Consider the following 67,721-nt stretch of genomic DNA (forward strand, 5'->3'; position numbering starts at 1 on the left):
TTGAACCGAAAGGCCAGATGTTCCTCCGCCATCGAAAATGCCTCCACCTCATACTCAAGCTTCCTCCGCAGTCGCAGCTCCCTTGCGACCCACTCCGCCGAAACTCACCACCCCAGGCTCCGCATGATAACCGCCGTCGATGCCCACGCCCGTCTGGCTTTCCCAACTCGCTCCACCGGCAACTCCAACACATCCGTGAAGTGCCGTTGAAGAACTTCCAACTCCTCCTCCGAGATTCGATAATGGATCCAAGCCGGTTGCCATGGTGGTGCTTGAGCCACCATCGAGCATGAAGGTACCTCCTCGACCTCCTTAGGAAGCGACTGAACTCCGTCTCGGTCGTGTCCTTACTGGACCTGGCTGTCCGACCCTCGTCTACCGCCTTCTCCCCGTCTTCTTGGAATTTCGGTCTCCCATCCCAGAAGCTCTCAGCTGCTCGATAGAACGTCATAAAAAGAGGCATGAATTTTGACGCACTCACGCACGGATCGCACTCGGGCGTCTCCGCTTGCATATAGAGATGGGCAGCACGGCACGGCACGAAGCGGGCCGTGCCTGGCACGGCCCGCCAGCTACAGTGCCGGGCCGTGCCTGGCACGGCCCCTTTGATAGGGCCGTGCCAGGCTAGAGGTTCCTGGCCAGCGGGCCGTGCCAGGCACGGCCCGCTTCGGGCCTGGGCCGGCACGGCCCAGTCTAGGCCCGCGGGCCAAGCACGGCACGGCCCGCGGGCCAGCACGGCACGGCCCATAAGGGCCTGGGCCGGGCTGGCACGCGAGCCTGGCACGGTCCGGGCCTGGGCCCGGCTCGGCCCGATAAAATTTTTTTAATAAATTAATAAATATTGAACACTAAGAAATCTTGATTTATGAATATAAAGCCACCTTAATGGTGGGGGGTTTGGCATAGACCCCTACCAGTTTATTAATTTAAATCAAAATGGTACATGAAGGGAGGTTTGGACCTTGGTCTGACCTCTAGATTCTAGAATACAATAAGAAACTAAGAAAGGGCTGAGGTTTGGACCTTGGTCTGACCTCCAGAATACAATAAAAATGTACAATTATAAAAAATTAAGAAATCTTACTAATCATCAGTGATTCAGTGAATCAGTATTCACTCTTCAGTCTTCAGTCTTCAGTAGTGTTTGTATCATCATCATCAGAGGATGTTGTATTATGTCCACCTTTATCTTGAAGTCTTGCCTCAGCATCCAGCCAATCCTTGAAGCAGAGAAGCATCTCCACCGTTTCACCCGTCATCCTACTTCTCTTTTCGTCAAGAACACGCCGACCTGCACTAAAAGCGGATTCCGATGCTACCGTGGACATCGGCACAGCTAAAATATCGCGTGCAATTGCAGACATAACAGGATATTGATTTCTAACACTCTTCCACCAAGATAATACATCTAGATTCTCTATTTGATTTTCATCATATGCAGACTGAAGATCATTTCGTAAATAAAATTCTAGTTCACTACTTAAAGATGAAGAAGATGAAGAGGAACTTGAAGCATGTGTGTGTCTTCTCTGTGCAATGAATGAAAAAATAGATGACGAATGAGAACTACTAGAAGGAGGAATAGAGGTTTGTATTTGTGTTCTAGATCCACGAATTTTTTCATCATATATAGCATAAATATCATAAAGAAGTTGTCTTACCTCATCTTTAGCAGATTCAGCATCTTGATTCATATTTTCAGCGTATGCATCAAGTAAAATTAGCACGCCATTTAATTTAACTCTAGGATCAAATGCAGCAGCTAAGTTATGCATAGGACATATCCTGTCCTAATACTCATTCCATTTAGATTCCATTAGGTGAATAATAGGCATTAAAACATCATCATATCTATGTTCTGCAAATTTTTGACTAATTATATATGCTTGTTGTAAAAATGAACATGAAGTAGGGTAATAAATACCAGAAAGAACATTGGTAGCATTATAAAAACTAAGCAAAAAATCTTCCAAAATTTTTCCTTTATTCCAATCAGTTTCAGTCAATGTAAATCCTAATCCACGATCATTAATATATGCACTTAATAAATTTTTATATGGGTATGCATCATGTATCATGCTATATGTGGAGTTCCAACGAGTAATTACATCAAGTTTAAATTTTTTAAAACGTTTACCATGATTTATGCATAATTCCTTAAATTCTTGAAGTCTTGATCTAGAAGCATGAATAAAAGAAACTGCATTTCTAATTTTTGAAATCACATCTTGAATCATGCCCATGCCAGCTTGAACAGAAAGATTTAAGATATGACATGCACATCTAATATGCAGTAAATTTCCATCTAATATGGGATGCAATGAGTCTTTTAATAATACAACAGCAGAATTATTATTAGATGCATTATCAAAAGTAATAGACATAATTTTATCATTAATATTATATGAACATGCAGTTTGATAAATTATATTTGAAATTTGTTGCCCAGAATGTGGAAAATCAAAAGCACGAAAAGCAAGAATACGTTTATTTAATTGCCAATCATTATCAATATAATGAGCAGTAATGGCAATAAAACAATTACTACCTACAGATGCTGACCAAATATCAGAAGTTAATGAAATTTTTACATTTAAAGTAGAAAGTGTTTCAATTAAATTTTGTTTCATTGCTAAAAAATTGGTCATAGCTACTCTTCTAAATGTACGCCTACTAGTTCTTTTGTAAGCAGGTTGTAGGTTTAATTGAACATATTCTTCAAAATTAAAAGATTCACATAAACTAAAAGGTAATTCATCCTTAACTATCCATTTTACAAGTGCTTTTCTTTGATTTTCATGATTATATGCAAAATTACCTACAAGTAATCCCCCTTGTATATTAAGGCTACTTTGAGTTTGAGCATGAGAATCATGCATCCTATGACTCTCTTGATGTCTTTTTAAATGCCCTGTTCCCCCACTACTACTACAACTATAAAGTTTGGCACATTTTTTACATTTAGCTTTCCAGACTCCCTCAACCATAACTCTATCAAATTCATTCCATACAGTACTAGTCCTCTTACGAGAAGAGGTTTGACCTTCACTCGGTTCACCAGTTCTAGAGGAACTAGGAACAGGGGGTTGGGGATTAGTTTCTTCTCCCTCAGAAACAGGAATGCCAAACTGACTTTCCTCAAAAGATGACATATCTATGATTAATTCAAAAAATAAAAACTAACCGCAAGGAGGAATTGAGTAGAGGGTCGGAGGGCAGAGGCAGAGCCGAGATTCCGAGCTTCCTCTTGTGCTCTCAACAGAAGCGACCTTCTCTTCTCAACAGGAACCTCCTCTTGTGTAGCACTTGAACAAACTAAAAATTAAATTGCTAGAAGAGCACTTTAGAGGAGAGAAATAATAGCAGTAGAGAAGGAGAGAATGAGAGGTTTGGTGTGGTGAGAATGAGGGAGGAATGGGCTATTTATAGAAGCCCAAAAATTTTTTTTTTCCAAAATACCCCTCCATTCAGCCGTTATTGGACTGTTGGGAGGGGTAAAATCGACTTTTTCCCGAAAATAGCCGTTGGAAACGGCTATTTTCCCTCCCCCTCTCCAGACGGGCCGTGCCAGGCACGGCCCGTCTGGAGCCGTTACGGGCCGTGCCAGGCACGGCCCGTTTAGAGACGTTGCGGGCCGTTCCTGGCACGGCCCGTTTGCGCCCGTGCCATGCCGTGCCCGGCCCGGCCCACCAATAGAGGGGCCGGGGGCCGGGCCGGGCTGGCCTTCCGTGCCTCACGGGCCGTGCCAGGCACGGCCCGCTTCATAAGCGGGCCGTGCCAGGCACGGCCCGCTTAGAATTTGGGCCCGGGGGGCCTGGGCCGGGCCGGCCCGGCACGGCCCGTTGGGCCGGCCCGGCCCGTTGCCCAACTCTACTTGCATACCAGCTTAGATGGGTCCTCTTAGGTTCTGAGGGCGACTTCTTTGTATTTTCCCATTAAAAATAGCTTCCAGCATCAGGGTAGCTAATCAATTAAAAAAAAAAAAATACAATTCTCCTCTATCACAACTCCTATCATCCTTGGTGGGGGTCTCTTCCTTAATAGGATTTGGAAGCTTTAGGGATCGAATACCTTCCCAGAAGTTTATCCACCAACGAGATTTCCATTCTAACTTCTTGAGTATCACAACGGAAATAGACCATGCACTTGACCTTGACAATGGCTATATATTTCAGCTAGTGCATGGTCAATCTCACCATAAACATGGCTTTGGAAGCCAGCAGTCATATTTAGCATGCACGGCAATACATTTTCGCATAACACATTAATTTATTATGAAGAACTGTCCCTCATGTTTCTAAGATGCTTGGTAATAAGTAAAATTAACTAACACTTGGATTATTGATTGATTGATGGTGAGATAAAGATTATGATGCTTTGAAAATGCAGTTAAGTAACATCTAGTTATAGCTCATACCCAACTCCAATGGTTTTCCGCCATTACTGGACTAGTGAGCATCCTCGAAGGCCAACCTTATCATCTAATGGACATGGCTAAATTTAATAGTCATGAAATAATTAATTTTTTTTAAAGATATTATGTTAGGGCCTGTTTAGTTTTAATCGAGCTCTAGCTCGAACTCGAGTCGGAAGTGCTTAAGATAGAGCCAGCCACTTAAGCCGGACAAAAGGCTCAATGATTGTTTTATATATTTATTGTTAATAATAAAATAATCGGCTAAGATGTAAAAAAGCCAAGCATACAGATCACCTCATAACCAAACCCAATTATCCAAATAAAAACTAATAATCCATATATAAGCATTTGGCCTTTGGGGTTTTATAAGAAAAAAAAGGGCCCACATGTATTTCCAAGCCCCATTTGCTTTCTTTTTAGAATCCTCTCAACAATTCCGTCTTCTTCCCCTTCTGAGATCATGTTTTATATCGCTCCTATCTCTCTCTGATATTTGGAGTGTTTGGAGAGCTGAGAGACTCCTTGGATTCTCTCAGCAATCTTCTAAATTGGAATCAATCCATGTCGTGTACGAGTGATCCGCCGAAATTTACGTGCCCTGTGACCCAATCTTGGATCCAATTCATCAAAGTTAGGGTTTTTCTATGCGCCACCTAGGGTTTTCGTGATCGATCACAGGATAACTTTATCCTGCTTAATTGTCCCCGTTTTGGAGCCCGATTCGCCTTCGGGGTTCTCCGTGGAAGGCCTCTTCAGGTTTGGATTCCATGGCTTTTTACCACCCGGGCCCGGGCTCGGCGTCGAGCTCGAGCTCCGGGCACCACTTCTCGAATTCCCCCTTCGGGGATACGACCTACACGAAGGTCTTCGTTGGAGGGCTCGCGTGGGAGACCAAGAGCGAGACGATGCGCCGCTACTTCGAGCAGTTCGGGGAGATCCACGAGGCTGTCGTGATAACTGACAAGAACACCGGGAGGTCGAAGGGCTACGGTTTCGTGAGTGTTTCTTGCCTTGGTCTTCGTGGTTTCTTGATAATTCGAGAAAATGATTGCTCTTTTTAAATTGAGTAATGTGGAAAGGATTCGATAGTGTTTCTTGCCTTGGTCTTCATGGTTTCTTGATAATTCGAGAGAATGATTGCTCTTTTTAAATTGAGTAATGTGGAAAGGATTCGATTTTTCTTTTTTTAATTACCTCTCTTTATATATTTTTGGGGGGAGGGGATTGCTGCCGATTTTCTTAAATGGCGTGTGGATTGGCGTGGAGGATTTAGGTGACATTTCGGGACCCAGAATCTGCAAGAAGAGCATGCGCAAACCCGAGCCCGGTTATAGACGGCAGACAGGCAAATTGCAACTTGGCTGCGCTGGGGCGGCCTCGACCTGTTTCAACTTTTGGTAATTTTCTGCTTATAGGGATGATCTTCCTTTTCGATAAGAATTTTGTGTCAAGCTGCTGATTTTTTTTTCTTGTTCATTTATTCAGCATTGTTTGTAATAATATTTGATTTGACTCCATTTTATAGTTGTACTAAGTCACTGATGGTACTACGAGTTTAACTTTTGTGTTCTGGTGGCCTTTTGTGCAATCCAATGAAGCTATGTTTTTGGTCGGGTTTTCTGTAGATGAGCTGTTTGTTTTATGCCATTAACTATGGATGATTCCTCAATTTAAGGCTTATAGTTTCATCCATTATGTGTTTGCACAATGAAATGATTCATCACATTGCCAGTGTTTAATTGGATGATGGCAAGCCATGTTGGTTAATGTCTGCACTTTTCTGGACGAGGGAACTGTAGCAATTTTTTTTCCATCTGCAACTCTTTGATTCTATTTATGGATGATCTCTTTAATTGATCTTAAGTCCTGTCTTTCTTTGGCTGCATCAACATTTTTATCTTTGATTCAATTCTGCTACACGATTTCCTGAAGAACTTTGGTGGACGTATAGTGACGTGTATTATGTTTGTTCTTCTCAAGCTTAATATACAAGATCTAATGCCTTTGCCTTAGGTATATAAGTTGTACTGTCTCTGGACTGAATCAGACATGCTTATTAGGGAGACCGGTAACTGTAGAAGCAGAATAGGCAATCTGAAAGTGTTGTGATCTTTGTATCCAAAGAAGGAAAGAAGAATAGAGGTAACTCGTTTGTAGACCCACTATGAATTATTGACATAATTCTGCACTTTAAATACATCACTGTTAACTGTAGAAGCAGAATAGGCAATCCAAAAATGTTGTGATCTTTGTTTCCAAAGAAGGAAAGAAGAATAGAGGTAACTCTTTTGTAGACCCACTGTGAATTATCGGCATAATTCTGCACTTTAAATACATCACTGTACACCACCGCTAGAAGTTGTCATAAGAATCCTATTTATATCTTTCTAATTTAAAAGAAGTTGGAGTAAGTTGGATAATGCTAAGAATTTTGAAAACATAAGCCTCAATGGATGTGTGCCCTAATGAAAACTAATCAAGTGGTAAATTTCTTGTTGAGACTCTGACCATTTGCTTTAGGTTACTACTTTGTGTAACTGTCCAATATTAATCAGGAGAGGAATTTAAAAAAAAACAGTTTTTCATCCTTAAATGGAAATAGGGGTATCATTATATGCTTATTAAGCCAATATTTTATGAATTGACTTGCCACCATATCTTTTTTGTACCATTTAATAGTATTGTAGAGTAGATGGTCCGCAATTTTTCACCATCTCACGTAGGTATCAGAAATAAATTCATGCTATAGTTCAGTTTATTAGCACATCGCACCCTCTCGACTATGCGGGTCTCTTGCCTTGCTTTATACTTGTGACGCCTCATTCTTGTCCTGTTGTTTGTCGCCTCATTCACAATTTTACCTAGATAGTTGGCACAATTGTAGAGTATCTACGAGACTTGAAATGGTATACCTTTCAACCTTCAAAAACCTTGTAGAGTATCTAGGAGTCGTGAAATGTTATACATTTCAACCTTCAAAAACCTTGACTTATGGACATCTTTGTTCAACATCATTGTATCCTTTCATATGTATGTATTTATCAATCACATAGAGAGAGATTACATACCGAAAAAATCTTTCATAAAAGATTTAATGGTCTGAATCAATGATTGGCTGTCCATATTGAAAATTCACATCATTGGTCATACTCTACACCATTAAAAATGCCGATAAAACAAAAACGATGTATTTTGGTAGGCTCCTAGTTATGCATCAGGTGGATTGAAACTTAGTTGCCAGTAATGGGAGCAGGTAGGGGTGCTGGTTCGACATTCTAGGAAGATTTTGAAGTGGGTTTGTTATCCTAGATCGAAGATTTTGGCTGCTAAGGATTCAAAAAGGGATAACAATCATGCTATTGTGCTAGAATTCATGGTAGGACATTCCAATTGAAAATTCACACCATTGATAATGATGTACTCATCTTAAAAAATGGCTTTATCAGTATTGATAGGTTTTGATGTGTAGGTCATAGCAAAATAATTTATGACGCCATCAGAGTTATCTGCTTCCACTCTCACTTGATGAATAGGTTGGTAACCTCCAAAACTTATGATTTTTGGTTCCTAGGAATTTTGTGAAGTAAATCATAATAAGTGGTGGATCTCCAATTGGGATGGGTTAACATTGATTTTTTGAGTTGTTTCAATCTTTCACCAAAGATTTAATATCTAACCTGTGGTCCTACTCATACATATGTACATGTATGTATTTGTATATTATGTATACATATGCATATGTGCGTATTTATGGAGTTGGCTTCTTGAAGACACTATATTCTGAAAACACTTGTTTTCATTTTATTATTAATGATTAAATAGAGAACGAACTTTTGAACTTTAATAATATCTCCCGTACACAATAGGTCAATCTTATTCTGCAATCGTGCGAACATTTTTCCTGATGTTTCCTTTAATAGGACACCACATAATGCTGTGCCAGAGGTTGACACTTTGATTGAAGTTTGCAGGATATTTTTAAATTGCATGGAGTGTTACATTTTGTTCATCAAAAAGTTTCGCATGGCTAGTTAACGTAGCTTTTGGAGCTTTGGCCTTCATTAATGTTGATTGAGCTTTTAATATTTTGATTTTGATTTTAGTTTTGGATTTTGTTTCCATGCTAGAGCTTCACTTTTTTAGGAGGGCAAGAAAGGATAATCTTCTGTTTTTGCATTGTTTATAACTTTATATTACTAGAAAGGTTATCTGACTTCTCCAACTTGGCTATAATGACTGGTATTCTATTATGGTTGCTAGTTTCTTGGTCTTTCAGGAGCAGATGTCTTCAAAGACCAATTGCCATGACATCCAACTTCTTTAGCCTAAAGTTTTTCTTTCATTCTCCTATAGTAGCTAATTAGGAAACTTGTAAACTTGTCAAAGATTCATAGTTCAATATATTATCTGCTTAGCTATTTCTCAAACTCATACTTTAAGATTCACCTAGTGTTTGGAAGGGAGGGGAATGTGATTCTGTCTCATGATAATATGCTTTTACATGTAAAACACTTCGGGTTTTTTTTAGTTATTTTTTTGCATTATTGGATCACATCCAACACATCCAGTTTTATTCAAGGTTACTTTGTACCAATTTTAGTGATTTTGCTTGCATTATTAAAATTTCTTTGATTTTTCTGATAAAGAAGGCATAATGAGTGGGCCTGTTTTAATAGATTGCTGCTATATTTTGCCAAGAACCTCCGAGGAAAGAGTGTAAACCTGGTATAAACCGGGGTTCAGTTGTTAGATTGGTCCAAAATGCCAACTTTGCCCTTGATTGTTTGGAGAAAACTATGAGTTGCAGCCGTTTCCTGGAGATTTTTGGGGATTTGAAGCATGTCAATTTGAATAACATAGAAATTATACAATTTGTGGAACTTTTCCGGTTGAACCTGTTAGTGGTTTCATAATGGTGGTTCTAACCTTGTCATGATAAGTTGATAACCCACATGTACTTCATCAAGATGACATCCATCCATATGTAAAATAAATTGTGGGTTGATGGCACCAAGCACAGAATTGCCCAAAGGCTTTCAAATGTAGCCAATCAACATGGGTTCTCCAACAGAGGGTTAATTGCAAGTGTTCTTGGTGTAAGACAACTAATAAAGGATGCTAGGATTCACTAATAAGAAAATGGAGGATTTTGATTTAGATTTGGACATAGCTAATAAGTGATAGGGTGAGAATAGGATATGGAAACAAATGGTTAGGCTAATTTATCAATATCATGCTTCATTTAGGACAATATTGTCATGGAATAAAGGAGAATTGCTGCTTTCGCTGCTGTCTGTCATGTTGCATGTTGATGTCACTCTAAATTATACCCAGTTGAGGTCCCAGTTGTCTTTGGCCAAATGACATCATTTTTTTTTTTGTATTTAGGACTAAATAAGGACTACTATTTGCTGATTTGTTATTGTGGTATAGCAGGAATGTAATGTAAGATGGTGGTTAAAAGAATTTAAATATGATTGACAAGGGTTGGTTGAAAGGTTTGTTGTGACGGATCTCGATGAAACTAAAGAGGAATAAAGAGATTCGAGAAGATAGAGAGAAGAAAAAAAACACAGCACACATAGATTTATATGGACTAGCCATAAGCCTACATCCACGGGCGAGGATGGAGAAGAGATTCTACTATCATCAAAAGAATGGAGTACAAAAATAAAGCCGTCTCTCAATAAAACTCTAACCGCACTATACCACAGTTTCAAACTTTTCTAACAAGACAAAAAATAGATATATATCAAAAACTGGCTTAGGTCCTGAGACTCGTGAGTACAGGACCTGTGACCTATGCGGCTGACACGTGTGCCTTGTGCAGTTCCGCAATCTGTGCTCTCCAATCTCGCATCCTATGCAGCCAGGATACTTGACCACCAAGGGCTATGGCCAATGCCAAGCCTTGCACGCTTGTTAACGATACTTCTTAAAATTTTCTTAAATGGAATCATGGAGAGCATGGTGGATCAAAGGATTCAAGGCATACTTAACAAATCTCTACCTTGATTTGAATCCCATCAAGCCACACCATGAAATAGTAGAATGTCTCGCTTCCACATAAGCCAAATCTCAAGTGCTACATACACCAATCAAGTCCAAGCAATGCTTGAACTTAGCCATTGGAAGAGGCTTAATCTCTTCTTGCATAGTAACTAACCACTTAGCAAAATCAATACAAGAAATAGATTCTAAATATGAGGAAGGCTCGCCAACATCAAATGTCTCTTCTCCCACTGACAAAGCATAAGCAACTAAATCTGCATAACCATATCTTTGAGGTGGTCTAATCTCTCTTCTCTGTCCTTCTTTAGCAATACTTTACTCCTTATCCTATAGTGTTTTTTCAATCTCAATAGGATCATGCACTTGTTCTGAAACCAAGTTGAGAAGAAGAACTATGCTGCAGAGGAACTAAACTATTACTCTCTAACTCCACCTGCTCGATGTTACTCTTCATCTTACTTGAATCACATGAAATAGATGACTCCTTTCTTGGGTGAAGCATAACAAACTCATCAAAGGTAACATTCTTATTAATCATGAATTTAGGCGACTTGGGATCCGGATACCACAACTTAAATATATCCATTCACTTCATATGCATAGACGAGAAATATGCACTTTTTACCTCTAGGTTCTAATTTTCGAGCATCAATATGAACATATGTAAGGCATCCAAATACTCTCAAAATAGGGTAGTTAGCAAGGTTACCAGATCATACCTCTTCTGGAGTCTTACACTCAAAGAGCTGCGGATGAAGAATGATTCACCACGTAACATGCTGTAGAGACTTTCTCTGCCCTAAAACCCTTTGACAAGCCAGCGTTTGAGAGCATATGACAAGCTCTCTCCAAGAGGGTTCTGCTCATGCGCATAGCCACTCCATTCTGCTGTGGTATATGTCTAACTGTCATGTGTCTGATAGTACCCTTATTTTTGTAGTACTCATCAAACTTAGAAAAACAAAACTCCAATCCATTATCTATTTTAGGCCTTTTGATATCCTTTCTGGTATGCTTCTCAATTATAGCCTTCCACTGCTTAAAGTTCTTAAATACTTCATCTTTGTGTTTTAACATAGACACCTAAACCTTTCTCAAATATCATCAATAAAGGTAAGTATATACTGAACACCACCCTTAGAAAGAACACATGAAGCTCCCGAAAGGACCAAATGAATATAATCTAAGGTACCCGTCGTTCTGTAAATTGCAGTACTGAAACTAACTTTTTTCTTTTTGCTAAATACGTAATGTTCACAGAAGTCCATCTTTGCTATACTCTGGCCACAAAGAAGACCTCTTTTACTCAACATAGCTTTCACTCATATATTCCAACCTCATATGCCATATTTTGGTGATATTGGAATCTATCATGGAAGATGAAGAAACAGGTGCTGCACCTATAACAGTAGTACCTTGAAGTTCATACAGGTTCCCATACCTCTTATCTTTTATTACAATAAGGGCACCTTTACTAACTTTTATAACTCCACCGTGTACTTTCACCCATTAATATTAAGGGTGCCTAAAGATATGAGATTCTTTTGGATTCAAATCTGGAACATGCCGAATATCAATCAAGGTTCTCACCACGCCATCATGCATTTTGATTTGGATTGTCCTTTTTCCAACTATTTTACAAGGGGCATTGTTGCCCATCAACACAACTCAACCGTCCAGTGATTCATATGTGGAGAACTGATCTCTACTGGGACACGTGGTAGGAACAATCCGAATCCAGAATCCATTTATCCTTGTATCTAATTCCATCGGTCACTGAGAGAACATCTTTAGCCCTTCAGAATCACCCTTTGCTACACTAGCTTCTGGAGCTTTTTTCTTCTTTTTTTGATCCTACTTTTGCTTGTTTTGAACTTATAACAATCAATCTTAATATGCCCTTGCTTGTGACGGAAATGACAAGTCAAACTCCTGTTTTTAGACTCAGATCTAGGCTTACGTCTACTATTGTCCAATCCCCTTTCATTAGACCTCCCTCTAGCAATCAAGCCTTCTGCTTGGCCTTCACTTGCATTCTCAGTTGTGTACTTTTCAATTAATTCTTTAGAAAGTAAGGATGCATTAACGTCTTCCATAGAAATTGTATCTCTACCGTAGAGGAAGATATCTTTAAAATGCTTATATGAAGGACGTAAAGAATATAAAAATAGGAGAGCTTGATCTTCATCATCGATCTGGACATCAATATTCTTCAGATCCATAATAATGGAGTTAAACTCAGTAAGATGAGATTTAATAGGTGTACCTGTTGCTGTACGTAGCATAAACAAGCATTGCTTCAAATACAACTTGTTGGTAAGGGATTTGTCATATACAAGGACTCCAACTTGAGCCACAACCCATCAGCCATCTTCTCATCAGAGCCTTCCCTCAAAAGCTCATCATACAAGCACAGCTGAATCACAATAAGGGATTGTTCATCCATTTCCTCCTTCTGCTCATCCGTCAAAGTATTGGGCATCTTATCCTTCTCTAGCAGTGCCTTCAATAACCCTTGTTGCATTAAGATAGTACGCATCTTAACCTGCCATAATGTTGGTGGGATCCAACTTTTCAATCTCAAATTTCGTTGACATCTCAGGATCCAATTGTTCAACTTGTGGCTCAAGTACCAATTTGTTGTAATGGATCTCGACGAAATTGAAGAAGGACAAGGAAATTTGAGAAAATAGAAGAAAAAAAACAGCACATACAGATTTACATGGACCAGCCACAAGCCTACATCCATGGGCGAGTTGAGAGGTGATGTTGGGACAAAAATGGAAAACTTGAAATCCCTCCAAGTCCCTTGGACTCACTCTAGGAGGGAATCAGCAGCTTCAGAATGCTTAAGAGTCAACAATAATGCTTAAAAGTTACTAATAGCAAAGATGCTTTTTATTACCAATTTATTATCTAAACTCAAACCAACTTCGTACGATCTAAAAAGAGAAAGTGCAGAAAAATTGAGAAGAAACTGAAAACAAGAAATGGAAAAGGAAATATTGAATTGGTGCAGTGAATGATTAAATTTAACTCTCATTAAAGTATTCCATATTTGTCATATGGCATTCATCGTAGAAGATATGATATTATCATCCATATTTGATTAAACTAGTACCCCAACATGTACATTCCTTCATGGGTTAAATAGTAGAAATGGTGTAGTCATTTAGGACAGCCAAGGAAAAATGAAGGGCTAATGACAATAGAGTTTCAGGGTGCAGGTAATGGATGACCATTGTCTAACCGAGGGTTTAGGATTCTAAGCCTAAATTAGGTTTTTGTGGTTTATGTTATTGAATAGTCAAAAGCAAGCACTAGCTGGAATTTATCTATGAAAATTCTGATATTTATATCATGCAAAAAACCTCATGGGAAATAAAATGGCTAGAAGAAAGCTGGTTTAGTACTTAGGAAAAAAGAAAAAAGACAATGGAAGAAGGAGAAAAGGAGCTGACAATACCTAGTGTCCTCACACCACTAGCAAAAGTCTAGGCCTCACACCTAGGTTTGAAGACCTCAAACTTCCATTGTGGAATCACCTATAAACAAAAATATCCATGACTCCATTAGTTTATTTCTCTAATTTGTTTGTGTCAAGGTTCGCCGTCTCGGTAGCGAACCCCGTACCGGTATCATCTTATTACGATGTTGGTATGCGATATGGTATAAAACGGTGAGGCGTACCGAGTGTCAGTACGGTATGAGACTGCATACCCGTTTGATACTGGTACGATATGGTACTGACCAGTACGACGAAGCTTGATTTGTGTAAAAAGATGTTTTTGGATCTTCTATTCCTAATCTTTTTTCCTTAGTTAAACTTTTGCTAAAGAAAGAAAAACATTCCAAAAAGTGCAAAATTTGGATTTCCCTCAAAGCCCATATGGAAAGGTATTGAACTACTTTTTTGTTGGTGAGAGGAAGGTGAGGAGACCCACCTGCATGATAATTACCCATGCCCCAATACTTGGAGATTCATCACCCAGGACTCGAACCCAAAATCTCTGATTATTATGCAAAGGGGTGTGACCCTGGGGACAAGTCCTAGTTTACAATATTATACTACCTTGAAATGCAGTCACAGTGATTTGAAGAGATTTGCCACCTAATATATACCTATAATAGGACTTGTTGACATAAATTGTACTCAAAATAGAGACTAGAAAACTTACTAAAGGTATTGCCTAAGATAAATCCAGAAATTACAATGAAATTGAAAACAAAATGCCTAAACCACTTTTCATCATCCTCAAACTTAAAAGGGAACGACACTCCCGCATCAAGAAATATTCTATATTCTATGTATATGTTACATGAATAACTGCATTCAAAATTTACACAAAATAAACATAATTATATAAACTGGTTTTATTTAGAATGATATATCTATCTATTTCTTAGATCGTCGATCAATTTAACTAAATTGTACAGTTATTCACTTCTAAAGGGAACTTAACAGCTCAACATGAATTTCTGTTACTGAAGTGCTATATCAACAGTGTCATTAGATTGGTTATTAATGATATCTCCGACATCAAATTTAAATTACTTACTAAATAGCAAGCAATTATTGAAGCAACAGGTAATGACTTACTGTTCATGCTTTAGTCACTTGAAGTGGTAGGTTCATCGAGATTTGACTCTGAATTTTGGCAGATTATTTAACATCAAATGGATGATTGCGTACCTGAGATGCGCACAACTACATGCAGAATTAGGAAGAAGAGGAGTGTTGCATTAATAATTGCTTGAAATAACAGCCATTAAAATGTAATAATGACACCATACTGCTAAGAGTCCTCCCAATATGTTGTTGTTCATACAGGGCATTTAAACAACAAAGTTATTTAGACATGTTGCTGTAGCTTCCTCTTTTATTTGTATCTTCATTATCCCGTTAGAAAAGAAATGGTTAGAAAAGCTATTTGCACACGTGTATGAAGAGGAGCACCACTTACACATGGCATAAATCAACCTTACCCTCTTAAATCATGGGCCTTGCATGAATCAACTGGGGTGCCGACATTAAGAGGGGACTGTTTGTGATCCAAGCCGCATGGACATAGCCCTTGCCTTCATGTGCTTGTATGCCTGGCAGCTTGCAAAATACTATTTTCATTCTGATTTAGAAGATTATTTTTATTCCTCAAATTGTGGCTTAATTATATGACGCTGCTATTATGTTGTTATTGTGCATTATTTCCTATTATAATGGCCACTCTGTATCCTTTATAATAACCATTATTCCATTCCAAGAATATTAAGTAAATGACTTGGGTCACCAAATAGACATTATTTAGATTGGTAAGACAACTTCAATGGGATTTGGGTTTTAGAGCATATTGGCAGGCGAATTAGGAGATTTAAGAAAACACAATGGAGAGAATATTTGGGTCTGCAAGATTTTTATTTTTCTTTTTTGAGAGAGGGATGATTTGAAAAATTCACTGAGAGATAAAGCAGGAAAATGAGATACTGGCTGCTGTTTTGAAGCAGGTAAGAAGTTAACATGGCATGCTGTTGGAATTGTTGGCTCACACATAATAGGTTGATTTCTTTTTATACAAACAAAACTTGCTATTTTAATGCATCTGATATATCTTGTTCTGTAGTACTGTTAGAAAAGCTTATGGGACGTAGGGAAGAAAAGTTGATGGATGAAACCATTTTGGGAATATGGAACCCTCTTTTTTTTCAAAAAAAAACTATCATGTAAATTTTTTATTGGAGACCCTAGATATCATCCTTATATGAAGATTTTTGGTTAGATCTGGTTGGAGATCATCCTTGTTTTCAGATCACCTTTGTTAAGTAGCCACCCTTTCTCCATCAGCTGTTGTAACTCTTATCCCTTAAAACAATCAAGACTGTCATGTGGTATTGTGTTCAACCTGCTAAAACCCTACCAAAGATCATTATAATAAGGTCCTTGGAGACTTGAAAGAAAAACGCCAGACAAAAATAAAAGACCCAAGTTAGGATTGTGACACCATCAGACTCCAGTGAGATTAAAGATACTCCTGTCATCAAGCCTCAGTGACTAAGGCTGTAGATTCTTCTCTCACCTCCTTATGTAAACTTGTTAGGCCTTTGGATTTCCATTAGCTGTGCTGCATTTTTCACAATGCAATAGATTACATGGAAAAAGGCATGATAGGATCCATGCTCTAGTTCCTTGGAGGATAAGAGAGATCAGCTTCTAAATTGTAGTTCTAGTAGTAGGATTAAATTGCTATAAGCATACTATGGTCTCTTTAGAAGCTCAGTGATCTCTTTCTAGAAGAGTTAGAGATCTATAAGGGAATTATGTCCTTGAGAAATCAATGGGTTTTTTTCCTTGTTTTTAAGAATCATGCAGTAGGAGAATTTCTTTGACATTATTTCTATTTTTGCCCATGCTTTTTCCTCAGTCTTGTTCAAATATTATCCATGTGGACATGATTTTTGTGCTCTTTATGCTTGATATAAAGACCGAATTGATATGAAGAACAAAGCCTTCAAAGTAGCTACTCTAAGCCATGCTTCGTTGCATTTTATGCCAAAACTCATTAATTTTTTGCTTATAGCAAGCAGATTTGATTGCAAGATTCTGGTGTTTCCCCCCTCTCCATGTTTCCGCCTAGTCTAAGTAGGATAGCCCTATGGTTATGAAATACCGGTACCATTTGTCACGAAGCTTTTGGGCTGAGCCTGTGACAAGTGGTATTAGAGCCAAGCCCATTGTGTGTCACAACCTTTATTAGTCATGTAGGCCCCTCCCTGAGGATACCAAGGTCGAGGAGGACTTAGTAGGATCGAGTAGGACCCGGACCATGGGTGCCCCCCCCCCTACTCTCTCGAGTAGGAGCCAGCCATGATGAGGGCATCACAAGGTTGTGTGGGGAAGATTGTTATGGTCCCACATTGACTAACAAAAGGGGTGTCACATGGTTTTATTAGCCTAGGTTGGTCCTCCTCCCTATGGCTTAAGCTTTGGGGCTGGAGTCTGTGACAATCTCCTCTTGGAGGAAGGGGGGCTTTTCTTCAAAAGAAAAATAAAAAGGATTACAACATGAAGAAACCGAAGAAAACAAAATAGATGTTTATGTTTGTCTCCCTTTTCTTTAATAATTAGCCATATGACGTGTTTATTTAGATTCCCATGATACAAATGTTGTTCCTGTTGGCCCTAATTTTCTTTTTGTAGCACGCCCAAGGTCAGCTGGCTCCTACTTCGGAGGTGTTCCAGTTCCAAGAGGGACTTATGTCGGAGGTTCCGCTCATCACCAACCAGTTCCATTGGGCTACCAACAAGGGTTTTCATATCCACAGTATGGGTAAGTTGATTTACGGAGTGTTGTTCAGAACTTGGTTCAAATGCTCATTTTCCAATATTAGAGTTTTTAGAACCAATCATAATAATAGATGCCTTGGTTTTGAAGAACTACTTACTCGGAAGAATTGATTTAAAACCATTAGAAATATGAAGTTTGAGGAAGAAGAAAAAAAAAACTTTGGTAGCATACTACCAACTTCAATTTTAATATGTGGTTTTGGAATTAGCATGATATGCAGGATTGAAATCCAAAACTTGTGCAAGAGATTTGTGAATAAAATAGAATCCCAATTTTTTCTTAATGATACTTCCTTTAGGAAAAAAAATAGACAAAGACAACAAATGAAAAATGATAAACAGTCAGTGGGGCTAGTCTGTAGAGTTTGTATGAGTTTAAAATCAGTAGGATAGGACATGCTTTAGGAAAAGGATGAGAAAGGATAATAAAGAAAGTTTTTTTCAAATCAATTTCTTATAGTTTCTTTTTTTTATAAATTAAGATTTTTTTGGTATCATGGGGAGATTCTATACTTCCTGTGCTTTGTGTTCATTCATGATAAATGTAGTCAATCATACACACTATATTCCATGAAAGTGCCAAAGGTAAAACATTCAGAGGTTTATTGGCTTCCTTTTGCAGTTACACTACATATGGACCCGAATACGTCTATCCACAGGTTGAGAATCAAAATCATTTTTATCCTTATTCTAGTGAACATTTCTTTTGGAACAATAAATTTACAACCAACTGCTTCCACTGTTACAATGCATTTTTTCACTTGCAGAGTGTCTACAATCCTTATATGGGGCAACAATACTTTCAACTTTATGGCATTCCTGGAACTGTTAACACAGCTGTCTACCCATTTGGGCAATTAGGCCAGCCTATCCCTGGTGGGCATGGTTATACAGCAGTTCAAGGCTACACAATACCAGGCCATAATTTCGCGCAATTCACTGGGCCAAATGTCAATGGAGTGACCACTGCACCTCGACCCACAATCCAAGCACCATATCCAGCAGGCAATTTTTCTCTTGGAAAATCCTTTTTTTCCCCTCTGTTTTGTGGATTAAGCTTCATTAGTGTAAAAGGACATACGTATAGCAGATAGACTTTCTACAGATATAGCTGTTGCTTTGTCTTTTGTAGTTTTCTACATGTGGTGTGTGGAAGGCATGGCAAATAGTGCAGGTTTGTAATGTGTTGGCATGTCAGATGATAGAAAAGATATCTTTGTTAGGACGGATGCGAGGTTGATATACATGGGCAGCTGGGGACAGCGTGGGCAAGGCTTGTAGATTAAACTAGTAATTTAAGGGATCCTAGGTATTGGTAGTGATCACTTAGATCTTACTTAGGCTAGTGTTAGGTTATCAGTATGTGTCTAAGATCCATATCTATCGATGGGTTTATATAGGTGGACAGCTGGCAACAGTGTGGGCAAGCTCGTAGATTAATATGGTTAGCTAAGGGATCCTAGGTGTTTGTAGTTATTACTTAGACCTTACTTGACTGGCTAAGGATTAGGTTGTCAATAGGTGCCTAAGATCCATATCTACTGACCCATAAAACCAGAAAACAAAGATATTGGCCAATATATGCTAGTCATTTATATTTTACAGATAATTCCTTTTCTCTAATCATTGGATGTTGCTCCCATATATATCGTATCAAACATCAAAAGATAAAGAAAAAAATCAAATGCATAGATTACTGTACGCTTCCTGGCTTTCAAAATCTTGTTTGTGATGAACTCCAGGCCTGCTTTTCTTTTGCACGGATGTCTTCAATGAACAAAATATTTCATGTTACAGGCGTAGCAGCACCAATCCCACCTCCACCTCACTTCTTAGTTACTGCTCATTCTCCACAGTTTACACAGGGCAGTAGTTCAGACCAAACAGCAGGTTGAAATGTGCATCAGGGTGATAACATCTTGAGGTATAACACATTTCCTAATCCATGCTCCCTTGATGGTTATTCGAGCTGACTGTCATGTGCATTTACTATTTATAGGAGGTATCCTTAGATTGCAGCAGGACTAAGAACAGCAGAACTGCTATGTCAGTCACATGCATTCTTGCCTTGCAAGCTATCATCTTTGCATTCTAGAGGTTAGTTGGACTCCCTATCCATTTATGCATGTAAATGATCCTCTTGTTTCGGAGGACTTAGCCTCTATAGGAACTAATGATAAAAAATGAGATCCATATAACTAATCTCGAAATAATGAAACTAGGTTTATATTTATTTTTATGTTCATGCAAACTTGCATTTGTGGCATATAATCTTGTTAAATTATGACCATCATTGGATGGAGGCATTTTACCAGTTCACCTTTGCCACCTTTGTGTTTTTTCTGTTATACTATTTACAATTGTCGATAGTCCAAATAATCCAAACAGAAACTTCTACTTGTAGTGAAAATAGTTGATGCGATAAGAGCTGTTTATTACCCATAACTGGCACAACTTGGTGAACATGTTAATTTTTTTTAATTTAGCATGTGAATGATAATCTGAAAATATGATCTTTTTACTTAATAGCTGCTGTCAGAGATTAAGGTGTACTGAACTTTCCTTAAAACTTAATGCTTGGGGAAAAAGAGATACTATTGAAGCAGCATTGTCTTGGACTTCCATTTCTTGAGTTGCAGTTAGGAGCGAGTTTTTTATATATTAAAGGTTATCTCAGTTGATTTTGTTGTTTCTTTTTATATTTTCTGCATCAATATCATGGCAAATTGCCTTAAGTAGATGTGACAATAGGGGCTGATAAGCCACTAGCCCAATGCGTCTGAGAAAATATGCAAGTTTGGATCCTAAAACTAGCCCAGTTAGCTTGATCCTAAAACTGAGTTAAATGTTTGCTCTACAAAATGGCTAAAAGTACCCCTAGAAAGTAGTTTCGCAACGGGTAGTTATGGTCATTTTTGCTCGCTGATCTTATGAGTACGATCAATATCTTGGTGAGATGTTGAAACCTTTTTTGACTCTCATGGTCAATGCTACAAAGTGCTCTCCTGTGTGACAGTATAGAACATAAAGGGTGCTAGGTGCAGGGAGGTGGAAGGATTCCCAAATTTAACTGAGCACTTCCCTCTCTCCTTCCTTTCTTTCCTCTTTCCCTGAAATCCTTAGATGAGCTTCCTTCTTGGACCATATCCATTTTTCCTTCTCAATCATCCATTATACCCATCAAGAGTCGTCCATCCACACCCCCGTTTTCTCTCCATCCCCAGTTCTCTTGATTATCGTTCTAGACGCTTCACCCTGATGAGCAAATGCCGAACCCACACCTGCTTCAACAACCCTTCACTCCCCTCAGTGAATGATGAGTCAAACCCATTATGCCCTTCTTATTTGTTAACAAGTCCATCAACAATCACTCCTATGTTCGTTGAGCACTGCTGCAGATCTATGCTCTCTACCCTTGGGTTCTTGCTCGTTTTTTGATAAATAGAGTTGTTTTTTCTTCTTCTAATTTTTTGATATTTTGATGAGGAACCCTGTGCTTAGATTTTATATTTTCCCCCATTTTTACAGCTGCTGAGTCAATGCTTCTGAGATTTGGGCTTTGTGGGTATTAAGAGTCTTTGTTTCATGAGCTTCAGAGCTTTATATTTGACATGCAGAATTCTAGGATTCTTCAAATTTCCCCCTATTGGTATTCATGTGCTTTTGAGAACATGCTTTCAATCGAACAATGAAACATTGGATAGGTATGTCGCTTGATTCATTCATAATTATTGGGCTAAAAGATAAATATTGTAGAAGGTTATAGTGTCCACAATGTTACTGAAATAAAGTAATGCCGATGGAAAGATAATTTGGCTAGTGTCATCTCAATTCATAAAAACAGGAAATAAGCAAGAAGATTAGGGGGATGATCCGAGACCTGAAGGACTTCCAAGTATTCCATATGTTTCGAGAAGAAAATTTATCAACAGACTTGCTGGTTCTACATTTCTAAGAACTTTGAGTTGTAACTCCCTGTTTCTGGGAAAAAAAGGGTTTCATTTCTAGCCAGATCATGCTAGCTGCTATCCTTTAGGTTTTATATGCAAACTTGTTGTAACTCATGCATCTTGATGTCTAAATACACTATAAATGTATGTGCTTATCAATATTTTTTGTGTACAAACAAAATGTGATCCACCTTGTACATTGAAACTTGGACCAACTTTAGACAAATTGTAATCAAGAAAAGGATGAAGCTAGAACTGAACCTTTTTCTTCAAAATTCATTCATAGTATGCATCAAAATTTGTTACTTCGAACGAAATCTCAAGTCCTGCTGTTAATGAACAAGTTTAACCCACTTGATCTAGAAAGTCATAACAGCTAACAACAAAGTAAGAGCAACATTATTTGATTGTCATTACAGCTAGATTTTGGCTGCTGAGTATTGTCCAATATATACGTGTGAAGTCAGGAGGATCTGGAAGGGGGATTTGTATGGGAGCTAGAAGTGAGAAAGATGAATTGGAAAGAGATGGGGGAGAGACAGAGATAGGGAACGGGAATCGATAGTTGGAAAGAGGACAGAGGAATAAAAGAGGAAAGGAGTTGTCTTTCATCTGATGTGATATTAAAAAAGTTAACTGTTATAAAGTAAATCTCGTGAGATTTTAAAGAGCTCATTGTTATTCCTTAATTTCTTAAAGTTTGAAAAATGCCCATGTACTTACTTTTAGAGGCAAAATCCATCATTATACACAGGGAACAAGTAAGCTGGTTGTTCTGTAGGAACTAAAAACCCATCATTATCCCCTTTGTTTTTTCTTTTACAGTAATCTGATGCTCTGACCATTGATTGCTATTAGTTTGCACTCCTTTTATGTCTGTTTCCCACACACTTAAGCCATAAAAGGTGTGTACCTAATTAAAATGAAGTTTTTTTTCCTTTTAATGTCTTCTGAGTATATTGGATCAGATAATTACTATATTTTTGTATCAATTATATGTTCATGAGGTAAATCAAATTGTCACCTGCATTTGCATGTGCTTAGCTAGCTTTGCATGCTTGTAATACAATAATTTCATTCTATTTAGAATATGCTCGCGTCCTTTATCTCACATTTTTTCTTGATTTTTCTCTCACAACGTTATTATTTTGATACAACTCCATTAGCCTTCTATTGCATTTGATGATGCCAGACTTTTCCTCGTATATGCATCTACCAAACTCCTACATAAACCATAATGTAGATTCAGTAATTTAACAGGCTTCCTCCTAAACCAAACTCTTCAAGAGAATGCTAGATGCACTATATACTCATGGCTTTGGTGTATGCTGTTTGTGACCATGGCATTCACAAGAACAATGACTGGTTATCAACATGTTGCAGGTTTTACCTAGTCATGGTCACCAGAGACACCAGTCATCTAGTTGCTCCGATGGATGGAGTTAACTCATGAGAACTCGGATTGCTCATCTCGCTGCTGTCAAGTGTCTGTGAAATTTCATGCCCTGCTGGAGTTTGTGATGACCGGCTGAGCATGGACTGATGGATCCCAAAATTGGATCCAACAACTTGGTAGGATACATTATGGATGCCGGAATTGGAGTCCGATAATCCATATGGAGTATATTGTAAGGTCACCATGGAATCAAAACGATTCTGTGGAATTTCAAAGCTTGCATCTAGTTGTACAGAGTCGTGTTTGTTGTGGTTCCTGGGTAGATTGGTCTTTCATTGTAGTAAACCATGATCTTGCAGATGCATATCAGTGGTTGTCAGCGGACTAACATTGGCTAGTTTTCCTAAACAGACCAGTAATCAAATGAAGGGCCTCAAAAACTTGCTGCTGGCTCATAGGTTACATGTCTGGAACTTTCAAGTCTTCTTCCCCTTTTCTCCCAATCAAAATTTGTGCAGTTGTGCTGTTGTGATCTGGGGATGCTGTGCAAAGTTATATCTACCAGTGTTTTGGGCTTGCCTTGAAATGTTGGATGGGTTGAAATTTCAATAAAACAGACTCCCTCGCAGAATCTACTGCAGCTCCTGACCAAATTGGTGCCTACGCAAGCAGGAGTCATCTCGAGCTGTTTTCAAGCGAGATTGAGCAACTGGAAATCCAAATAGTTCTTCCATGTACAACCCTTGATCGCCTGAAAGGCAGGGCAAAAGAAAGAATGGACTGATCCTGCGCTGCTGGTATTCTGCAGCATCTCAGTGCGCAGCCTCAACACAACACGCTTGCTGGTAGTCAACTGTGTCGGTGGTCAGTGGCGAAATATTAATTTGGTCGAGGCTGTAGTCTATAGGACTGGTGCAGCTGAACGTATTCATGGATGAGATGGCAACTAAAACGTCAGAAGAAAGGCTGACGTATGAGTAATCTCCAACTGCAGGTTTAAACCTTGCCCTTTTGGGATTCTTCAAGTGAGAGGATATAAATGACGAGGTAGGATAAGTGGCTTCCGGAAGCAGAGGGTGGAGACGCCCCCCTCTGTAGTCGTTTTAGGCGAACCCCAGTTGTTCTTGTTCTATGCCGCTTTGTCGCGAATAAATTTTCAGTGTTCAATCTGGAGCAGCCATGTAAATTTGATTTGACATGTAGCTCGTATAATAAATTTAATAATAAATTCTTATAATAACTTCTTATTATTATAAAAAGAAGAAAAAAAAACTTGTATGGTAAATCTATAAGTAGATGCAATATTAGTGTCGACCTGCATCCATCATCCTCTTTCTTCGCAGGACATTTCATGCCTCTTGTTTCTCCTGTTTTCATGGCGCAGCCGACGGAAAATATCATTCAGCCTCCAACGCATGCATACCTTTTGCATGTTAAAGGTATCCCGATCCGCATCAAATGCGTCAACATTTATTCCTGGATTAGCAAAAAGCCTTGGTTGAGGTTTTGGTGGCGTAAGTTTATAAGGAAAAAAGAAGGTTGGAAAGAGGAGAGATTAAGGAGAACTAAAAACAAGGGTTAATATTATTTCAACCACCCTGGTGAAATGTTGTTTAACTTGGTTAAGTTAACTTTTTGTTGTTTGTATTATGTTGTTATTCAACTTGGTAAAATTAGCTTAGGATAATTTGCAGTAAAATTCTTATCTGTAAAAAGATGAGTTCTGGAAGCACATTAAAAGAGTGCATCCTGTAAAGGGTTGATGTGGTTCGGTTTTTATGGGTTGGATCAGGGTCGGGTACAATCAAGTAAAGATGGGGTTGGCAAGGGCAAGGCTCAGATTGGATCAGATACAGTTCCTGTCTCCATTTCAGCTGTAATTGGATCAGCGCCATGGACAGTCCTTGTTTTTCTGAGAGCTCAAATCCCTTCTCCAATGACAATCTCAAGATACAAGATTTCATACAAAATGCAACGGTTCATCAGCAAAACCATCAGGTCCAGATCCAGTCTACATCCGAGCAGGATCGAAATAATAAAATCGAACCGGCTCACTACTATGTGACTGGACTGGATCAAGTCTGGATCATGTAATTATGTAAATTTTAAATAGATTCAGATCTCTCCTTGGATCTCTTCCCATCTCCTGCATTCCGCTCTAATAACACCTTAGAGAGCATCAAGTGCATGCTTCGCTGAAATTTATAACCCCAACAATATTGAAAATTTCAACAAGTACAGGTGTTCATCCAAGTTCCATTCAGAAAAAGAAAAAAAGTGTGCTTCCTCTTCCCCTATAATACACCAATTAGCACAATTACTGATCCTGATTTTCTAACAGGAACTATCAGAATAGATCATTGCACCACCGTGACTGCCAGTGATTTGACGAGAATGTGCAAACTCAAGACAGGGTCTTCTTGGCTGTTTCATTGCTTCTCTGGAGGACTGAACTGTTGGAGCTCAGGACCAGGAGGTAAAGATACAAAGCTACGTCTCAATATTTATAGAACTCTCAAGCGAAGATCAGGATAGCCAGCTCTGATTTTGTGCTTCTCAAAGAGCTCTTGGAGGGCCACAACAAACAGCGCATGAACTTCATTTATCTGCCAGCACCAAGAAACAAATAAAAGTCAGGGCATTTGCAGTGATCATAGATACTAATGTGTACTATGTGACAACAATAGAACAACTATCTTCTCTGGTGGCCAATGGAGTTCCTTGCTTATAGGCACATGGCCCCCAAAGACCTTCAGGTACCTTCACACAGTGATATAAGGTCATTTTGAATGTTTCGACGAATAAAAAATGCGTTGGTTTTTTTTTTAAAACCTCTTCAATGGTCGGCTTAGGATTCCTCTTGAGCTCAATGGGTTTTCCCACCACTACATGCATTGGATGCCGAAATGGTATAGGTGATCTACAATAAAGAAGAGAACAAAATATTATGGAACATGCAGCAATCTTAATTACAAGAATTCATACACCTGCTGAAACTTTTCCTCTTGTTGTGGTTAATTGCATGAAATTAATGAGTCTAAGATAAGATCTATTGGATTACCCGAATCTTCCCCAGAAGACTATTGGAGTAAACTTGATTGCTCTAGCAAACTGGACAAATAATTTTCCACTGGGCTTCCACCACTTGTAAATATAACTCTGCCACCAATTAAAGCAAGAAGCAATAAGCCAAATATGAACTTTGTTATAAGGACATGGACGATCATACTCACAGAGCATGTGAGAAGAAAATGGAGCGATGTATGCATGCTAAAATAAACAACACACATGCATGAATTAGTCGGTTCTTTGAACTTAATGAACAGAGAATACATTCTAAAGCTATTCATAGTTCTTAATACAGTCAATTATTGAATATTTTCAAACTCAACGGGGGCATTGATTCAGCTGATTTTGCAGTTAAGACTGAAAGCTGATTAACTTGAACTACAAAGAAGACAGAAGACTAGTAGATATACATAGTTAGAATTCCTGATATGCATATAAAGAAAAGAAGAAAACAGACTACCTGACCAAAGCAGAAAACAGGAACTATGGGTCGGCCAGTCTCCATGGCTATCCGTACAAATCCCTTTCTTGCTTTAAGGAAAGCAACCTATTAACCAAACAGAAATCACTAGTAAACATACTGCCAAATGTTGTCTTGAACATGCAAGCATTGATAAGCTAACAGACAGAAGTTTTTCTATACAAATTTTAACAGATAACATTCTGGAAAAAAAACTGCAGCTCTCAAGAGCGAGCAGTAATGCATGGTTCAATCAAACCTGGTACTGTACAGAAGAAAAAGTGAGAAATGTGAAGCTAAATGCTTCACCTTCTACGTGTTTCATGCTTGGTAGCATGGAACTTCTATCTAGAGTGCCCAACCCACTTTCTAATCTCTCTAAGAAACTCGCTCCTTGACCAGCTCCCCAAGCACTTCATATTCTAAATATTTTTAAGAGATCATAATGATATGCATGCCTGATGGAACTCAACACATAAAATAGTTGAAACAATTGTTTGAACAGTGGACCTGATAATGTAGATGTGGTACAATATCAAACTAAAAAATTGTTGCATTTTTATTCCTTTTCAAACGTATATTGCATCTTTTATATCTTGTCCTACATTTTATTTATTGAACATATTTTTTATCTCTGACTATGTCAGCTTAAGATTGGGTGAAAAATATTTCTATAATTGCAAGCTCAAGTCTTTCAAGATAAAGAGCCTTTTAGTTATTAGTTTCTTTCAGGTGGAATCAACCAGACTTGATGCTCCTTACAGCAATTGGTTGCTGGCCTCTTTTTGTCCTTCTCAGTGTTCTACATATTTTTTTCCTATCAACTGTAAAAGGAAAAATTATAGTGCCTATGCTAAGACTAATGAAATACTTGGACAAACCTATGTAACATTACAGCAGCGAGGGTGAAGACATAAGCTGCATGGGAAGAGCATGGATTTCAAACATTGATCTGAATATTTTAGATTTTAAAATCAAGCAAATACAACTTTGATATGACGCTACAATATCGACATAAAGGTCAATTCATAATAGTTAACTTCCAAATCTTTGATGTGTATTAGAGTTAAGTTTAGGTTTCTCCATGCCTACTCAATTTTTGTACAAACTTTTCCTGAGTTGCTAGTTGACTATTGGAGCCATATTAAATTCGTCATGTTTCACTTCATTCATCACCAACTGATAACTTGAAGCTTTTTTTTCCCCTCTTTAACCAAAGATTCAGTAGTCATAGACATCTACTAGGTAAAACTATTTATTGCATGACTTAAAGGTTAAACTACACAAGGATTTACTACTTAGCAGATAATGCATTTGCAGTGCTGAGTCACCTCCGAGTTACCAGATATATTAAAAAGACATCATCAACCAAACAAGAAAAACATGTCTTTCTTGATCAATACAAAATTTGCCAACAAAGCCAGGAGATGCAACTTCTTGTGAGCTCTCCAACCATTATGACAACAATAGCATTTCATCTTAATAGATCTGGATCAATGTCATTCTAATAAACCAATACACATTTCTCTTCCATCTGAAAAGCACCAGAGTCATGTAGCTCTTGCTAACCTGAAGATGGGCCATGTCATTACCCACAAGATGGCCAGCAAAACAGTAATGAAAAGGCAAATCATAAGGCATCAATACAGTGCAATGTTATGAGCAAGGTGCACAGACTGCATCAATGTAGTGTAATATTATGAGCAAGGTGCAAAGACTGACCTCCGAATCATGGTCCATGTGAAGCATCTCCTGCACACCACCCGGGACTACAATGCAACTATATCCAGCTTCCAAGTACGCATAGAAGTTCTTTCTTGATGCAGAGACCAGCCCCATCCATGTCCACAAGTGCCTCAGAAATGGTGTATAGAACACCTGACCAAATTATCGTATAGCCAATGCAAGAAAATCCAGTAATAGAAGGATACAAAAGATATCAATAACTCCAATCACCTAACCTCTTAAGAAAGCACTGATCTTGGAGCAGGGAACCTACCGCGCTGCTTGCGAGGACCTTGACCTTAGGCAGAGGCATGAAACCCGTGTGGTCAGCGAGAGCAACAACGCCAATCGGTAACACGGAATGTGGCTCAAAAGCAAACACTGCATACGAATCACTCTCTCAATTACTCAACATCACTTCGCCACCAAGTCTTAACATCCATGGATAATATCCTTTTTTGGAACAAAAGGCAGACTATATATACAAACACTGCATACGAATCACTCTCTCAATTACTCAACATCACTTCGCCACCAAGTCTTAACATCCATGGATAATATCCTTTATTGGAACAAAAGGCAGACTATATATATGCAATAATCGAATGAAAAAGGAGGGAGCTTTTGTAATTTTCTTTTAAACAAAAAATTATTTAAAAAATGTCAACCAAATTTAATTTTCAAATGATAAAGTTAATTACAGGTCACTACAAGCCTTGTTTGGATCAATATATCTTCTTCTGAATAAAAAACAGTAAGTATTTGTAATAATGGACGAAAAGAAGAAGCTTTATCAGTTTTAAATGAAAAACAACACAGAAGTCTAATTTTTTAAAAAAAATAAATAAAATTTAAGAAATTCAAATAGAAAAACTTAAGAACAGCTCACCATAAGCTTGGTTAGGATCAAAGACCTTTATATCCTCCACATGAAGGTTCACAGGAAAGTACCCAACTGCGTACTTGCAAATCCACCTATTTATTCAGAGGAAAAAAAAAACACCAAACATTTAGTTAAAATAAAATTAAATAAATTACTTTTCAAACTAATCGATAAAAATCGCACTTTGATAACTTCCGACCCCATTTGCTCTTTTCATTGAGAGGAATCGCCATAAAAACCAGCAGAAGCCCCAAGACCCTGCAACGACGGGGGCAACGCAGGTAACTACCGGAGAAATACAGGGGCAAAACGGGACGATGGAGGAGGGGGAAAAAAGGTAAGGGAGAGGTACGGACGCGGCGGCGAGGCGGGCGGGGAGGAGGAGGAGCGCCGTCAGGACGACGGCGACGTTGAAGTGGATGAGGCCGAGCCAGAGGGCGAGGGCGACGGTGGTGCGGATGACGGAATATTCCGTCCCCCGATACACCGCCGCCTCCCCGGCGGCAGCCGCGGCGGAGTCGTTGATGACGGCGGGTTGACGGTCTCCGTAAGCTTGGTCCATTGGAAAAGACGCCACTTGAGCCCAGAAAGAGTTCTTCGGGTGCCTCGATGGGCTGCGGAGTATATATCGCCGGAGGCGGTGGACACGTGGCATTTGATGTCGGCTGGATCGAAGGGGACGGAGCTCGCCCCACCGAGCGGCGAGGAGATTCCAGAAGGTGGATCTGGACCGTGCGATTTGATCACTCAGCGATTGTACAGATTGGTGACGGGGTCCACCGATCGGAGGATCCAGGTTTTTGGTTCACGAATCACAACGGAGATCCAATAGAATTCTGTCTTTTTCTCCTTTTCTTTTCTTTTTTTCCGAAGATGGTGATGGTTAGGTAGCGTGGGATCTGGACTTGTTTCGGACGGATGGGGGGTTGGACGGAGATGAATTCATTAATAATTGGTATAAATGGTATGGTTTGGGTGTCCGGATCACACGCCGCGTGGAGGGATGTCAGTCTTTTTAAAGTAATATATATCATGTAAAGGGTGCGGGCTTTTTTATTTTGGTAACCTAAAGGGAACAGCCTTTATGAGCCCATGTGCGACGGTTACACGGGAATTTTGGTTCGGGAAGCCATGTCTTCATGGATCAACCCACGGTGCTGAATCATTTGGTTCTCCGGGGGAGAGAAGCAGAAAAAAAGCCCATGATCAATAAAAAAAAAATATATATTTTATATTTAACTAGATTTTTGAAATAAAAAATAAAAAAATATTTTTTTATAAAAATAAAATTTTTATATTTTTTAGAAAAGAAAAAATAATATGGAATATGAAAAAAATTCAACCCCACCGATTGGAATTTGGAGCAATTTATTCTTTCAAAAATGCTCTTAAATTTTTTAAATATAATAGAATAAAAAAAATTTAATTAAGAGCGCAATAGATATTTTATATAATTTTTTCGAAAAGTAGATACTCAATCAAATATAAGTCACTCTATAATCTCCTACTCTGGCAAGTCCAATTTACCTCGCCTTGGAGGGAGAGATTTTATTCGACATAGACTAATACAGCCTCTTAGGGGCCCAAAAAAACTTCTATTTTTTGAAGGAAATGTGCGGCTACTCCTGAGTAGCACAGTGCTGGGTAGGGTGCCGAGCATCAAGTCACCGAATAACCCTTCAGAAAGAGTGCGTCACTTGCATCTTTTTTCCGCATCGAAAAGCAAAATTTCTACTATACTTCTCACCCATACGGAATTCTCCTCTTTCTCAGTATGATCTCTATCATCATCTCTATTCCCTTTATCAATTCTCCTATCCCACCTAGGTCGATGAATTTCTCTATCAATTCCATTCTTTTTTTTTTTATGACCAACCAAACATATAGAAATTATTTTTTCGAACATCATATATCCATACATCAGCATTCTGATAAAAATATTTTAATGAGAAAAACTATTTTTATGAACCAAATGAGTCCTTCCCAGAAGGGGGACAATTTCGTAGCTACACTTTTCTTACTTGGAGGACACTTTGAAAAAGGGTTGAAACAAATTTCAGCCAGTAGGCAAGGTTTTTAGGACTGCTAAAACTTAACTGCAAGGTATGTTGCTTCCGGATGTTGAAGTGCTATAGGCTTTGAAGCCCAAATATGAACACCTCCATCTATTCTTATATGCTTGCTAGAAACCTTAACGTCTAGCTCGTGATTTTGTTCCGTGCTTATATATGGAGGAAAAGTTGGAGGTTTTTAAGTACCATATTATAGGTAAATACCTCACATCTTCAATCCTCACAGTTTGCATAATTAAATTGAAATCTAATGGAAATCTTGGAAACATAGTTTTATAAAGTCCTGTATATATATACTTCTGATCTTCGCAAGGTCGAGTCATATTCGGCAGTTCAATTTTGGTATTGATACCCACTACATAAAAACATTCATCAACATACTCTGATTAACTATATAGTGATAGAATTAAATCTAATTATATATGCTACTTTTTTATGAATTCCATCCATCCATCCTCATTATGTTGTCATCTAAACCATTTGACCAATAATATTACCAAACCCATATAGGACACAACACGAGCAATTTTTCTTAGATATTTCGTGACCATTATACTTGAATCACAGCAAAACCAACGCCTAGTCAAAATCACAGACACAACAGAACAAATAATATGTCAGGAAAAAACCTTGAACTCTTTTTTTTTTTGAGGAAATTGAACTTGCTGTTACTTAATAATTGTTCAAAAGAGAGCAGGATCAATTAAATTCAATGCATCAGTTAATGCCACATATATAGAATAATCCGAATTTAGGGAGTTTGAGTTCGTCGGTCATACTCTTGGTAGTAAAATACAGTTGTTTAAAATGGCATACCATATTATATTACAAAACTCGGATAAGCATATATAATCCTTTTTGTTTATAAAAGATAGAATTGCAGATTATTCCTCAAGGATGAGGGCTGACATCAATAATATTCTTCAGTCAAAACTTTAATGCTAGGAAATTTCTCATGTAGATCAAGATGAATAAGAAATCATGTCATAAACTTATTTGATGGCCACAGCTACAAGGTACTTCAAAAGGTACAAGGTAGTTTTAAAATAAAGCTCTAATAAACAGTTCAAAAGGTATAGAAATTATTTACCAACAGCAAGAAAAATAATCATTGTCTCGGTAAATCGTGAGAAACTAAGATAAAACTAACTCATTTAAGTTAAACTCTGATGAGAACCACATTTCTAAATAAACGGTACAATTTTCCAAGAATCAAATAGTTTAAGAATCACTACATCTTTTGAGAAGTATATCCCAAAACTTTCCTCAAACTCATCTAAACATAAAATTGATGAAATGCTCAATTCTCAATGAATTCCTTCATGTTCTTCAACCATACTAGGTACTCCTTCTCATCCTTGTTCATCATGTACGAATGCAAGAAACCAAATAGGGAGCCCTTGACACCTCTCTCTTCAAGATACTTGTGCAAGGCCTTCTGCAAATTCTCATCTAAATCCCTGCAACCAACGATTAGACATGAGAACAGAGAGTTTTCATTTGCCATACCTCAGTACACTTTTCCTTTTCTTTTTTTTTTATTACAGAGTACACTTTTCCTTTGCTACATTAGTGAGGACTTTTGATACAAATATTTATGAATATTCAAGGAACAACAATTATCCTGACTTTGCTTATCCGAAGGTTCTGCCTCCATTGTTTCATGACCCAAAATGAATACAATATACTTCTAAAAATGTCTGGCAAATATTGCCTATAATTCATAATTTGGTGTCCATAATACACAACATGCCCTTAAATTTTATGAAATTCCTCCTTTTAACCATTTATCCTCGCTGGTTGTTTATTTTCAATATTTCTCCAATATTCTTCCAATTGTTGCCTAACCAGGGTCACCAGTTGGATTGTCCAGTGGTAAGATACCCATAGTTCAGGGCCCTTCCTGTTCTTATCAGCCTGTAAAAGCAATTCTTATTATCCCAAGGATCTGCACAATTTCCAAAACCCCCTTTCTTCCAGAACATAAATGATCCCTTGAAATCAAGTTTCAAGAGATAGTTTCTGAATCAAGTTTCAGTACCAAACAGCATCTACCCGGAAACCTTGCCTACTTGCTGTTGATTAATAGTGTGCAAATTCACAATGAATTCCTATTAATACACCCCAATAGCTAAATAGTTCAAAAGAGAATGGATAAAAGAACTTACGAAAACTGAGGCCCTTGATAAGCACCCTGATCATCAAGAGCATCACGTTTCTTCATGACCATGCTTTCTATTTCAAGCTCATCACCATTAAGGTTGCAGCAAAATTCCAAGAACGGACCCTCTCCTTTTTCAATAGATACAACCAGAGAGATGGTTGGCTGGAAAGAGCTGTCACTGTTCTCATCCTCACTCCCATCTTCATCATTCTCATTAAAATCTCCATCTGCATCTAAATTCATGAAAACGGTGACTTGGATGTTCTCACCTGCAAATTCTCGTTTAAGGACGATTGTCTGGTCCCCAGGATTATCAATGATCTCAAAGGGAAACCCATCTGGCAAATCAAATTCCTGCAAAGAGAAACTGAATGGATTACTTTGACATCTTTAATTTTACTCTCAATGCATATGATGGGCAATTCCAGGACCCAGCAACTAGTGAATTTGTCCGGGTCCTTTACTAAAACCAAAGATCCTCACATAAGTTGAAAAGCTAAGCTGTGTATGGTATCATCGATTAGGTTCTAATATACAGTGAAGCAGAAGTTTACAAAAGAACTATACAACATTTAGAAATGTTAACATTACTCGCCAACATACTGTAAGGCACTCACATAATATAGTTTAACTTCATGACTGGATGCAGAAAATTTGTTCCATTTCAAACAATGTACGATCCTAGTGCATGCACACATTCAATATATTGTGAAAACTCTAGCAAATTGCATCATAAGCTCACCTCAACATGGTGACGATGCATGTATAAATGTGCATAAACTGACAAAAGGCTTTATTAACAAATTACCCACAAAAAGCTTTATTAATCTGAACAAATTAATTGCACACAAAATTTCGTTAAAAAAGTTTTGATGTGTTTCTTCATAACTGAGACAGTATAAGGATGATTCCTTTGTGCATTTTTTAATTTGCAATATGTAATTCTTATTTCCTTATTTAGTCTCAAACAGAAGATGACCATAAAATAAAAATGAAGACTGTAACAACAGAGGACAATGACAATCAAGTTGAACACTAAAGAGACGAGGAGTTGGGGACACTGAGGCCAATAAATAATTAGTGAAAGATCCAACAGAACTTTAGGATTATAGAAATAAAAGGCACAGTGGTAAGCAAGAAAGATCATGGAATGCCCCTAATAAGCAAGGAGCCGGATTTGTAAGGAAGGGTGATAAGGAAAGTTAGGATAAACAAACTACAATCACCTATGTAACTAAAAATGATATAAATAAACCATTAAAAAAATCAGAGTATACCGAAAAGGAAAAAACCTCTAAAAATTAAGAATAATTCCAAACAAAATAACAACCCAACTTGGAGTTGTTGGCGACTACTGAGTGACACTTTGAACTTAACTGTTTGTCTTAAACTGATACATATCAATTAGTTGACTACCTTCGTTTCTTCAAATCAAGAACTCTGTCCCAGTGTTATCATGAATGAACAAAAGATATGGAATTTAATGCCTCCAATATTTGGAAGAACCTGACCTTGAATTACCTACAGGTATGCAAATATTGCTCTCCATTATTCACTAGTTAAAAATTAAATAATGAAGACCAATCACATGGAAATGATATCTTAGCTTAGTTTTGGATCCTTAGATCCTATGCCTCTCAATACTCATTAAACGCCCAACTTTTTGGCCACTCTCCATTTGTCGGACTGACCATATGATGCCATAAGAAACTTAAAAATAGTTGCATCTGCTCTCGACAGACTCTTTAATTATCATAAGCATCAGTGTCAACATATAATCAAGGAAATATTCACTTCTTTGCATGAAAAATATAGAAGTTCCTTATTCTATAATAACCAATGTCGAATGCCTAGCATCAGTATGGAGCCCTTCAATATCCTATTTTCAATTGAAATTGAAACTTCCAAAATGTCAGACAACTCCCAAAGTCAGGATCCCAACTATAGGTCCAACCAATCACAACCTACAACATCTTGATTCCAATCAACATATTTTCAGATGAAGGTCGAATATACAATGAGTTTTCAGAACTTTAAATCTTACATTGGCACAACACAAATAACTCTCCCTAAACTTCATCGGCATGTCAGCATCGAGTTTGCAATTTTCGCACTATATAGAACCATCCAGCTATTATCATCCTATATTGTGATTCTGATGTGCAAGTAACGGCTCCAGCTGCTCCATGGCAATCTACCAAGGTTGCTATTTTGACCATCTAGACATGGCATGCCAGTGAAATTATTGAATCAAGTATACGAAACATTGACAGCCTGATAAACATTTTGGCAAGCCCTTGCTTTTCTGCCACACATATGGCCGTCATAGTGGACACAACAATGCAAGCATCATGATCTCATTCGCCTAGATGTTGTCATTCCACCAGATCAACGCAGGACAAGACAAGGGCAGAGAATTCCATTGTATACCCCAATATCATAACACCCCAATATCATAACCCGCAATGCTACAAATAGTAAATTTTGTACCGGAACAAGGAACACAATTAAACCTTCCTTGTGTCGATAGGAAAGAAAACAAGAGTCGGAAACAACAGATTTTATGCTCCATGACAACAAAATTTGAACTTGACACTCATTTAACAGCAAAATAAGAATTTGATACGAAAATGACAATGGCTTCCCCCAAATCAACAAGTCAGGAGAAAAGAAAAATATGTCCACAATTCTTTTTTTAAAAAAAAAAAAGGAATTCTGGCATGACTCATAGTTTTTAGCTATCAAAAACATATGAAAAAAAAAAAAGGAAATCTCTTCGATGAATCGATTAGGGTGGTAAGATATTGGAGGCATTACCTGTTCGTGAGGATCCGATTGCACGACGCAATCGATCTCGGAATCGAGAACTCGTTTGAGATTCGCATCCGCCGACACCTTGGAGGAGGCGAACCGAAAGGAGAGGAGGGAAGGGAGTTGCCTGAAGCTTTGGGGAATCGCACCCCGGATCAGAGGGGAGGAGGAGGGAGAGAAGGGGAGAGAGGAGTAGAAGCGCGGCTGGCGATGGCGGCAGAAGAGAGAGGAGGTTCGAGAGAGACGGAGGGTGCGGCGAAGGAAAGAGGAGGCGATGGAGGACGCCATCTTTCTTCTTCTCTGGGGGGATTGGGGCGTCGAAAGCGACGAGCTTCCGCTCTTCGAAGTAGGGTTTAAGGCTACGAACCGGGGGGCAAAGCAAGGGTTTCAGGCTTTTAAAGCTGGGTTAAGGCTTCCTTGAGGCGCCAGGATTATCTCCAATTAGCCGAGCCAGAAAACTATTTTGCCACGTTTCCTCTGGCCTCCTCTTAACGAGGAAACTATAAGTTAAATCGGGAGATAAGTCCTCAAATACTCCATCGATCTTGTAACTTAAAAACAAATAATTATAAAAATATAAAAAGAGACCGCCCATCTTTTTTTTATTTTATATTTTTTTAAAATTATAGTATTTTTCTAGTAGAAAGAATTTCATTTTAATTCAACTTTTGATTTTTTTTTTTAATATAGACGCCGAAAAAAAACATGACAAAATAGAAACCACCCCATATAATATGCACTGGTTCCTCCTCCATATAATTTTTATTTAGCCTAATGAAATTTTATGATTACGCCCATTATCATGTATATAAATGTTGAAATTTTACATACAAACCATCAAAAATATTTTTTAAAATATTTCAAATATAGTTAAAATATTTACAAAGTTTTAGAAAATTTTGAAAGTTTCTTAAAGTTTGAACAAACTGTCTGAATTCTTTGATGAGGTGATGAAATTAAGCTTAGTAAAATTGGCTCTAGTCGGATGTTTTGGAACTTCAGCCATAGACTTGGGTAGACTTATGGAACAAAATAGGTGTCATCCATCAATAAATTTTTTAAAAAAAAAAAGTTTAATGGATGGCTGAGATGAAATTTATTAGGATTTTTGAACTACGTAGCTAAAAGTATGTCTTGTTGGACAAAAAAGAAAGGTTGATGTTCATCTCCCCCCCGACTAAACTGTTAGGCAGAGATTTGTCAATGGTTTGCTACCATTATAGCAATTTCAAAAGAGCATTGTTGTTGTATTATATGTGTATATAATAGATATGTAAATGATGCATATTATTTAGATATTATTTATTATATTGATTCTTGTATAGTATTGCACTGGTTTAAATATTTGATCGAAGATTTAATGATTATAGAAATAATGATAATTTAGTTAAATTGAATATCCACACTCTTGATTTTGATTTAAAAGTGAGTGAAATAAAAATTATATTACTTATAAATCTTTAACCTACATGCCAAATGAGTATAGAAACTATTAGTTCCATTGTATCTTAGAATACATAATAGGGCATATTAATTAATGATCCTATCAGTGATATTGATTTAAATATTTAAAAATATGAATAAATTCGAATTTATTAATGAATTTAATAAGTTTTGATGATCAAATCTTATAAATATAGCAACATGCTATTAAGACTATTCATTCTTGCATCCATTTAATACTTAGGTTAAAGAGAACTAGAATATATGATTTCTCATTTTTATGCATTTTTTAGGTAAATCATGTTCTATAGTGACCGTTGATTTAAATGGTCCAACATTGACTTCAAATTGTCATTTTTTTATAATAAATAAATATTTAGTGCATATCCATCTCTTTATGTAACTAAATCTTCCAAATTGATAAAAAAATATCTCCAAAGATTAAAGTTCAATATCTTTAGTTTCAAGAAAAGTACATCAAGAAAAGTACATCGACAAATCGAGTGGAACTACACCAAATAGCACAAACTTATATGGCAGGATTGAATTTAGAATCAAACCCAATCATCGAACCCAAACCAAGCAAGATCTATTTGATCTTTTCGACCGTGCACTTTTTACAGAGGCTATTAGAGATACAAGTGGTGGCTCTTATTTGTTCGAGTTACATCAATATTTCTTTAATTTAGAGCACCGCCCAACCTAAAAACTGATGCTTAACCATGAAAATGGCATTCAAATAATGTTATTATTTCGTCATCATAGGTTAAGCCATAAAACATATTCATCAATCTGACCTAGCCATGGAACCCAACAAAATGTTGTGACTAATGGGCCGGCTGACCATCAAATGTGAGCAAACTAAAACACAACGATCAATGATTTGGCAACCGAACCGTCCATGAACTTTGGCACCATAGACTGCAGATTAGAAGGAACTTGACAAGGTGAGCCAAATTACTCGGACGGCGAGTTCTTCCATTTTCGATCCTTACAGAGGTTTCCAGGCAAGCTTCCTCCAAAAAAAATACCCAACCTGTACAGTCGCTGAAACTAAATTTCTCAAAGTTCTTCAGCAACCTCATGCAGCTATTTAACACCAAAGATTCACAATTACAGTAATCCCTTCTCCTCTATACACTGCTGTTTTCTTCCAGCATATAAGCATGTTCCACATAGTCTTCAACATTTCAGAAGTAGCTAAAACCATCATTATTTGATCCAGGAAAGGATTGTCATAAAACAGAATGTTTGTGTCATTATTCAACTTCAAAGTACAGCAATGGACTCATGGTAGTAACTACCATCAACAAAAAAATGATGCCAACCAAAAATGGACACAAAAACAGAAAGCTAATCATGCAAAAATTTCTTACCTCCCCATCAAACACTCAACAATTTGGAAAAGACAGATTGGAGGATAATGATGATGATGATGATGATGATGACAAATGGAACCCAGACATTACTAATGGTCCACTACCAAGGATGGTTAGTTGTGCAATTCAGAAGGGTGGCTGGCCACTAGATGAGGGAGAAGCCATGACAGCCAACACGTCCGTCACAGAAGCCATAGCACTCAGGGCTGCTTTCAGAACATCCTGCGAACACCCAGGCTTCACAATGCTTTTCACCTGTAAAAGCAAAATACAGGAGTGCAAGAGTTAGATCTATATTTGCAGCAAGGAACACAGTAGAATTGCTGTTATAATGACAGCCATGCAAAGGACAAAGGCAGTAACTTATAAACCAACACTCTAGCACATAAACAAGGTTTGCAATTAGTCATTTTACTTAGAGGCAGATCCAGAGCAGGTTTTAGGGTACTGAAAGTTGCTAGGGATAAGCCCCGTATCGGCAATCAGGCTTTGTGATCACATCACAAAGGGGAGATCCACTACGAGAACCCGAATGGCTTATTATTTAACCAAGTGATAGAAGGAGAGGTATATATTGCAGCAGAAAATTAAGACCAATGAAACATGGGGGCGGAAATCATAGAAGACTCTATTAGGGTAAGCAGTGAGGCAAAATTGGGTGTAACAGAAGCAAAAGGATAAATTTGAGAAGCTGGAGTCTGTAGAAAGTTCGAACATAATATATCGAACAAGGTAGCCCACATTTATTACAGGGGTAACGTAGTTGGTGGTGGCAAGAGGTAGGACTGCAGTTCAAGAGTATCTCCAGGGATGGTTCCTCAGCTTAGGTGGAAAAAACAATTTTACTATAGTTTAAAATGGGAGAACAAGAACATATAATCATATCATAGAACGATGAAATATGAGAACCTTATCCAGATACTCTTGAAGCAACTTTATCTGGCCCATGTAGTCTTGATCTTCAACACACAATGTAATGGCCTTGGCATCAGCACCAGGTCCATCAAACTGAAGAGGTCCAGTGTTGCTGTATACATCATCCATCAAAAGGCTGGAAGCATTTTGTCTCAACAACCTGGAGTCCAGAATTAAACATTAAAACAAGAAGTGAAACCCACAAGCATATTCACAAATGGTAAGTTAGATACTAGGCCACTTCAATCATATGATTCTCATCCAAGCATATTTAGAAGAATCAACCAACTATACATAAACTGAGCTTATCTTTAATATTAGACAACCCAATGATTTTTCCAAGGATTATTCATGATTGACCACAAAAAATGGGCTGGATACACTTGTCATTGCTGGATGTAAGAAAATATAAAATATATAAATAAATCTACCTCATCCTATAAACTTAAGCTTTTGGGACAAGTGGTGATTTTAATATGGTATCAGAGCAAAGGTTCTGAGTTCGAACCCTATCTCCGCACTTTTTAACCCCATTATTAAAAATTTCACATGTTGGGCTCACCCATTAAAGAGAAGTTCGGCCCACATGTGAGAGAGAGTGTAAGAAAATCTAATATATATAAATAAATCTACCTCATCCTATTAGCTTAAGCTTTTGGGACAAGTGGTGATTTTAACACTAGAAGAGGAAAAAATGCTTGCAACTAAAGGAATATCAGATTAAAAGGAAAGTAATTTAAGGCTTGAAGAAACTGCAATTCATTTTCTCAAAAAAAAAACAACCATGGTTCCACCAGCAAAGCAGGTATGTCTTGCCATGCTAAGAGAACTGCTTGGAGAGGTAACTGATTTTGAACAGAAAATAGGAGAGAGCAACTGCCATATCAGTAAAATGCCGTAACAATAACATACTCGTATGCTTTTCCTTTCAAGTCTATAGTGGCAGGATGCAAAGCAGGTTTTCCAATAAGGGAGGCTGCAGGGCCATGCGACCATCTCTTCACACTCATCATTGCCTAGAAATAATCAAAAAAATTGTTACATGTTTATTTTGATGATGCTGTTGGGTCCAAGTGTTCAAACAGGATTATATATACACTAGTTAATTGGAAAATAAAGAGGATGGAGATTCACCGTGATTGGAGCAGCGCCGCATCGCCATTTATTCATGGGATTTTTCAGATTTGTAATAGTAGCCATGTAACCATTTAAACCAGCTGCCAATGTATGATAGGAAACATGCCCAAGAACCTAAGCAGATAGAGTTTCATAAATAAACTCATTGCACATAGCAAAACTAACAAACCAAAAGAAGGAAGCTAGTCCTTGTAGGAACTCACATAGGCGTAGTCACAGTCAAATTTAGATGGTAAGGATCCCCGAGCTTGGTAACCAAAAAAGTGGCAGATGGCATTGAATTTCTTTCCTTTATATGTACCTTCTTTCTGTGAAGATGGTAAACAAAAAACATATAATGCAAAATAGAGCAATTTGAAGCTAGGGGTGATCCAGCAAGGACTGATATAGAATACAAGACATAGGGAAAGAGCAAACAGCTATCAGTCCATTAAGCAATATTGTGATAGTCCATCAACAAGCATCAAATAAAGAAACTTAAGCAGCATTATGAAGTTATGATGTATGATTAACAATGTGAATCTATGATGCACTACCACTCCAAGAAATACATGAGAAATGAAGATTGTCTTATTGTTAATCTAAGTTGAAGATGTGATCTTCCATGTCATCATCACATAAACTGTAATTTAAACTCACCAGCTTCTTGTTCATTTCTGTCTCAACCAACTGAGCTAGAAGTTTCTCTGTCTCAATCTAAACGTAAAGGAATTAAGGAAAATTCAGAACATGATGATCATAATAATACTGTTCTAAAGAATTCTACTTTTTGAACTGTTGCACCAGATTTTACCTGGGATAACTGTGCAGAGTCATCAGATTCCGGATGGAGAAGCAGCTGCATAATAGATACAAAATGCTACAATTTTAGTACACCTCAAGCAACTCAAGCAGCACCTTATGGATATGAATTTATCGAATATGTTTATAGCTGCAGTAAAGATAGCAAAAATAACCTGATTCCTTATAAATGGTGGCAAAAATTCAAACAGTGCAGCTGCCCATGGTGAAAGTTGAGAAGGAATATTCTCGGCAGACACCCCCTGAAGATGGAGACCATGGATTTCCTAAACCAGGCATAACAGATTAGTAAATGGGCAAAACTACAGTAAATTAAGGGGGAAAAGAAGATGGATATAAGTATATAGCCGTTTGCTTCGAAAAAACATCGCAGAAATCATCAAGTCACATTTTCTTTCTTTTTTTTGGGTGTGTGGGTGGGTGGGTGGGTGGGGGGGGGGTGTGGAAGGGGGAGGGGTAATAGTACCTGAATCAGAGCATACAGTTCTGGTACGCTTTCTACAAGCCCCTCAGGTATAAGAATTACACCATGATACTTGTCTGCATGAGAAATAAAAAGCCAAAAGTACATTAGAAGTTGACAAAATAAACATCAAAAGAGAGACCAAACCAACAACCTCGAACCTTTCTCTGCTCTGGCTTGCACTGCATCACAGATCTGTTTTGTAATGTCAAAAATAGTGAGTTTTGATGCAGCAACCTCCTCACCTAGGATGACCTGAGAAAGAGATAAAGTTAATATAAATCAGTCGATGAAGAAGGTATTATAATTAAATAAATGAACAAATAACATGGGTGAAAAAGAAAAGCAATGTGAAAGCAAATGGGAAGTCTAACCATATTTGATTGTGACTGGAGAGCACATTCCAAGGCCACATGAGATGCCTTCCGGCCCATAAGCCGAATAAAATAATAATACTGCAAAAGAAAATACAAAACATTAGTTCACTGGAACATTGTGGGAGATGAAGTTTGAGCAAGAAAAAAATTAACAAGAAACTGCTTGTTTAGCATGCAAAAAAGACATCTGGTGACAAAAGCTATGATTGACTGAAACAAGACTGAATATTGGAATACGGTTGGCTGCATAAACACTGAAAACATGTAGCTTCAACATTTGTGTTGTAGCCCAAGGGAACCATTATAAAAAAATAATCCTTGGCCAGCACTACTGGAGAATGATAAACTCATTTGGTCTAAACAAGTTGTTGAAGCAAGTTTGATAGATAAAGCCTTGCAAATTTATCTATCCACATGAAATGAACCATGCATTACCTTTTCAGCCGAGAGGGCATCTGTGCAGACATTACCGATGAGCTGTGAATTAACCTGCAAATAGAATGCACACAAAAAAGCCTCACAGTGACATTGCACAGCTTCAAAAGAAAATTGTTAAGTATGTACCAAAAAAAGAAGATTGTTAATTTAATCTGACATGAATGATAAAGTGTTACAAGAATCATAGATCTGACAAGATGGGTACTATGTCCAAAAGTAATGGGGAATGAATTAGACAAATGAGAATGAGAAAATAAAATCAGAAACCAAGATTTCATTGACAACAAAATGTGATCATAATTACCTTAACACACCTATACAATTACAGCATTTCATTTTCAAACATACCTTGCAAATTGTATCAAATCCAACATTTGTCTCCACAAACTGATTCTTAAGATCCCCATTCAAAGTTACAGGAACACCCACTACCTGTCATACATTTTCAAACTTAATGAACTTATCCAGTTTAACCAAAGGTAAAAGTGAAGCATCAAAACCAGCATTTCCTGGCAGGAAAATGCCTGATTCTCTGTAGAGCTATTATCTAAAATCAAAACATTATATCACAAAAATTCAAATGCATGCAGAAAAATGGTTAAAGTTAACTTGTTCTCTGGAATAGAAATGCCAAAACCACATGTCAAGTACCTTTGTGGGACATTTTGACTCGGCAAAAGTTTCTGCAAGATGAGCAGCATCCATATTGGAAGTAACCCCTTAAGAAACACAAGGAAAAAGATATTAAGTCACGCACAAGTCTGATAACACATATTAGTAAGTATATTATGGGACACACCTCCAAGGATGACAAGACCATCCAACTTCAGTGCCTGGCATGCAGCCATCGCAGCATTGACCTGCTCAGTTGTCCTGATTTGATCTTTTGTCCGGCCAAGCAAATCATAACCACCTTTAAAAGCACAAGACATGCACAGAAATTAGGAAGATAATTTGAGTTAATACAAAAATAAGTAAAAGCAATGAGGACAATCAAATAACAAACCTTGGTTCTTATATGTGGAGAGGATATCATCAGTAATTTCCAAAGTTTTCTGTGCAAATAAACCTTCAGTGCCACCTATAACAGAAACAAGAGGTATCAGCAATGAAAATAAAATGCTTTCATCAAAAAAAAGAATTACTAGAATCATCTCTAGCAACAAAGCAATCCAGACAAAAATTCTGCAGGTTGTAGAAATATATGGAAATCATTCTTTACAAAAGGGGGAAAAGATATACATAAATAGAATCCATGTCCAGATAATAACGTAATCACATCAAGAATTATTGATCAAATACAGCTATCCAATGTAATATAGGGAAAAAAAAAGTCCCAAGTTCTATGCGAACAAAATGTCCCAAGTCATATATGTAACTAAGTTAGGTATATTCATAAAAAAAAGAGATAAGAAGGATTTTAGAGCACAGGAAACGAATTCTTATGTAGTAAACGTACTGACAACAAGGAATTTTATTGCAATGGTACAGTAACAAGTGGAGAGAGCCACAACATGGAAGAGACATGAGTCACTATATTAAAATGACTTTATTAAGAATAATGTGAAATTGTCTTATGTAAGTCCACCTGAACAAGAAAAACCTTTTGACATGGTTTTATCGATCCAAAATGAAACTAGTTAAATATCAGGAGATATTGATAGCTGATGAGGGAGCAAGATTGGTAGAGAGGAGCAAGATATGCAGCAAGCAGTTATAGAGAGACTAATGAGTTGGTAGGAACAATAGCTCTGCTTCAGTTAGCCGCTTTGAGGTACTGATGACTTTTCTTTCTTATTTGGAAACAGAACCACTTAATGGAAGTTGCAGTCACTCTTGTCAATCAACTAGGTGATGGTCTGAACTCCAGATTTTTTCATCTTAATCAAGCATACTCTTACCAATGAAACATCAAAAATTTATTGCTTGCGGATTAGATACCAAAAGGATGTTTGACTAGGGAAGAGTGGGTTTCTCAAGTGTTTCTCGACTTGTTAGCTATGTCAATCTTTGTAGAAGAGGAAGTGACAAAGTGCAGCATATGATTGCAACTTGCAAGAGAAACTTAAATGATGTGGAATCAAGGTTAATGCCATCCTTTATATTGCAAGAATGCCATCCTTTCTTGACATCTTTTCCCATGTTATGACTATCATTTTCATCTGTTAGTTTTTAAACCCAACGCTACTCATTGGACACAGTATAGGTACTAGGAAGAGATCTGTTTTAGATGCATGCAGCAGAAGAGCTCTTCAACGATCACAACAAATTGAGAAACAAATCAGGGCAGCTAGTGGTATCTGCTTCCACACTGTTACTTAAAAGTTATAACATATAAATGTTTGTGCCATCAGAATCAAAAGATGAATAGCACTACATCCTCTTTTCCAATATAATGATTAATCAGAAAGCAAGGTTCAACCCATAACCAGAAAGGGACACACATTTTCAAGTGATGGGACCATACACCAGTCAACAACATGTTAGATAAGGTTGGTCAAACATCCAACAACTGATTTCTAACTCTCCAATCAAAACCATCATGCCTTATTTCAAGGACGAACAATGCAAAAGATACCTAGTATAAAATAAAAAGACATTGACAGTACATGTGATGGTACCCAATGTGATTTTAGAGAAAGAGCTTGTCTAAAGTGATTTCAAAAAAGATATAAGATAGACTATGAAAGGAAAGAGAGGAAAAGTAATCCCAGCCAATGGAAGCAAGGAAATGAACTGATAATCAAGATTTTCTCCTGCAAGGTTGAACTGGAAAAAAATGCAAAGAAAACAATAAGGAATGCGGTTAGGATGTGATTATCTTGATATATTTTCTTTGCGTTACTTTTTCTCATGTTTGCTGTTGATTAGGCTCTCTTCAGTATGCAAAAAGATAAAAGAAAATAAAAGTATTTCACTGGAATGAAAAGAAAAAAATTCTCTTCTTCAGTTGAACCTAGAAAACCTAGAAAAGAAAAACTATATTTCTTTGTTACTTTAAAGTTTCTAAAAAAAATAAAACTTTGGTGCTTTTCTTTGTCTCTCCCTGATAATTTTTTTTTTTAGACAATGGAAACGAAGATTCCCCTCCATGTTTCTTTCCTGCCACTTTCTTAGGCCTTAGCAACCAAAGCCTAGAAGTGCAAATAACAACAACAAGAAGAAAACATCAGTGATCTAAAGGCTATCTCAATTGTGCTAATTCTAAAAAATGAACAAAAAACAAAAAATTGCTATTCATAAATCTGTCTATAAATATGCATTATACAAAATAATGCTTACCAACAAATCCAAGCAACGTACTATTGTGGTTGTGAGATTTGATAGCATCGTAAAGTCCCCAAATGACATTATGTCCTCCTGGTGATTGTCTTCCAGAAAATACGACACCCACCCTGCAATAAGGTATTTGTAAAATATGAATGTTAAGTGCCGCTGGGAATAAGCTAATGCGTCATGAGCCTGAGACATTTCCCAAAGGACCAATCTTCCAATTATGCTGTGTGTACAAGAAAATAAAATGTATAATATAAGGAAATAACCTACCAACTACTAAAATGCTTCAAGGAAAAAGATTGATATTCACTGATGGTATCAGATCAATAGAATAAACTATCAAGGGAGATATTCTGTCCAATCTTTAGAACAGTCAATAGAAAACAGAGCTTCTCATCAAAAAAATTGAAGACAGAACTCAACTTTAGCAATACCTGTATATACATGAGTTTATGACTGGAAATGTAGTGATACTTTAGGAATAGAAAGTGCAAACAATTTTCCTCCATTTATACCACACCTCAGAGAATCATTAAAGTAAGCAATCTACAAGCATCAATGCCAATAATGATGAACCATTCCAAAAGGAAAGAATCATAAATGTATTCTCTGCTCATTGGCCAATATGCATGAGAAGTTCTTAGCCACACAAACTGGATCACCATGTCTAAAAGTGCATCCAGCATGTATGCTGCAGATACGAGTGGAAAGCAAGGCTAATTATGTTTTTGAGATGGCTTTAGTAAGATGATTCATATGATTACTTACAGGTCTGCAATATCATATAATTTGTTTCTATGAAAAAATTTGTGGAAATGCATGCTAAGTAACAACGTCTTCAGAAAAAAGACACCAGAGAGTGAAAGTGCAACCCAGGCGAGACATTCTAGCACTTGACTGCTGCTATTGCCATGATAAATTAGTCATTTTCCCCTTCCAAGAGGAGACAAAGCCATATGATGAGGCAGGGTGCTGCATTTACTGAACATAAAACTCTTATCTAGGAAACCAAATATCAGGAATACACTCAAACAACTCCATGTTGCCAGAATCACCAGTTCAAAATCTATTAGAAAACGAAAAAAATAAGCCACATATGAGTATAGACCTTATAGCTGAATGCTCTGTTATGATCTGTGCATGAGGAACTTTGGCCTTTGCCCTCAGAAAATGAGCCAAAGGTTGCCCATATGTGCGGGGAAAGTATTGACTGATCACATGCGCACCAGCTGGATCTGCAGATGTTGTTGCATCACCAAACTCCACCCTCACTGTGGTGTCCTGTTTTAGGTGAGGAGATAAAAACAAATAAAAAGGAAGAAAAAATAGAGGCAGACTTCTCAGAGATCAGATGAAGCAAAGGGATCGATTTTACTGTCATTGAGACAGCATCATACAAGATGCAATAAACTAAATAAATTAAAAATCGTTGGTAAATAATGAAAATATTGATCTATCAGAGCTACGACACAACAGTAGTTTTATTTACAACTTGATACAGTAATCTACGACTTTGACATACCAACAAAACTTTACGAGTAAATACAGCTTCCATGTTAATGAGATTGGCGACACATGGGTGGTATATATTGGCTTGGAACCCATCCCATATTCCTCCAAGACTAAGAGCTTGCTCACGCATAGAGCCATGAGCACAACCCAATCATAATTTAATCAACACGTCCATGCAAGCGAAGTTAAAAAGATGGTGGAGGGTGAAAAAGACAAAACGACCAAGCATATCGTCTACGTAGGCAAGATTTGCCTCCTACAGTCTAAAAAGAGTCAAACCTTCGCCAAAATTAGAACTTGGTCGCCAGAATTTACATCGAAGTCGTGTGATAAAGGAAAAAACAATGCACAGAACTGAACACACGCACAAAAAAAAAAGGTCAAAGGAAAACAACAGTACTCGAAAGGGACACGTTCTCCCGGCTGATGAGACGGGCAACGCACCGATCTAACAATAACTTGGCGTCGTGCAACTAAATGACCGCAACTACAAAACGAAACGAGTAATCGACGACAACATAAAGCTTTAAAGATTGAAGTCCACTCCTTGACATCAAATCAGGTCTCCACCTCGAAAAATGCCAAAACAAAACAGATTATATCATCAAAACGCCAAGAAAAACAAGAAAACGTCATAAAGATCCGATCTTTCCAAGCGACAATGCCTGCATACCACACCGATGCATTCCGAAACCGCGAGAAAAAAGCACACGATCTACAGTCCGATCGCCAGCGTTAGAATAATTTAGAAAGGAGGAGAAGAAGGAAAAGATCTCAGATGGGAGCGAAGAAGGACAATGGAGGCGAGAAAACAAAACCCTAGAGGCGAGAGAAGGGACCTGAAGGCAAGGAGGGAGCCCCGGCTGGTAGAGAGCCCTTTGCTTCTGCAGACCGGAGAGCTCTCGGGGGACGCCGTAAGCCGAATCCATCGTCTTCTCTCTCTTCGCTTCTCCCCTTCGTCTGTCTGTCGTTTCCGCTCCTTGGGAAGAGCGGTATTTATACCGGCGGCGTTACAATCTCGCCCTCACCTCGCACAAAACCCCAAAAATTCTTTTTAGACGTTCACAAATAAGCACTGAGGGGTATATGGACTCCGGATTGGGTTACGATTCGGTAATCCGTATATTATCTTCTATGCGGATAAGCATCGTCCGTCCACGTCGAACAGATGAACCCACTGATTCAGTTGCGAGCGGACGATCGAGTGGTTGCACAGGAAATTTATGGGGGTTTCCGTAATTTTGTTTTTTTCCTCGCTCGGATATACTGCTCTAAAAAATCTGTGGCATCCAGGGTCTGGTGGCCTGCCGGGGCCAGGGGGACAGGATCTTGAATTTGGACAATTAGGTCCAAATTCAAGATCCAAAATGGAATTTGGTTTAATGGGTTGGCTCAGGTGATATGCTAGATTTGAATATTTTGGACTAAGTTTTGCTGGATTTGGTGAAATCAATTGCGGTACAAGTCCAAATCCATGGAATGGTTGTAGTGTACTCATCTTGGATGGAGATTGGGTGTCAGGCTAGATTTTGATTGTTTTTTTTTTTTTTGTAGGTTTTGATTAAATGATATCTTATTTGATGCATCTCTATGGAAAAACACCTTTTAGTTAGAAGGAGTACATGATTCCTCTTGCATGTAAAAAGCATGACCTAGACTTACCCTTGTTAAATATTTTAAATGGATTGGCATGGCTAGACATTAACCAAGCTCAATAAATCAACTAATGTGATGATATGCTACTCATGATTATTTTTTTTTGAATTTTGTTGCAGCAATAGGGCACTAATCGCCTACATTTATAATAGGCACAAATTTATTTTCAATCCAAGGCAAAATTTGCCATGTCTCTCAGTCAAGCTCGGCACAGTGAGACTTGAATATACTTGTATTACATACAGTATTGTGTATATATATAGGATCATTGGATTAAAGTTTTAATTATTATTTTTTAAATTTTCTTTAGAATCCATTAAATATGAATTCAGATCTAAACTAAGTTTTGAACTGAGAATGATATTATCAAGTTTGAATGAAGCTCTATTCAAGTTCTAATTAATTTCAACTTAAATTAGGATTATCGAGCGGATCAAGTTTGAAATAGTGACAAGGAAATCAATATTGAAGTCACAATTCAAGCACAAAATTAATTTCAAACCAAGCCTGATCATATCCAAGCTCGATGAAGCTCGGCTCAGTTATACATGCACCCATGAAATATACATTTATTTTCTATTAGCCATACGTCATTTGCTGAGCACCAACTCTATATATACTTGCTACACCGGACTTTGGCATATGATGCCGGACTCCCCATACATATCAATCCTAAGCAAGGGCCCACAAAATTGTGTTGCAAGCCCAAGTTTTATCGATGCAATTAGTCTAGAAATGTAATCTTTAAAATGTATAAGCTTGAGCCAAATAACACCACAAACTATAGAGGATAAAAGAAAAATGACCATGCACAGTATGGACAAAGGGAGGGTTTTCTTTTGCTAGTAGATTGGATATATTGAGCGTATATACTCTTCATGTGGAGATGGAGCTCATATATATTTGCTTGAAAATGTTATGAATATCTAAAAACGATAATAGTGCAATCATCATACATCAGCATTCTCTCAAAGTCTTCAAATACTTCCATCTTTGACACATTACTGTCAAATGGACATATGCAACACATGTTTGACGGAAATAAACAATTATAAATAAAAGAACAAAAAAAAAACTGAATTTACAAAACTAAGTTTAAAATGAAGTAGTAAACACAGAACAAAAATTAAAAAAATATTAGTTAGAAAATAATATCCAAAAATGAGAATTCCGAATATAGTTAGCAACAAATTTACAAAAGAACAAAACAAAACAGAAATATGTAAAAATAAATCAAACAAGATCCAGAGTATGAAAATGAAAAGCATGACCAAAAAAAATCAATATATTAACTAATAAAAAGTAAAAAATTAGTGAAATATCGAAACAACACTGCCCATCAAAAGGTAAGGGAAACTTGTAAGGATTCAGTTGGTGCTTTGAGTCATACAACGTTATGGTCACCGCCCCATCCCCCACCAACCAAAAAATAAAATAAAAAATAAAAATAAAATAAAATAAAAAAGCCAATGACCATAATAGAAAAGTCTTCGTGGCATGCCTTATATATATGTGGTAGCAATTATTTATTTTCAAAATAGGTGATTCTTTAACAAATTGTTCCAAACAAATATAGTAAGTTTGAATCTCAATCAAAAAACGAAGTTGCAGGCTAAATCACAACCCTGCAGTAACGGCATCAAAAAACCAGGTTTCCACTCATATCTATGAGATAAATCGATGAATCCAGCAATATCCTTTGCCATCTAGGACTCGCTTGGTTTGTGAGAAAGAAAGGGAGAAAGTGCGGTCAACGAAAAAAATGCCTCTTATTTGATTAGAGTTTTCAAAATATGGAGATGGAAAAGTGACATTTTTATGGAAATAAAATTTTCGTGTTTCATGAGAAAGAAAAATGTATGAAGGGCATAGAAAAGCTACTTTCCTACCGATGAAAATTTGGGTCCCTTTTGTCAGACCAAGTGGATTGGGCTCAATCCACTTGATTGGCCCAACCCTTTTTGGCCCAAAAAAAAAAAAATTCGACATGTGCCGCCTATGTGTGTGGAGGGAAGAGACTTCCGATTGGAGTCTTCTTCCTCTCCGATAAGGTCGAACGGAATCAGACTTCCAGTTGTGACCGAGCTCTATTTAGAGCTCCTGCTCGTATTCTCTTTGCCTCACCGAAGGAACGACCTCAATCGGAGCTCATCCTCCGAGTAATTTCTCAGCCTTTCTCTCCGAACGCCGGCCATTATCAACGATGTTGCCGCGGCCAAACACCGTCGAAAGTCAAATAAGAACCTAGCAATCTTTGGTTAACTCGTCTCTCCCTCATCCATGACCTTTGCCAAACGTCGGATTTTTCACGGAAAAGGGTGATGCCCTATTTCCTCTATTTGATCAACTGACCCTATTTTCTTCTGATTTCGGTTGCCTCCGTCGCCGGTGCTTGCAATCGGAGGATTACCTTGATCCCTTATGGTGGCGGGAAGCTATGGCCAAAACTCTGACCACATGGACACATTGGTTTCATAGTTTAAGTAGTAGGAACCTCTTTTTTTGTTGGTTTTGGCGCTGCCGGTCGCCAGTTGTCGCTGGCCGCCTGTTGGCCGACCATGGGTCCCTAACCTCGGGCATCACCTACAGCCATCCTCTTCTTTCTTCTTCCTTAGTTAGAGAGGAAAGCTTTCTTTGTTTTTCTTTTCTCTCTCTTTCCAATGCTTTCTCTCACTTTTCTCTCTCTTCCCCGTGCTTTCTCTCTCTTATTTCTCTCTGTACAAAGTTTCTCTCCTGACTCATGGGCCAGACGTGTTGATTGATTTAGGTTGACCTGTGCTATTAACAACCAAACCCAGACCCTTGATTGAACCTGGACTGAGATTCTCTCTCTTATCTATTCTCTCTCTACAAGTTTCTCTATTTATATGGATTTTCTCTCTCTAGAGTTGTTTGGACCTCACAAGTACAACTCTCAATAATTTTGGATCGACCTGGGTGAAGAGTCATGATCCAGAATCGTCGGATGGCATGTCAGCCCCCACCCTGGTCCTAGTCAACATTGCCAGATTTAATCACCCTGATCTTTGTTGAACTATTTGTGTCCTAGTTCGAACATGATTCGATAAAATCACCTTGATTGGACCGACCAGGATATTGGACACTCCTACTTGGTCAGCCCTGTAAAGGTATTGGAATTTAAGGTTTTTATTTTTAAAATAATTATAATGAAATTTTAATAAAAAATATAATTTTTGGATATTAGACTTTGAGAAAAAAATTTGGGATTAATTGAATATGTTAGTTGGATTGTGTTTGCAAGATAAGTAATGTAACTCTTTTTCTAGATCTATTGGCAAATTATAAATATTTTCTTAATCGAATTATTTTTGATTTATGAAGTTGATGCATAGTATTTTATTATTATATATTCCTCTTTCTAGAATATTGTATGATTCTTAATTGACCATATTGATTTTAATATGGATTATGTTCGATTGATTTCGATGTCGTATGAATTTATGTATCTTATAATTTCGAACATTGAATATGAGAAACGAGTTTTTGCTTTGAAATGAATTTGGACTTGTAGCTAAATTATGTATTAATACCCTGATAATGGGGGTTATTCGCTAGTATATCGACATCAGGCCAATGGAGGTTATATGTTGGCATATCGGTACCGTACTAGTGGGAGTTATTTGCTGGTATATCGACACCCTGTCAATAGGGGTTATTCGCCGGCACATTGACATCATGCTAGTGGAAGTTATTTGCTAGCATATCGACACCCTGCTAGTAGATGTTATACTTTAGCATATCGATACCTTGTTAGTAGAGGTTATACGTTGGCATTTTGATGAGCTCATATTCTGGCCTAGCTATAGGGTATAAATATAGTCATAGCTCATGGCTGTCAAAATAAACTTGATGAATTGAAAGATAATTGATTTATGAAACAAGATTCAAAATTTGAAGTGACTGGATAGCGTATCGATTTGGCTTGAAATCAATGTATTTTGCATGCCTAATTTTAGTATATTCTTATTATTATAATGCTTGATTTGTCTAATTAAAGTGTTCATTGTCTAGGCTGTCAAGCTCATTATACGATTTCTTTTTTTTTTACAAATTCAGAGACTAGAAGAACTATGACACAAGTTATATTAGTAAGAGTTTATTTAAATTGTGTTACCTTAGACTAATGTTAGATTTGTGAGACATTGTAAATTAAATTAATTAATGAAATAAGGATTGTATATTATTAGTTAAATTATTTTCGCTGTCTGATTTTAATTTCATGATAAGATGCCTCACATGCTTTTCTATGAGTGTGCGGTGGTTGCCGTGACCCCCGGCTCGCGCTCTTGAGTTGGAAGCATAGCACTTTTTTTCCCCAAAAGTACTCTTAAGCCATCAAAATCCATAGATAAGATTTTTCTTTTTATTAAATGTGTAATAGGTATTTCATGCCACCCTAGAATATGCTAATCAACCAAACATGCCAAACTATTTTTTCATGCATCATATTTTTTGAAATCATCTTCATAGAAAAAATATTTTAGTGTAAGTTTAGTGGTTGGGATATTGCCCAAAGAAATGTGAAAACTGGAAATTTAGAAAAAAAATTAAAAATTAAAATTTTAGTTTTCTAATAGAGATAAAAATATTTGACTCAAATTTTTGAAGTTAAAATTCTTGGTTACATCGTTTATTGACCATCTTTGTTAGAGAAGACTTGTTTTAGTTTATTTCCTAATCTCCCACCAATATTCCGCTCATCTAGAACCTTCTTGCGGGCGCGGTCTGTTTTCTTTGTAGGCGGCCCGTTTGGTCCGCAGCCCTCCTCTCCAAATCAGCCTCCACCACGGTGAAGGGTTTATCTAGGGTTTTTGGTCGCGTTCCTCTTCTCCCATTCTAAAACCCTAGGTTTTCCAGCGAAGATCTCTCGTTCTCTCTCTCTCTCTCTCTCTCTCCAATGGCGATTGGATCCGTGCTAATCTCGAGGCTGGCCAGGTCGAAGACCTTGGCCTCCGGCATCTCCTCCACTCTGCTTCAGGTCCGCGGCTCTGCTACTTTTTCTCTTTCTTTCATCTATATTCAGTTATTAGTTTTGATCTTATTTCGATTCTTTTGGACCAATTTTGACGTCTATCTAAAGTATCCTGATGGAAAGTTGCAGTTTTTATTCGTTAGATCTATCTAAACTGTAAAGATCGATTAAAACATATGTATTTCTTTTTCTTCTAATATCTCTGAATTTATGAAGTCGTAATCATCTTTCAACTGGAGGTATTTATGCTAGATCAAAAGTTTTTTTTTTTTTTGCAACTGCTCTTTTATATCTGCCAGTATGAATGATATATAAGATTATTCGTTCGGACGAAGCAGGATTTATTTTATTATGAACCTTTTTCGAATGGATGCTATGTCTTTAGGGAAAGAAACAGAAAAGTTGAGTCATTTGTAATATTTAGATATGGGAACTTGTGATAAGACCAATTTCATGTACGAACATTTGTTACTTATGTCAAAATTTTCTTATGTTTTGATAAGAGGGTCGAGGAAGAAAGATTGCTAAGAAAAATTGTGGAAACGGCCTACTGAGTGGATTTTTTTATTCATATATTGCTACTCTTCACATAAGGATCTTGAGCACTAACTTACAAACATGATGGCTCTTTGCCTGCCATGGCTGAGAGCCTGAGAGGTTGCTTAATTCATTATTTGGTATGCTTTATCAGTTTGTCTTTCTTGGACGATACAATTTTTTTTGTTGTTTTGGGGTTAGGTTCTCTTATCTGGCACAGATAGGAGGCGATTTACAGATGGTTGATAGAAGAATTAGTTCTTTTTTTAAGAAATATTTAAGTTATTAGTTGTTTCTAGGAGAACATACGGCCAAACATAATTTGGACAACTGATTTCTGATGTTATTTTTGGATCATAGGGAAGATAATCTTTCCTTTTCTCTCTGTTTTGTAACTCAATTGTTAGTGGCTTTGGAAGTCTGCCCTTTATAAAATCTCATTTATTTTTTTTCACTTACGTTTGCTTCACTTGGTATGTGAATCCAGGCTTCTGGTCTTCTGAAGGCTTCACATGGCATGTCTCCTTTATCTCAAAGATGCACAGCTACAGCAAGGGCATTCAGGTTCAAATATGCTATTCATTTTTCTGCCGACCTTCCAGCTTTCCTTTCCCCTCCTATGTTGTTGGTAGCTGATTTATCTTCTCTGATTGGTTTCTGTAGCTCTAATCCTGCTGGTACTGATGTTGTTGGGATTGACTTGGGTACTACGAACTCTTGTGTTGCAGTTATGGAGGGCAAGGTGTTTTTTCTGTTTACCCACTTGCCTTTTAATTTTTGCAGCTATGTTGAGTTTCATAAAGTTTCTATATTATAGGATCAAAGTCTGTTTATTTAAATGACTTGATGCTTCTAATACATATAAATCTTGAATTGTTTGGTGCAGAACCCGAAAGTAATTGAGAATGCTGAAGGTGCAAGGACAACACCTTCTGTTGTAGCCTTTAATCAGAAGGGTGAACTTCTTGTCGGTACCCCAGCAAAGCGGCAAGCTGTGACAAATCCAACAAATACCTTATTTGGCACCAAGCGCTTGATTGGAAGAAGATTTGATGACCCTCAGACACAAAAGGAACTGAAAATGGTACCATACAAGATTGTCAAGGCACCAAATGGAGATGCTTGGGTGGAGTTGAATGGACAGCAATACTCGCCAAGCCAAATTGGGGCATTTGTCCTCACCAAGATGAAGGAGACTGCAGAGGGTTATCTCAGCAAAACTGTTTCCAAAGCCGTCATCACAGTTCCTGCATACTTTAATGATGCCCAGCGTCAGGCCACAAAGGATGCTGGGAGAATTGCTGGACTGGAGGTACTGAGGATTATCAATGAGCCTACGGCTGCGGCTCTTTCATATGGAATGAACAACAAGGAGGGATTAATTGCTGTATTTGATTTGGGTGGTGGGACTTTTGATGTCTCAATCCTTGAAATTTCTAATGGAGTTTTTGAGGTATGATGTTGTTTTGGTTCTGTATGCATGCATCTCTGCTGTGTTAAATTTTTGTTTTTTCCATTTGTATAATGTGATTATCTACTTTCAGGTCAAGGCTACCAATGGAGATACCTTCCTTGGTGGTGAAGACTTTGATGGCGCGTTGCTGGACTACCTGGTCAGTGAATTCAAGAAAACTGAAAACATTGATCTAACCAAAGACCGGTTGGCATTGCAGAGGCTTAGAGAGGCTGCTGAAAAGGCAAAGTTGGAACTTTCATCCACCGCGCAAACAGAGATAAATCTTCCTTTTATTACTGCTGATGCTTCGGGTGCTAAGCACTTAAACATTACACTGACCCGATCTAAGTTTGAAACTTTGGTTAGCCATCTGATCGAGAGAACACGCATTCCATGCAAGAACTGTCTAAGAGATGCTGGAATCATAGCAAAAGAAGTTGATGAAGTCCTATTGGTTGGGGGAATGACAAGGGTTCCAAAAGTCCAGGAAATTGTTTCCGAGATCTTTGGGAAGACTCCGAGCAAGGGTGTGAACCCTGATGAGGCAGTTGCCATGGGGGCTAGCATACAGGGTGGCATTTTACGGGGTGATGTTAAAGAGCTTCTCTTGCTTGATGTCACCCCCCTCTCCCTTGGTATCGAGACTCTTGGAGGGGTCTTTACCAGGCTCATCAACCGGAACACAACCATTCCAACCAAGAAGAGCCAGGTCTTCTCCACTGCTGCCGACAACCAGACTCAGGTTGGGATCAAGGTATTGCAGGGTGAGAGGGAGATGGCTGCAGATAACAAGCTTCTTGGGGAATTCGAGCTCACGGGCGTTCCTCCTGCTCCGAGAGGCATGCCTCAGATAGAGGTGACCTTTGATATCGATGCTAATGGAATTGTGAAGGTCTCAGCAAAGGATAAAGCAACAAGCAAAGAGCAGGAAATTACCATCAGATCCTCGGGTGGGCTATCGGAGGAAGAGATAGAGAAGATGGTGAAGGAGGCAGAGCTCCATGCACAGAGGGATCAGGAGAGAAAGGCCTTGATCGACATTAGGAACACTGCAGACACTACAATTTACGGTATCGGGAAGAGTCTGGGAGAGTTCAGAGACAAGATACCAGAAGAGGTCGCCAAAGAGATCGATTCTGCTGTTGCTGATTTGAGGGCTGCAATGGGCGAGGACAACGTCGACAAGATCAAGGAGAAGATTGACGCAGCAAACAAAGCTGTCTCGAAAATTGGGCAGCATATACACCAGGGTGGAGGATCTTCATCTTCAGGGTCAGCTGGAGGGGATCAGACTCCTGAAGCTGAGTACAAAGAAGCTAAGATGTAGAATGATGCAGCAACATTCCTCTCTATATTTCAGAATTTTGAAGTCGAGACTGCTGATTTTTTCCTGTTCTCTTTAGCTGGTTTTACTATTGAACTTCGTCTAACCTGTTTGGCAATACAGACTGATGGGTAACTCTGGAATTTGAAGTAAAGACTGGGTTCTGTTGTCTTTTGATGGACGCTGAACTTGAGTCTCCCGAGAATGTGTTTTTGTTTTTCTTGTCAACCTGGGGATTTATTCGAATGTCATGTATTTTGTCACAAATATTTAAATTTGCCTACGACCCAGACTATTAGAACACTACAAGGAACAGGCGTAAAAACTTTTTGCCTGAAGTCAGACTCTCTGGAAAAATCTAGTTAAAGTTTTTTAACTCCAATTCAAGCCCTAACCAAATTGGAAGGCCGTGGGAATTACAGAATAAATGGAATTACAGACACCCTTGAGACTTCTTGAGTGCTGGCGGCGAGAGAAATGAGATTCTGCCGGTTAAGCCACAGCTACCAGGAGAGTGAAGAAGGGAACAAAAAATTACTGTCTGCAGGCGAGCATTTCATTTCCCAAGCTCTAGTAGAAATTTATTTCCAGCTCCAACCAAGAGACTTAAGCTTAGCTGGACGCTTATCAAGCAAAACCAAAATCAGGACTAATGCGAGTTTCTCACCGTCGCTCCAAATACGACTTCAAAGAAGTAGCATGGCCTGCATATTCTTGGATTCTACCTTTACTATACATCAAAGCCAAATATGAATTAAAATAATGGAGCTCACCTGTCCTCGGTATCCAGAGCGAAGGTTGTAGAATACAGTGATGATCCATAATAACCAATTATTGGATGAGTTGAGATCCATAACATGAGATGCCATTACTTGCTACCTGCAGTGGAAGTGAAAGAACATATGGAAAGAAGGGACAACTTCTCAAGGCTTAAAAGAGCCAAGCTCAGAGAATTTTTTTCAAGGAACGGTCAAAGAATTCTATTAAGGAAGTTGTCATGGCTGCCACTGTCATAAGCCTAGAAAGTCGCACAACTCTTCAACCGAGAGAAGCTATAGAAAGAAGCCAACATTTGTTTGCTACTATGAGAACCTGTCTTTCTGTTCCATACATACAACAAGTCTCACATAGTTCAGGAAGCTGAAACAGAACTGATATGAGAGAAGAAAATGAACCATCTACATTTCAGTCCACCTGTGATAATGTCAGACTTCTATTTTAATTCCATAACCCACCCCCCAACAAAAAAAGAGAGGTTTCGATCCAAGCTGCATGAGCTAAAGTACAAATTGTTTTGCACTGCTGCTGTTATCCCATGAATCAGGTCCAACCCTACTCCAGAACTTAATTATGTGCAATACTGTCCGATAATAAACCTTCTATTCGTCATATGTTGAGTTGGATGATCCTCTAAACAAATTTTATCCACACACAGCCAGTAAATCATGCTTCATAACCAATTTAGATGATATTCTTATAGCAAAAGACAGATTAAAATTTGAGGATACATTCTCTGCCATTTTATGATACAACCACCTTTAAAGGTACAGTGTACTGATCATGCTCATTTTGTAGTTCAGAGAAGATCACTGTTCTATAAAGTACAGTTTTAGCCATCTACTTTGCCTTGTCAAACTCATCTAATATTTAACTTAAAACAGGAAGGCATAGAAGGCACAGGACTTGACTGCCCATGTGAAGGTCGCAAACACCTCGACATCCAAGCTGGTGTTTACTAAGGTAGCGTAGGGGATCAGAGACTTAGCAGCCTGTCGTTTTACCAGAGATTATCTATTTGTGCCTGCTTCCTTTAACTCGAGTGGAAGATTGTCTGTGATCAGAGAAGGAAGGACGGTTGTTATTTCTCTATGAAGTTGAAAGCTAACTGGCTAAAACTGACCTTCCTAAGAGATTTGGATTTCATTGTTGGTCCATATGCACGCCCCTACAAGATCCCAATCTTCACTTGTTTTTTTGTTTTGGATGAAGCCCAATCTTCACTTGGTTGGGTGTCTTAACAGGGATTTTGACCTCTGGAAGCCTTCTAAATTAGAGAAGGAAACAGTGTGCTATGAGCTTCAGGGATAAATCATGTATACCATTTTCTTATCCAATGCAAGCGTGCTTTCTGTGTCAAAGAACTATAGGAAGGTGACTTTTCTATAGTCCCAAAATGAGTTCGAGCCTCTCTAGTGCTTGAAGCAACAATTAGAAATAATGTTTTGCATGGTAGCATCAAAGAAGAAAAGCAATGAGGACTGAGGGTACGAAAGTCGCACCTTCTCAAAACGGAAGGGACTGCAATGACTAGCAGCTGGAAGCAGAGGGAATGCCATGCAGAAGGTCTCTCGCAAGCTGGAACTCACCAAGCGAAGGCTGTGCAGATGGAACCATAAGGTGGTAGGCAACATCTTCAGAAAGTTGGAGGAGGTGGAGACATCTATTGCTGATCTTCAGGGAAGGGAGGAAAGCAACATTAGGCTACCGGAGACCGATATGGTTGTTCTGTGTCAGAAGCTGGCTATGCATCATTCTCTCTTGCGGCAGTAGAAGGTCTTTTGGAGACAAAAGTCTAGAGTCCAGTGGATCAGGGAAGGGGACAGGAACACTTGGTTCTTCCACCGGTCGATCATCATTAGGAAGCAGAGGAACATGATCCGATCCTTAAGAGATGGGGTTGGGTAGAGAGTGGAGGTGGGGAGCAGAGTCAAACAGGTTATGGTTGACTTCTTCAGGTCCAGGTGGACGGAGGACAATAGCTCGAGGGTGGCCACCCAGTTTTCATTACCAGACATCGGAGTCGGGATGGTAGAGAATGTGGACCTAATTCGGGCAGTGTCTGAGAATGAGGTGTGGGAGGCCATCCGGACCCTAATGGAGGATAAAGCCCCGTGGCCAGACGGCTTTTCTTCCTTTTTCTTCAGGAGGTATTAGTGTATCATCCGGAGAGCGGTAGTGGAGGTTATCCAGTTGTTCTTCAATACGGTGTCGATGACTGATGACTAGAAGGCAACTTACATCACCCTCATCCCAAAGCACCAGAATGCGATGAAGCCCGGTCATTTCAAGCCCATTAATATTTGCACTATTCTCTATAAGGTAGTGGCGAAGATCGTGGTGGGCGGGGTGAAGCCCTTGTTGCCCGGTCTCATCAGCTAAGAACAGAAGGCGTTTGTGGGGAGTTGAAGCATTACCGACTCCTAATTGCCTAGGAGATGATATGAGATTTGCAGCGTGCCCCAAGGCGGCGGAGCTATATGATAGTGAAGCTGGATATGGAGAGGGCCTACGATAGAGTCCACTGGAGCTCCCTCAAGTTTACGTCAGAGAGCTTTGGCTTCCACGAAACCTGGATAGCTTGGGTGCTTGGCTGTGTGCAGAGGTTGTCCTCCATCCTGATCAACAGGATGTTGTCGCCTTTCTTCCACTCCACCATCGGGCTTCGCCAAGGTTGCCCCATGTCCCCTTACTTGTTCATCATTTGTGCTGATATGTTATCTCGCGCCCTATGGGCTGCTTGTCAGGAGCGGAAGATAGACGCCTATGTGCCAGCCCTCAGTGCCCGATCGATCTCCCATCTTCTGTTTGCATACAACTATCTACTCCTAGTTAGGGCGAGGACGAGGGACGCGTTGGCCTTCAGAGGTGTCCTAGAGGATTACTGGGAGACATCAGGTTAGAGAGTGAACCTTCACAAGTCTACCATCCTTATGGAAACCACTTGCCACCGGGATCAGCCAGTTGCCCTTTCATTTTGCTTCGGCAATAGATCAAAATAGAGGCAACAAAGCCACCCTACTTAGATCCCCGGATTACGTAATTGGATTGCTTTAGCCTGAGGACGGAGATGCGGGTGAAGCAGGTTATCAGAGGGCTCCTTGGCATGAGGGAGCAGGAGAAGCCATGGAGTTATTGGGCATCTCTATTACGAGGAGGAGACTGCGGGTGTCGGAATATTTCAGCATGGTGTAATGCATCCAGGAACGGCTGGAGGGCTGGAGGCGGCCTCATTTTCCATGATTGGAAGGCTGATGCTGGTGAGGTCAGTCTTAAGCTTCATGCCGGTATATCTCATGTCCAATACAGTCGTCCTGAAGACTATGTTGATGAGGATTGAGCTGCTTCTCCGGAACTTCCTTTGGGGCTATTATGGTAGCGGTCATGGAGTGCATCTGCTGGCGTGGGAGACAGTTTGCCAGCCGACTCGCAAGGGAGGGCTGGGTGTCCGGTCGCTTCTCATGACGAGGAAGGCATTGATTGCTCAGCATACAATGAGACTTGTACTTGAGCTACAGTGCTTCTGGACTCAAGAGATGACTGCCCGCTATACACCGATGACTGCGGGTGGGGCAACTCGAAGTGTCCAGAGATGCTCCTTCCTCTGGCGGAAGATATACAAGTATGTGCCCACTGTCTTGGCTAACACCAGGTGGTAGATCGGCGATGGGTGCAATGTGGATGTGGTGGACCCTTAGGTGGACACTCTCTCGGTGAAGCTCTGGCTGACCATGGTCAATGTTGAGACCGCGAGCAGACTTCGATTTTGCGATCTTCTACTCTTGTAGGGGGCAGAGTGAAATACCAGCCGAATCGGCTATCTGTTTTGGGAGCACTTCAGAGAGAGTCTGGTCGCTACCTGTTCCAGGGAGTGCTAGTCCGGATGTGAGGATTTGGCGTATGTCCAACGGCCCCAGAGTCAAACTGAGAGACATTTATGACCTCCTTCAAAGTGAGCAGCACCCCAAGCAGGACTATGCCTTGATTTGGAGGTTTGGTCTTTACCCAAAGATTGTACTGTTTGTTTGGAAGGTGGCTTGGGTCTGATTGCCGACGAGATCGGTGCTGAGTGGGTGGGGACCGAGCATCCAACCTTAGTGCCCTAATTGCCTGGTGGATGAGACTATGGACCATGCTCTGTTTCAGTGCGAGTGATCTAGGAGGGTCTGAAGGCTCGTCGATATTCCACTAGATGCTCAGTGCCATTCGGGCTCCTTCACTCAAGCGCTCAGACGGTGGTCCACTAGCCCTCAAACCCGATATGTGGCCACTGCGGCGACTTATATAACTTACCATATATGGTTGGCCAAGAATGCCTAAATTTTTGGAGAGAGCATCCCTACACCTAGGTTCGTCATGGAGCGGGCCGGGCACAGGCGGCGGAGATCACCCATGCAGGTCCATCGGATGGGCATTTGATATCTCAGGGCATCTGGGGCTCTACATCTTCTCTTGTAGCACCGCAAACGGTGTTCTTCACCTAGGAGCCCCCACCTCCAAGCTTCTACAAGGTCAATTTCGACAGATGTGTGCTAGACGATGGCAGAAGGGGTAGTGCAAGCTTCATCATTAGAGACCCGGACTCTAGGGTGATTGTTGCTGGTGAGTGCCAGATTTTTAACACTTCTATTTCGATGGTGGAGCTGAGGGCAGTGTGGACTGGTCTATGTCAAGCCTGGCATGTTCTGCGGACTAGCACAGTCCTACTTCAAGGTCACTTAGCAATGGTGATTAGCTGGATCCAGGGGGCATTGGCGGCGTGGTTGGGTGCCACCTCTTGCTCCGAAATATTTGGGCCATGGTAGGTGGAGACGCCACTTTCCATATATACAGAAGCCAATGGAGCTGCGGATTGGGTGACCTCGTATATGACTGACCACTCTAGGGGGCTATGGGTTGATGAGAGGAAGTTGCCTAGAGCGCTCCGGGACTTTTTATCTTTTGATATTTTTAGATGTATTCATACTAGAAATGTATAAGTCATCCGTTGTAACAAAAAAAAAAAAAAGACATTGGACAAGGCATGCAATAAGAGGCAAAGTTTCTATACATGGTTGGACGTTATGTACATCTGGTGGTTCTCTTATAGTTGCTCTAGATGCCTCCTGTAAAAACATTAGGGTATTAAGCAGCAACTTTGCTCTCTGCTGTTTTTTCCCCTCTATTTGTTTAGCCTCCTGAAATTAATTAATTATATGTTGTCAACTATCAATGAAATTCTACATGCTCTGTAAGGTTGTGCCGGTGGTACGTTAGAGGAGAAATAAATGGAATAAATGCCTCTTAACTCCATTTCCACTTGAACCGGCCAAACGATTGAAAAGGGCCTACTTTTTTAGGGTAAAAATAGAGCATAATTTTCCAATTAATCCAAATTACCGTAAAATAGGTATTTTGGAAAGTAAATAGAGCCACATTTTCCACTTAATCCAAATTAAACTACTCTCCGCCCTATATGGTTGAGCAATTTATTGGCGCAACAAGAGTTAGTGTAAGTTGACTCATTTAATCTGTGTCAACTCATTCTGCAACCAAACACAGCCTACGGGGCTAGCGGATCCACATCAAACTTCTTTTAGTAACTCACAATTCTGTATAACTACCTATTCTGCAATATAAATTACCATCACTCTAATTTCAGTATCATGATGGCTTATCAATAATTGCAATAAATAGCTTAATTTGAACTTTGTAAATTAAATAACTAACACACCTTGCAGCAGAATAAATTTGTTTTGAAAAGTTTTCTTAAGTGACACCAGTTGAGATAGATCACTTCTGGAACTTTAACCTGTGAATATAGATTCTGTAGAAAGGAAGCAAACACTCATGGCACAGACCTTTTTTCCCAAATTTTTTTGCGGGTGGTCTCAACAGATCAGTCCAGAAACTTCAAACAACAGAGCTCAAAAACATGAAAAGAAAGTTGCAGTTCGCAAAAAAAAATAAATAAATTACAGCACCATCCAACAGACTGAGAATGTTGAAGTTACAGTTTCAACAGACCAGTTTAATAAGAATGCTTGAAACATTCGATACTCAAGCACCACTCCTATCTTCTGAGGATGGCAATCGACATTGAATTGTTTACCCCTCACCACTCAGTCCACTGGTTCCAAATTGTCCATTAAACTTTTGATGAATTTATATTATGTGAGTTAATAAAGCTTGTCATATGGAACAAATGCCTAATGAATCAATCATCATTCCTTCGACAAAAGCCTTAAGACATAAAAGGACAAAAGCTCAACTAAATATAGAACATCTTGAAACAAATCATCCTCCTTTGATCTGATCCTCTTTAGAAATGAGCAGCTTTTTGAACCCCAATATAGTTCTCGTCTAACAACCAAAGATTCTGAAACCCCTCTTCTGACTTGTGTAAACAGGAAGATTAATAGCTCTTAGATTGTGCCCTAAACAACCTATTCTCAGTGCCCTATAACAATAAGCAAGAATTTTAATAATATCAAAAAACATAAGATTCATAATCTACCCCACCCTATTCAGCCAATTTATAATAAACAAATCTTTATGAATGCATTGCATGTTTGATGGGTACAATATGACCAACCCAAGCCATGTACATGTTATATAAAACCAGCCAGAACTTTTCTATGTTGGGCTGCCGTACAAAAACCCAAAACATATTACATACTCAACTGCTAACGTAAAAAACTTGGAAAAAGGCAAAGGAATAATGGTACTACCCCATTGATAGTATACATGTAATGCAGTATATTCATCTATGTGATGCTCATGAAACTTGCCAGCATAGTGAAACTCTTTGGCTTCAACCTACATGGAGATCTTCATCCATAATATGTTCAGACCACAGGAGAAAAATCAGAATCAATCTTTTACTGCTTGGCTATCTGGTATTTGACATTCAACAAGATCAACAAATGTTAATAATTGATTCAGGGCTTCAATTATCCCAGGATATATCACTTTCCCATTAACTGCTCTCAGTTAAAAGTACAGAACAACAAATAAAAATGGAAAAAACAAGCTATTAAAAAAAAAGGAAACAGACAATCAGCAAGTCATAGAAGCATCTCATAACATGCCTAAAAGTCATAGCAGAAGAATTCGTTAGAGACTACACCTGGTACATGTGAATGAACATCACTCCATCAGACAATGGCAAACCAAACAGATAATGTCACAGACTACAAAAGATCCAAGTTCCCATTCACACAGTGAGATCAAAGAGACCATTTTTGAGGTTCAAGGACTGCAATCAAAATGCCTGGACCATAAAGTGTTTCAACAATAAAAGAAGCAGAAGGCCAAACAGAACTCCTTGCCTAGGTCACCTATGAATAGAAATGATAAAGAAGAGACTGCAAGAAATTCAACCTGAATCATGCATGCCTCTCCTCTCTTTCCCGATTCCACTGCTCAATCCTAGCCCTTCGTTCCTCACTTCCTTCCCTCATTGGGCTCTTTGTCCGCCTAGGGCTCCCATGTCGCCGCCTTCCGCCATCACTGTCGTACCTTCCATGCCTGTCTCCACTCCTCCGCCCACTTCCACGGTACTCCCCACGGTCACGGTAGTCCCTATCACGATTGTCTCTCCGATAGGATGGGCTTGGACTTCGGCTACGGCTCCTCCCATGAGACCTCTGGTAACGTCCAAATAGCCTCCTCCTCAACTCTCTACTGATCTGCTTGACATGCATAAAATTGCAATACCCACCCCGGTTGCAGCTGTTCTCCTCAAACTGCCGGCAAGTGGCCTCCCGAAAGTCCGTCACAGGTGAGAAGTCCACAATTATCGGGCGGCCTGAGTAGAACCTACCTTGAAGGGCCCTAAGAGCTGCAGCTGCTTGTTCTTCTTCCCTGAACTGGACATAGACATTCCCGATCATGTGATCAGCAAGGTTATCACAGACATTAAGGCTCTCAATCTCACCAAACTTGTTGAGCTCCTCGAAGATGTCCTCATAAAAATCCTCAAAGTGCTCCTGGATCCTTCGGGGATCAATAGGCTGGCCCTGTGCATCAATTCCTGGGGTGATCATGTCCGGGCGCTGATACATGTTGGAGAGGAGAAGGGTGGGAGATATCGTGGGGCGGTTGTGGAGACGGGAGCACCTGTCTCCATGGCGGCATGCTCCAATCTTGAAATAGAATGGGCAGTTCACCCTATCCTTCTCGGTACCAAAGATGGACGCCAAGTGCTCCGCCATCAATCCCACCCAACAGAAATAACCTTGAAACCCCCAGAAATCCTAGATGGCAATAACAACAATGTTAGAGTCAACCATTTAACAAAAGAAAAAAAATCAACTTAATGCTCGATTTGAAGAAGAGCATGTAAAGAACAAAACAAATAGAAGTAAAACCAGATTGTACTTATGTTCAAGAAATTGAAAGTGCGGTTTACTAAATCCACCTCTAAATAGAATCATAGAGCTAAGGAAGTTTAGCATTTCGAAAACGAGTGATCATTTGCCAACATTTTGGTTCGGAAGATAACATTTGCTGACAGGGAAAACTTCATTTCTTTCCAGAAAAAAAAGGAGATATCTCCGAATAAATCAAAATCACACCGTTCGATTGATTAGGGTTTGAGATTTTTTTCCGAATTGGTCAAGCTTACTGAACTAAAACTCCTAATGCGCAGGGCCAAGCTAGTGTCAAAAACCCTAATCTCCAAACGATCTAAAAAAGTTGAGGGAGAAAAATGAAAAGAACAGCAGGAGTACACCCCAACTCCACGATCTTCTTAAAACCCATAATCCCCATAGCATCTGAAAAAAAGATCGAGAAAAAGAACCATAAGAAAGCAATAATTAGGGTTCTCTCTGATGCAAAAGACCCCTCTCAGACGAATCGAAGCACGGAACAAGGACCCCAAAACCCTAGCAATCAATCCTTAGCTCTCAACTCGTACCGAAACGAACAATATAAGGGAAAAATTATAGAAATCA

At 38.7% G+C, this 67,721-nt stretch overlaps 6 protein-coding genes across 12 annotated transcripts in view; 2 read left to right on the forward strand and 4 right to left on the reverse strand.

The window, feature by feature from the left end:
• The first annotated feature begins 4,785 nt into the window (after nt 1-4,785).
• On the forward strand, nt 4,786-24,354 carry LOC120103818 (putative RNA-binding protein ARP1). 6 transcript variants are annotated; one of them, XR_015974715.2, is made up of 8 exons: nt 4,810-5,412; nt 5,691-5,814; nt 17,622-17,751; nt 18,391-18,427; nt 18,536-18,773; nt 19,566-19,692; nt 19,768-19,865; nt 23,102-24,354. XR_015974715.2 is itself a non-coding variant. In XM_088714389.2 (7 exons), the coding sequence occupies exons 1-6, from the start codon at nt 5,185-5,187 to the stop codon at nt 19,661-19,663; spliced, it is 855 nt and encodes a 284-aa protein (XP_088570515.1). In that variant the 5' UTR covers nt 4,890-5,184; the 3' UTR covers nt 19,664-19,692; nt 23,102-23,239. The 6 variants fall into 6 exon arrangements, 3 of the variants coding, with proteins under 3 accessions (XP_088570516.1, XP_038987257.1, XP_088570515.1); XR_015974717.2 differs by having other exon boundaries at nt 4,865-5,412; nt 17,637-17,751; nt 23,102-23,578; XR_015974716.2 differs by having other exon boundaries at nt 4,890-5,412; nt 23,526-24,354.
• A 934-nt stretch (nt 24,355-25,288) lies between these two features.
• DGAT2 (diacylglycerol acyltransferase family) lies at nt 25,289-29,949 on the reverse strand. 2 transcript variants are annotated; one of them, XM_008803933.6, is made up of 9 exons: nt 29,608-29,949; nt 29,435-29,509; nt 29,258-29,343; nt 28,643-28,749; nt 28,366-28,521; nt 26,644-26,730; nt 26,176-26,273; nt 25,947-26,034; nt 25,289-25,720 (listed from the first exon to the last, which is right to left on the reverse strand). In XM_008803933.6, exons 1-9 carry the CDS (start codon nt 29,904-29,906, stop codon nt 25,619-25,621), a joined length of 1,098 nt encoding a protein of 365 aa, XP_008802155.4. In that variant the 5' UTR covers nt 29,907-29,949; the 3' UTR covers nt 25,289-25,618. The 2 variants fall into 2 exon arrangements, with proteins under 2 accessions (XP_008802155.4, XP_088570514.2); XM_088714388.2 differs by having other exon boundaries at nt 25,875-26,034; nt 29,608-29,916.
• A 2,509-nt stretch (nt 29,950-32,458) lies between these two features.
• Nucleotides 32,459-36,725, reverse strand: LOC120108200 (uncharacterized protein At2g39795, mitochondrial-like). The gene is made up of 3 exons (XM_039121776.3): nt 36,305-36,725; nt 33,492-33,841; nt 32,459-32,783 (listed from the first exon to the last, which is right to left on the reverse strand). Exons 1-3 carry the CDS (start codon nt 36,584-36,586, stop codon nt 32,624-32,626), a joined length of 792 nt encoding a protein of 263 aa, XP_038977704.3. The 5' UTR covers nt 36,587-36,725; the 3' UTR covers nt 32,459-32,623.
• A 2,215-nt stretch (nt 36,726-38,940) lies between these two features.
• LOC103716078 (pyrophosphate--fructose 6-phosphate 1-phosphotransferase subunit alpha-like) lies at nt 38,941-49,065 on the reverse strand. The gene is made up of 19 exons (XM_008803935.5): nt 48,879-49,065; nt 47,636-47,808; nt 46,534-46,646; nt 44,258-44,332; nt 44,051-44,164; nt 43,903-43,970; nt 43,600-43,683; nt 43,249-43,302; nt 42,811-42,891; nt 42,598-42,691; nt 42,440-42,513; nt 42,129-42,239; nt 41,966-42,010; nt 41,812-41,868; nt 41,376-41,480; nt 41,170-41,286; nt 40,948-41,051; nt 40,030-40,195; nt 38,941-39,375 (listed from the first exon to the last, which is right to left on the reverse strand). The coding sequence occupies exons 1-19, from the start codon at nt 48,966-48,968 to the stop codon at nt 39,247-39,249; spliced, it is 1,854 nt and encodes a 617-aa protein (XP_008802157.2). The 5' UTR covers nt 48,969-49,065; the 3' UTR covers nt 38,941-39,246.
• A 5,332-nt stretch (nt 49,066-54,397) lies between these two features.
• LOC103716079 (heat shock 70 kDa protein, mitochondrial-like) lies at nt 54,398-58,272 on the forward strand. The gene is made up of 5 exons (XM_008803936.6): nt 54,398-54,694; nt 55,713-55,789; nt 55,889-55,967; nt 56,112-56,678; nt 56,770-58,272. The coding sequence occupies exons 1-5, from the start codon at nt 54,614-54,616 to the stop codon at nt 58,006-58,008; spliced, it is 2,043 nt and encodes a 680-aa protein (XP_008802158.4). The 5' UTR covers nt 54,398-54,613; the 3' UTR covers nt 58,009-58,272.
• Nucleotides 58,273-65,819: 7,547 nt separating this feature from the next.
• The window catches only part of LOC103705170 (splicing factor U2af small subunit B-like), a 2,101-nt gene continuing 199 nt past the window's right edge, over nt 65,820-67,721 (reverse strand). The window contains exon 2 of the mRNA XM_008788793.6: nt 65,820-67,019. Coding sequence (XP_008787015.1) covers nt 66,150-66,977 — 828 coding nt within the window. The 5' untranslated portion in view covers nt 66,978-67,019 and the 3' untranslated portion in view covers nt 65,820-66,149. The remainder of the gene's footprint in view (nt 67,020-67,721) is intronic.

The sequence above is a fragment of the Phoenix dactylifera genome, chromosome 18 (genome assembly GCF_051530095.1).
Source record: "Phoenix dactylifera cultivar Ajwa chromosome 18, Ajwa_hap1_PhDact_Kaust_v1.1, whole genome shotgun sequence".
NCBI lineage: Eukaryota > Viridiplantae > Streptophyta > Magnoliopsida > Arecales > Arecaceae > Phoenix > Phoenix dactylifera.

Bases quoted from the DNA above. Each gene is read 5' to 3' on its own strand.
- LOC120103818 (XM_088714389.2), top strand. From the start codon at position 5,185: ATGGCTTTTTACCACCCGGGCCCGGGCTCGGCGTCGAGCTCGAGCTCC. The intron at 5,413-5,690 runs GTGAGTGTTTCT...TGGAGGATTTAG, and splicing joins GGTCGAAGGGCTACGGTTTC to GTGACATTTCGGGACCCAGA. The intron at 18,428-18,535 runs GTTGAGAATCAA...TTTCACTTGCAG, and splicing joins CCGAATACGTCTATCCACAG to AGTGTCTACAATCCTTATAT.
- DGAT2 (XM_088714388.2), bottom strand. From the start codon at position 29,906: ATGCCACGTGTCCACCGCCTCCGGCGATATATACTCCGCAGCCCATCG. The intron at 28,750-29,257 runs GTGAGCTGTTCT...ATTCGTATGCAG, and splicing joins TGATCCTAACCAAGCTTATG to TGTTTGCTTTTGAGCCACAT. The intron at 26,274-26,643 runs GTAGTCTGTTTT...AATTGGTGGCAG, and splicing joins CTGTTTTCTGCTTTGGTCAG to AGTTATATTTACAAGTGGTG.
- LOC120108200 (XM_039121776.3), bottom strand. From the start codon at position 36,586: ATGGCGTCCTCCATCGCCTCCTCTTTCCTTCGCCGCACCCTCCGTCTC. The intron at 33,842-36,304 runs GTAATGCCTCCA...TTCTCTTTGCAG, and splicing joins AATCGGATCCTCACGAACAG to GAATTTGATTTGCCAGATGG. The intron at 32,784-33,491 runs GTAAGTTCTTTT...CGTTGGTTGCAG, and splicing joins TATCAAGGGCCTCAGTTTTC to GGATTTAGATGAGAATTTGC.
- LOC103716078 (XM_008803935.5), bottom strand. From the start codon at position 48,968: ATGGATTCGGCTTACGGCGTCCCCCGAGAGCTCTCCGGTCTGCAGAAG. The intron at 47,809-48,878 runs GTCCCTTCTCTC...CACCTAAAACAG, and splicing joins GGCTCCCTCCTTGCCTTCAG to GACACCACAGTGAGGGTGGA. The intron at 41,481-41,811 runs GTGAGTTTAAAT...CCATCTTCACAG, and splicing joins CAGAAATGAACAAGAAGCTG to AAAGAAGGTACATATAAAGG.
- LOC103716079 (XM_008803936.6), top strand. From the start codon at position 54,614: ATGGCGATTGGATCCGTGCTAATCTCGAGGCTGGCCAGGTCGAAGACC. The intron at 54,695-55,712 runs GTCCGCGGCTCT...ATGTGAATCCAG, and splicing joins TCTCCTCCACTCTGCTTCAG to GCTTCTGGTCTTCTGAAGGC. The intron at 56,679-56,769 runs GTATGATGTTGT...ATCTACTTTCAG, and splicing joins TTTCTAATGGAGTTTTTGAG to GTCAAGGCTACCAATGGAGA.